This window comes from Salvia hispanica, chromosome 2 (assembly GCF_029641045.1).
Source record: "Salvia hispanica isolate PSC_SH4W2 chromosome 2, Shi_PSC_v1, whole genome shotgun sequence".
In the NCBI taxonomy this organism is placed as follows: Eukaryota; Viridiplantae; Streptophyta; class Magnoliopsida; order Lamiales; family Lamiaceae; genus Salvia; species Salvia hispanica.
This window is the reverse complement of record NC_142693.1, coordinates 14935379-15005354: the sequence shown is the minus strand read 5'-3', so window position 1 is coordinate 15005354 and position 69976 is coordinate 14935379. Positions and strand designations below refer to the sequence as shown.

The 69976-nt window shown below is 32.2% G+C and overlaps 6 protein-coding genes, 1 long non-coding RNA gene and 1 pseudogene across 8 annotated transcripts; 4 read left to right on the top strand and 4 right to left on the bottom strand.

Annotated features, from left to right (window-relative positions):
• Positions 1-16235: 16235 nt before the first annotated feature.
• Positions 16236-20954, bottom strand: IAA9 (indole-3-acetic acid inducible 9). The gene is made up of 6 exons (XM_048099483.2): positions 20745-20954; positions 19214-19801; positions 18863-19089; positions 18650-18791; positions 17539-17600; positions 16236-16645 (listed from the first exon to the last, which is right to left on the bottom strand). The coding sequence occupies exons 2-6, from the start codon at positions 19765-19767 to the stop codon at positions 16608-16610; spliced, it is 1023 nt and encodes a 340-aa protein (XP_047955440.1). The 5' UTR covers positions 19768-19801; positions 20745-20954; the 3' UTR covers positions 16236-16607.
• A 3992-nt stretch (positions 20955-24946) lies between these two features.
• Positions 24947-26140, bottom strand: LOC125200603 (B3 domain-containing protein At3g06220-like). The gene is made up of 3 exons (XM_048098274.2): positions 26000-26140; positions 25551-25895; positions 24947-25476 (listed from the first exon to the last, which is right to left on the bottom strand). The coding sequence occupies exons 1-3, from the start codon at positions 26093-26095 to the stop codon at positions 25222-25224; spliced, it is 696 nt and encodes a 231-aa protein (XP_047954231.1). The 5' UTR covers positions 26096-26140; the 3' UTR covers positions 24947-25221.
• Positions 26141-27883: 1743 nt separating this feature from the next.
• LOC125187516 (B3 domain-containing protein Os01g0723500-like) lies at positions 27884-29051 on the bottom strand. 2 transcript variants are annotated; one of them, XM_089063850.1, is made up of 4 exons: positions 28956-29051; positions 28579-28863; positions 28492-28515; positions 27884-28132 (listed from the first exon to the last, which is right to left on the bottom strand). In XM_089063850.1, the coding sequence occupies exons 1-4, from the start codon at positions 29049-29051 to the stop codon at positions 27884-27886; spliced, it is 654 nt and encodes a 217-aa protein (XP_088919976.1). The 2 variants fall into 2 exon arrangements, with proteins under 2 accessions (XP_088919976.1, XP_088919975.1); XM_089063849.1 differs by having other exon boundaries at positions 28492-28863.
• A 6125-nt stretch (positions 29052-35176) lies between these two features.
• Positions 35177-35972, top strand: LOC125215562 (hydroxyproline-rich glycoprotein family protein). Its single transcript, XM_048117016.2, has 2 exons — positions 35177-35530; positions 35640-35972. The coding sequence occupies exons 1-2, from the start codon at positions 35306-35308 to the stop codon at positions 35808-35810; spliced, it is 396 nt and encodes a 131-aa protein (XP_047972973.1). The 5' UTR covers positions 35177-35305; the 3' UTR covers positions 35811-35972.
• A 15589-nt stretch (positions 35973-51561) lies between these two features.
• Positions 51562-52600, top strand: LOC148931631 (RAF-like serine/threonine-protein kinase 20). Its single transcript, XM_089064277.1, has one exon. It carries the CDS (start codon positions 51663-51665, stop codon positions 52269-52271), a length of 609 nt encoding a protein of 202 aa, XP_088920403.1. The 5' UTR covers positions 51562-51662; the 3' UTR covers positions 52272-52600.
• Positions 52601-60346: 7746 nt separating this feature from the next.
• LOC148931630 (uncharacterized) lies at positions 60347-61599 on the top strand. The gene is made up of 4 exons (XM_089063568.1): positions 60347-60425; positions 60500-60614; positions 60703-60996; positions 61071-61599. Exons 1-4 carry the CDS (start codon positions 60421-60423, stop codon positions 61410-61412), a joined length of 756 nt encoding a protein of 251 aa, XP_088919694.1. The 5' UTR covers positions 60347-60420; the 3' UTR covers positions 61413-61599.
• Positions 61600-62325: 726 nt separating this feature from the next.
• Positions 62326-62951, bottom strand: LOC148931629 (uncharacterized). Its single transcript, XR_016134968.1, has 3 exons — positions 62696-62951; positions 62483-62588; positions 62326-62388 (listed from the first exon to the last, which is right to left on the bottom strand). It is a non-coding gene; the product is annotated as an uncharacterized LOC148931629 (long non-coding RNA).
• Positions 62952-63426: 475 nt separating this feature from the next.
• On the top strand, positions 63427-69750 carry LOC148931628 (uncharacterized; annotated as a pseudogene).
• The last annotated feature ends 226 nt before the right edge of the window (positions 69751-69976 follow it).

The window sequence follows — 69976 nt, the reverse complement described above, 5'->3', positions numbered from 1 at the left end:
ATCACCTTTTGCTACAAGGGGCATTTTTCCATTTCCGTCCGTTCCATAGTAATAGAGTCATTTTCCTTTTTAGTAAAAAGTCAACACATTTTTCCACACCTACTTTACTCTCTCTTACTTTTTTCTATCTTCATCTCTCTACCTTTTTCATTTTCCACTTTATTCTCTCTTTTAAGTTTGAGTTTAGTGTAAATAAATGGAGTAAAATCATACTCCCTCCGTCCCGCTTTAGCAGTCTCATTGACTTTTCTGCACTCTTTTTGGAAAAATGATAATAAATAGTTAAAGTAGAGAAATAATAAAGTAAAAAAGAGAATAATATAGATAAGACTCTTCTCTATATTATTCTCTTTTTTACTTTATTATTTCTCAACTTTAACTATTTATTATCATTTTTACAAAATGAGTGCAGAAAGGTCAATGGGACTGGTAAAGCGGGACGGAAGGAGTATTTAATATGATAGCTGTGTAAACGGTTGGAATGCTCTAACTAAAATCTCAACTCCACAATACTATTATTTTTATATTTATTTCAATGCATTTGCACTCTAAATTCCATATGCATCACTTTACAATTCTAATGTGATGAAATATTAATAAATTCCATATGCATCACTTTACAATTCTAATGTGATGAAATATTAATATGCGGAGTATAAAACTCAACACAATACCATATTCACGTGTTGACCACCTATCAAGGAAATCGATTTGTTGATTAGGAGGACTTGTATTTTTAAAAATAGAGCGTCATTCCAAGTATATGTTCAACGTCACTTGGTGTAGCGATTCCTCTTGTTTCGTGTCAGAACCGCGAAAGCGCCTATCAATTGGTGGTTCGTAAACCGTCTGGAACCGGCGGTTTGGTCACTGTTCCGGTTCGGAATATTAACCGACGGTTACGATTTCGTGGTTAACCGCCGGTTCGGTAAACCTTAGGCAGGTCTACTCCCTATGTCCTAAAAAATATGTACTTTGGGTTCGGTACGAGTTTTAATACAAAATTGGTAAAATTATACTCTTGAAAAGTAAAGAGAAAAAGTAATTAAAGTACTATTAACATAGAATGTGTCATATTTTATTAGATAGATAAGAGTTTCCAAAATTAAGTACATATTTTTATAGGATGAACTAAAAAGGAAAAAATGTAGTATATTATTATGGGACGAAGGGAATAGTATCGCGAAAAAATGTCGTACATAGAGTTGGAGAATACAAAATTCTCTAGTATTGTGAAAAAATTTATGTGTTTTATGGACACTGTGGTCTGATTTCCCTTTTCCTATTCCTATTTATAGAGTACTGATGAGCTTAGTTGGATTTTGGAAATCTTAAGGTTGGAATACTAGGATTTAGAAAATACTCCTTTTGAATGTGATGACTAAGGTTATTTATGATTTATCATGTATGAAGATTAGACTAGATTTTACATATTGGACTCTCACTAATTAAATTGAGCTGTAATTTGAATTATTCCCTCCGTTCCCGATTAAGAGTCACACTTTTCCATTTTGGTTCGTTCTCAATTAAGAGTCACACTTCATTTTTATCATAAATAATAAGTAGGTCTCACATTCCATTAACTTTATTCCCTCACATTTTATTATAAAACCAATATAAATAAATGGGTCTCACATTCCACTAACTTTTTCAATCAAATTTTCCTTACATTTCTTAAAACTCGTGTCCGGTCAAAATATGACTCCTAGTAGGGGACGGATGGAGTAATTTCTTAACATTTTTACTAGCATTCATAATTCACTAGTTTATTATGGAATGCATTGGGTGCGTAAAAAAGAGACGAATATGGATACCATAGAGAATTACAGTACGATTCTATTTTATCCAATTTACCATTCCCAATTAGACTGATTTGACAACTAACAGTAAAACCCACAGATTCACATTCACGTGTTGTTCATTCATTTGTCTTTTTCTAGTGCGTTACGTTCTGTCAGCTTACCCCATTTTCCAACAATAGAAAACCTTTTTTACTTTTACCTTTTGCAATTTGCTAATTTCATTATATTCCAAACTAATAAGACCACTTCCAGTTTAACATTTTAGTAATTCAGGAATTTTGTTCCGAATAAAAACAATGTCGACCTTTTTATTGGATAGATGCATGACTTAATAGGTTATTACATCCATTTTACTTGAAATAAATAAGAATGTGAGGATAATAGTATTATTACTATTTTCTTCTTTTTGTGAAAAATAAATAATGTATTGATATAAATAATATGTTTTCAAGAATTTTGGAACATGCGTGTGATATTATAATTCATGTATGCATAATATTTAACAAGTATCCACGGATGTTTTCCTTATAGGCATGAATATTGTGTGTCTACTATCAAAGTTTTTGTTTATGCTTGAATATTGTCTATGTGATTAAGTAAGTTGGCCTAGCGGTACAGATGTTAATGTTAAATAATATGGAGTATATGGGTTGTAAAAATTTGTGGGGGGGCATTTGCCCCTCCAATGATACATGTAGATCCAACCCACGATGTCGACAATGTATCGTTTGTGGAAATGATCAAAACTTTATATGTAAAAAGATAATATAACGACCTTGATGTAATCCTCGCCCGTAGTGTACGATGATGGGATGCGCAATTCAAGAATGTCGAAAAAACAAGCAGAAAGACACGAATATGATGGATGTGCACCAACTTGAATGAGTTCAATAATAAACATTGAACTCCGAGCACCATGCTTCCAGATGACGAGACAAAGAGAGTTAATACTCACATTTTGTTGTAATTAACCACTTATCTTGGTTCATAATGAGGTGGCCGATATAGATAAAGTAAAATGTAACTTCAGAAGAAAATATAAAAACTTAAAACTAATGAATGGGTTGTAGCACGGTTGTTAACGCGGAGCTGCGGTGACCTTGAGATCACGAATTCAAATCTCGCCATTCGCTGGGAAACTTTCATTCTTAATCAACAAATCCGATCAAATAAGATTATTTAGATTTCGCAAAAGGCGGATTCAGAATACACATGGCCAAACAAAAAAAACATAAAGTTAGATGGAAACAAAATCAGATATGATCACATTCTTACCATTTACTAATCATATTTTACTATGAAACATAAACTACTAAGGCAAGATAATTACAATCAAAAGACAAACGTAAACCTAACTTCCGTCAGTATTCGCCTGGCCAATTTTTGGGCACCTATTATCATGGGCCCACTTCTATACCATTAAAATGTTGGAGTATTTTAGTTTTGCTTGAACTTTTCCATTTGCACCGTTGATATTTGAATTTTGATGATATGATCTTGAAATCTTGACTTAGACTCCATCCTATATCATAAACTGTGGTAAAAAAGAGTATGACAGGGTTCACTCCCAAATTTTTGTTTAGTTTAGGGGTGTTTCTTTTTATCATTGTTTTGCTAATATGATATTTCCTCCGTCCGCAAATAAGAGTCCCGTTTTTCCATTTTAGTCTGTCTGCGAATAGGAGTTACGGTTCATTTTTACTATAAATGGTAATAGGATCTCACCTTCCACTAACTCATTCCACTCATATTTCATTTAAAACTAATATATACAAGTGAGACTCATATTCCACTGACTTTTTTCCACCCGCTTTTCTTAACATTTCTTAAAACCCGTGCCGCCCATGAATGGGACTCCTAATGCCGGACGGAGGGAGTAATAAATACTCCATCCGTTCCCTATATTTTGTCACCATTTGACCCGGCACAGATTTTTAGAAATGTAATAGAAAGTGGGTTGAAAAAATTGATGACATGTGAGTCCTACTTTTATATATTAGTTTTATAATAAAATGTGAGTGAAATGAGTTAGTGAAATATGAGGTCCACTACCGAAAATGGTAAAAGTAAAAGGTCACAAATTTTTAGGGACATACGAAAAAGGAAATATGTGACAAATTTTCAGATTGAGGGAATAGTTAAAGTGGAGAAAAAGTAAAGTAAGAGAGAGAATAATATAGAAGAGAATAGTACATGTATATTCATTATTCTTTCACTCACTTTACTTTCTTTTTATTCTAACTATTTATTATAATTTTTGCAAAACAGCGTTCGAAATTAAACGCCTCACTTGTAGTAGGATCGAGGGAGTACTAAATACTCCATTCGTCCCACTTTATGAGTCTCAGTTAACCATATTTAGGTGTCCCACTTTAGGAGTCCCGGCTGATATATTCCATAGATGGTAATAAGCCCCACATTTGATCCACTAACTTCTTTTCCACTCACATTTTATTATAAAACTAAAAGTAGTATATAAGAGTAGGCCTACATTCCACTATCCTTTTCACTAACTTTCCTTTATATTTCTCAAAACTCGTGTCGGAACACAAATGAGACTCCTAAATAAGTCATTTTTATTTTTAGCGAAAAGTAAAACTTATTCATCCCACAAAAATAGAGACATTTGAGACGACAAGAGATTTAATTCAAATTAGTAAAATAGGAAAATGATAGAAATAAAAAGTTATTGAATTAAGTTAGTGGCGAATGAGGTTCACCTCATTAGAGCGAAAGAAGTTATAAAAAATAAAAGTGAACTATTTTTACGGGACAGACCAAAATGGAAATTGTTTCTACGAATGGAGTATCTTTCATCTTTGTACTCCCTACGCCCCTCATTAGCAGTCCCGTTGACTTTCTACACTCGTTTTATAAAATTAGTAAATAAATAGTTATAGTGGAGAAATGGTAAAGTAAGAGAGAGAAGAGTCTTCTCTATATTATTTTCTCTCTTACTTTAACATTTTTCCACTTTCACTATTGAATAGCATTTTTATAAAACGAGTGCAGAAAAATTAACGGGACTCCTAATGTGCACTTTTGGTTGGACTCGAGTTTCAATGCACAATTGGTAAAATAAGAGAGAAGTAGAAAAAAAAAAGTAATTAAAGTATTATTAGTGAACAATGAGTTCCACTTCAATAAAGAAAAATAAGTTTTTAAAATTAGAAATATGAATATTTTTTTGGGATGGATTAAAAAAATAATACTTATTCTAATGAGACGGAGGAAGTATAATTTTTTTTATTCCCACCGGCGTAGCCAATTAAGGACAAAGGGGTACGGTGGTTACCCCCAAATTCTGTAATTATTACTACTATTTGAGAGTACTAAATATCAAAGTTTTCACAGTTGTATTGCACTCCTTTCTCATTGCTTAGATTTTTTTGGACACAATTTAATTTTCTTATTTTGTTAAAACAATTTGGTGTCTAGAATTGTAACCATTGGAAATATTTTCAATACTATATACTTCTGCTGCAACAATTGTTAATTTTTTTTTATTATATTTAATAATTATAAAAAGAAAATGATTTTTTTTAATTAAATATTAGTAAGGTTTAGAAAAATAAAATAGAATGTTGAGGTAATCTAAATGATGACGAATATTATTTACGTTTTCACCGAAACTTTCCCAAAATAATGTAAAAGATGATTTCTGAATAATAGTATCAATTCATGTAAAAATTTATCACACCCCCAAATCAAAAGTTCTGGATCCACCACTGTTTATTCCTATGCCAAAAGTTTCGACGAAACTTTTTAATTTTTTTTTAAGCGGCATTATAACTTAACAATTAACGAAGTCCAATCACACAATAAACGTAGCTATAAATCGAATCTCGTCACATTTCTACACTGTAATTAAAAAATAGAAATAGTGTGCAGATTAATGATTGATAAATCATTTTTACCTAACCTTAATTATCCAAGCTTAATTTTATCCTCGCGGCGTAATTATGTCTATACCCTTAATTATTGAGTAAGAGTAGTAAAAGTTAAAAAAAATTTGTTCGCGGCGTAATTTGTCTTGTATGTTTGTGAGTGTGTAGTTAAGAAGAGAGAGAGTGTAGAAGTGGGCACGTGATTGGGTGGACAGGGCTACGCTGCAGAATCAGAAGCAGTAAATGTGTAGTCAGAAGTCGTCGCTATATGTGAGTACCGAGGTTTTCTTTACTACTACAAATTCATACTATAACTAACTTTCTTAATTCATACTCTCACTATATTCCATATCTAAATGAATTGGAGTATAATTCCGTTTACTATTTATTTGGTCTATTTTCTTTTTCATTTCAATCCAGTTTACATTGTCAGACTAATTCAGCTATCCCATTCTCGATTCTTCTCGATTACTTCCAATATTTTCTATTCATGGACATTTTATCTTGTAATCCTACATTTTTATCTACTTGTAGCAAAGTATTGAACGAGAACAATTAGGCCATTCGCAACAAGGGACATGAGACCGCTGACAAAATCGCCCTATGCATCGGGCGCACCCATCATTTTAGTAGATTTCTCGGGCGCTATTATATTAATGTAGCGTCTTCAGAAGATAAAACCGTCGATCTCTTCTTAAATTTTAAAAAAATTTCTACAACTTTCACTCTATAATTTCACATTGTTAACTAACATTTATCACCCCTTCACTCCAATCTTTTCTCTATAAATTTCTTTTTTTTTTTCTACTTGTTTTTTTTAATTTCCTATGTTTTTTTAAAAAATAAATATGTTTTGGTATTGCCTTGAATTTATGTTTTTTGATAACACAAAAAATTGAAAAATTTAAATAATGGTGAAAATAGGAATAAATGAATTTTAAAGGCATAATTTAGAGTATTATTGCGCTAGAAGATAAAATGTTGAAGTGACAAAAGAAAAATAAAGATGTGTGAATTTATAGGGTGAATTTATAAGACTCCACTTTGAGTGCCATTTGTTCTTGAGAGTATATCTTATCTGAAATATTTTATAGATTTGTAAAGAACAACCTCAGTTACTTTGGATTTTTATTGTATATCTATTTAAAATTTATATCTTTAATAAAATGAGGAAGGGTTGAAGCTATTTCAAAGAACTCAGTTTGACATCTTTTATAATCAATATCCTTCATGGATCCATCTTTTAAATTTGTAACCTTTGGTATATATATTTTGTAATTTTTGGTGTTTTTTTTTTTTTTTTTTTAATTTTCAATTTTAATTACTTTTATCATTTGTTTTATTTTTTTCAACCCATTTTTAGTTGTGACCACTGATTATAAATGGGGCTAACTGTATTGTAGGTGTTAGGCTGAAATGAAAATAATTGGTGCAATAAGTGAAATGTGGTTGTAGATTAAAATTTGGGGTTACTATTGGTAATATTTTTCCAAATTGTCAGCAAATACTACTCCTTCCGTCTATAAGAACATACACTATTTCCTTTATAACCTGTCTCAATGTGTCTATAAGAACATACACTATTTCCTTTATAACCTGTCTCAATGTGGTATGCACTTTCTAATATTTAATCTCTTATGAGGTGAAACCAATTCTTCACTAACAATGCCTTAATTACTTTTTCTTTCTATCTCTCTGTTACATTATCAATTGTGCATTAAATTTTGTAAGTTGTACCCACTAAAATTGCATACCGAGAGACTATAAGTCTCCAAAAGATTTAAAAATTTCCTTCTAAGCATTCATTATGGAAGGGCCGATCGAGAGGCTTTGTGATCGGCCCTCATTGTGAGAAAAGGGCCTATCAAAGGCTCCTCCCATATGAGCATTGAAACATCCTTGGCCGACCCAATTGGCCAATGATCGGTCACCCATTACGGAGATAGGGCTGATCATCGGCCCTTACCTCTTTTTAATTTTTTTTAAATTTTTTATTCCATATTTTCTACTATAAATACGTCATTCTTTTCTTTCTATTTTCAACACCATCATCTTTTTCTTCTCTCATTTTTTCTAAATTTTTCTCTCTCTAATTTTTTATTTCATATTTTCTACTATAAATACGTCATTCTTTTCTTTCTATTTTCAACACCATCATCTTTTTCTTCTCTCATTTTTTCTAAATTTTTCTCTCTCTAGTTTTATTTAAATTTGCATCTCGTTGTATTCTTTTTTTCAATATTGTAATAGAACGAAAATTTGCGTATTAATATTTTTGCATTTTAATTTATTTAATTTAATAACACATTAAATAGTGAAATGCAAAAAGGTTAAAACAAAAGTAATGATGCCCTTTCATTATAAGGAGATAGGTACGCTATTGGGTAAAATATTGACGTTATGGAAGGGCCCTTTGGTTAAATGCTACGTGGGAGGACACTTTCATTATGAATGTTCTAACAGTATCTCGTTTCATACACTGTTTGTCAAATAAATTCGAAGCAGTTACACTTCGGAAGATGAAAACTTTTATATATACATTGTCAAAGATCTCTTATAGTAATTAAGTGACGAGCAAATTCGTATTCTCATATTATTAGATCATAAAAAATCAAATTGATTATAATGTTTAATTCCATCATTCTTTAAATCAAGTATTATGAGTACTTAATTAGACTAGATCCAAAATAAATTTTGCTAAATAGGAGTATAATAGTAGTATGAATATTGTGCGACTTATAACGTATGAAAACTTATTAATAGGTGTATAATAAAGGAGAATGATTCAGAAATAGGATACATGTCCCCACTGATTTCACAAACCAAACTAATTAATACAATTCGTACATACTTTGTTAAACCAAATGTTTGGAGTGCGAAGCATTTTTATGGGGTTGTGAGCACAAAATAAATCATCGACTTTGGAACTAGTTTGCTTGTGATGACAATACAACTGGACCTTGGATGCAGTGAAAATCTTACTTCTATTTACTTTTAGTCTTTACCATTTACAAAGCAAGACGTGTACCCTTTTCTTCACTTTTACTTGTGACACACTATATCACCACCATATATTCAACTTATTAAAAAATTTGTATGGGTAACCGACTACTAATATGTCTTTTATTTTAGTTTTTTTTGCTTTTTCCAAAATTGTTGCGAATTTCATAATTGTGCACGACAATGGGAACACGAATAAATAATCGTGGTTATATTTAGTAAAGATCGATATTCGATAGTTTTATAGAGTACAATTTTTAAAAGTAGATGTATTCTGAAAATTTATTCTAGAAGTTTTTATACTAGAATTGTGTTCGATTCAACGAAGTAAAACAATTAATTACTCCTAGTAGTCAAGAGGATTTGTGTGGACCGAATAATTTATATGGACTCAATCCTTATGGGCCAAACAATAATGATAAGGTCAACTAATTACATGTTTCATATCTTAATCAATAATCGATTAACGCTGACGATGAAACACAACTCAGTTAATAAAACACTTCTTGTTCATTCATCACAGAAAAATGAAAATTATTATTGATTCTCTTAAATTAAAAACAATTAGCGTTTAATCTCACTATAGTACTCCCTCCGTCCCGCTTTAGCAGTCCCGTTGACTTTTCTGCACTCGTTTTGTAAAAATGATAATAAATAGTTAAAGTAGAGAAATAATAAAGTAAAAAAGACAATAATATAGAGAAGAGTCTTATCTATATTATTCTTTTTTTTACTTTATTATTTCTCTATTTTAACTATTTATTATCATTTTTACAAAACGAGTGCAGAAAAGTCAATGGGACTGCTAAAGCGGGACGGAGGGAGTATTATTTAGTGGGCTGTGTCACATTCTTGTAGTATTTTTTAAGATACAAGTATACACGTAGAATACGCAAAACACATGCAGTGTGGAGTTTAGTCGGCGTTGGTTGCAGTTTTCATATGGTGAACCTCACATGATGTTTTCACACACACACACACACACAGATATATTATAAGTATATATAGTATTTATAAAATTATATTCGTTTTGTTTTTCTAAATGAAATGGATCTGTGCATGAATGGGTTACATCTCGCCATTAATTTTGATTGGTAGATATTTTTGTGAGTACCTACTTAGAAATTATTTAATGTATTCGTATGTGACTAATTCACGTCCTTTTATTATAACAATAAAATTTCCATAATCTTTAATAGAGAATGACAAGTTGCAACTCGATGAGGTGCCACATTAATAGAGAATAACAGATAATGCAAACTATATATAAACATGTATATTAATGTATTCACAAAAAAAAAGTAGAAAATGTATTTTAAATGAGACAAAACAAACCTCGAAAATCACATATATATAAAAAATTAATTATAAAAGAAATTTGACCAACAAAATTAGAGCTTCCGCCTCAACATATGCAGTTTGTCTTCTAACTAGGATTTGTCAAAGCAAGAACACATGGAGTAGCTTTGAGCATTTTGGACTATATATTATGTCTCTATATGCAATTAAATTAATAACAAAATTAATTAGAGCTTATTTAATTGTTCATTCACTTGCAATATAAACAAATTTGGCATTAATTCAGTGCTTCACTATTAATCAACTTTTGTATATAAACAAAGTCTAGTGTATTAGAAAAATATAGTAATGTGATCTCCAACACCCAACCCAATTTTCCTTTTTGACTTCAGAAAATGATTGAAATAATGGTCATGATATTAATAATTAATAAGATCAAACAATGGTTTATTTAGTCCCACTTGTAGAATCCCAATACACCTATTAAAAAGACAATTGATTTGGACACTTACCATATTATTAAATTGAAAAATCAATAATCAGTCCCCCACCCCTACGAAATAAATGATTGAAAATGTTTCACTCGCCTTATTATTAGTATTACATTTAAAAAAAATAGTTTTAGGATAATGTACAGTCACATCCTTTCTTTTTCCATTCTTGGTGACCTTTAGGATATATTTTGTGCATTATATGGACAAATAAGAATATATATTTAATACTGAAAATAACAAATATTATTTGATTGATTGAAGATGAAAAAATGGACAAAAAAGAACTGCACATGAAGGCCACGAAATTAGAGAATAGAATAGAAAGATCCAAAATGAGATTGTCTTAGCATTAATTGTTTAGCAGTACTATAACTTATAATAATATAATCAAAATCAAATCTAAGATTCTGAAATAGAGACTGGAGAGAGAGATTTAAGGAAACACACATAACATAATAAAAAATTGAAACTTTTTTAGTACTTTTTAATTCATTTTTTCCAATGATATTTATTATTCATAAAGATTCGTTTCACTAATTTCTTCTTCCTTTTTTTGACTACTTCATTAATTTATTCTTAATCTCGTATGGTCATGTGATGCGCTTTGCGTATGTTACAAATATATCTACAAAGTAATAATATTAAATGTAATGGGGAATAGTCCTTAAAATCAACCCAATTATTAAAAATCCCACTCCAACTAAAATTAGCATTCAAATCACCTAACTAATCATTCATATTAAACTAATATTGGATTTACGGCAGGAACATTCAAATTGTTTAGGCAGTGTGATGAATAATTGATGCATCTCATTCTTCAAATTGATGCGTTTGAAATTATACTGCCACTCTCTATATATGGGACTGTACATTCTAATTTAGTGGTTGAATATTGACATAATTGTAGCACATGTGTGTGATCAGTAAGATTCCACATCATTTCACCAAAAAAAAGTAATGTTTTCAGTGTAATTGTACCTGTGTTTTTCTTGTTGTGTCCCTTGTTCAATCTAATCATCTAATGTGTGCCAAACTCAGTTACACAAGGAAACTATGGTTCCATATACATGCCAACCCAATGAAGGACCGGACCTTATTGTTGAAAAATATCACTAAATTCGGTATTTAAATTTACAAAGTCTTTGATATTACGATGTGCAATTCCACATGAAGGGTTGAGTTTGACTTCCATCCTCAGTGAAGACTGTTGGATACCTGAACAACCATTAACTTATGACTGTACTAGCGACGATCTTATTCACTATGTCCGACCAGACGAGTAATGTTTCCTAGATTCTCTTATTCCAAACCCCAAACTGTACTAAATGCTTGCATAAGCCATTCAAAAGTATATAACATTTCGTTAATCTATGTAGCTACATAATCAACTATCATAAAATATCATATGGAAATAAATTTGTGCATTTGACTCGATGTATATGGTCCTTTAGAATTCTAATTTTTGTTTGCTAGTGTTCGAATCGAATTTGGATTATCTTAGTTAATTGTAGGACATAAGTGAGATGAGCTATTTTTTATCAGTCCAAAACTTCCTCACTATGCCGTTGGGAAAAATACTAAGAAAAGCATAATCGATGCTTCCAACTAAAAACCATGATAACAAATAGCTCCATTGATCACAAATCGTGCAAACCATTCACTTTTGAAATAGAAAGAAGAAATAAAATAATATTCGCTTTATTTTCGTAATCAAACCATTGATTGCATATCAGTAGAATGGATCCGATATGTCCGATCATTTTATAACTTATGTTTAGATTATAAATTTTCCTTTTTGTAAGAACTTATGATTATAGTATTAACTAAAATCAAACGTGTCATGTTCGTTACTCAAAAACATTAATCGCCCAAATTACAAGTGCCCATAATTCTTTGTTATTTGTGATTTATGTTATTTAATAAATGCAATTTTAAATTTTAATCAAGAATTTTGACTTTATAAATATAATAAATTTTAAAATTTGAGTTGTGACTGAAATCGAAACCGAAATCCAAATTACATATTGCATCTACATGTGTTGATGGAGAAAAGTGATAGATGTATTTAAAATCATTGCGACAACATTATTTTGGTGACATGAAGTATTGGAGAGGAATCGAGCCAAGGTTCGAAGTATACTTCAAAAAGTGTAGAAACAAAGTTATGATATTGCCACTAGCTTTTAGGACCAAATTATTTCAAATGCCGAAACCTTGGATATCAATTATCATGATGTTTGTTTTCTTATCGTTTTAGAATTTAATCATTTGATATACTTTATACTACTTTCTTTGACAACTCTAAATTTCATGTTACAATTCCACGATTTATATGATGATCTCTTGCTTGAATTTTGATGCATTTCTTAATATTTCATAACTACTTTCCCTGAGCATAATTAATTATTGCAAACCAAAATGGAATTAAAAAGGGTATAAATTGTGGTTTGGTTTAGGTTTTTCTTCTTTTCCGTTTTCTTAATATCAATGCATTAACTACCTTGTGGTGGTTCAACTAATTTATTTTCCGAACATGGTATAAACATGTCATGTTAAAACTTGAATTTCACGTGACTAACTTCCTTCAACCGACAATAGCACAAAGCCACAAACCATGCTTTCAAGAGTAGGATCTTAATTCACCAATGTAGTTATTTTTAACAAAAATGATGCTTCTCCATACAATCCCAAAATCATCCAACATGATTGGAATATTCAAGATTGGTAATTTATATGGGCGTATTGATCATAAAATCATAAACATTCACGAAATTTGGTATTTCTCACATTTCCAAGATTTATACTATAAGAAATGACATCATTTTTACTAGGTGTAGACTATAGACGGTGTTGTTTTGCTTGTTACTCGAATTTAGAATTTTCACCCAAATTTCAGAGTTCCAAATTGTGGGAGTCAAAACTTGTGATTTAATTAATGGATGAAATAATCGATTGGACCAATTAGATTTCTAACTTGATCGCTTACAAAACATTCATATTAATAAATATAGATCTATAAAAAGGACCCAAAATTAAAGTTTATTTCATTGGGGCCAATCTATTATCTAATCCATTCAGACTCCTCACCGCATAAACATTGCGCCGTTGAAAGTGAAAAGGCTACATTTTAAAAAAAATATTTCCTTCTTGTCATATACTCCCAATGTCTATCGCTTGTTTGTCATCTTTTGATAAGCATAAAAATTTAATAGTACCAATTATTTAGTAAATTTAGTTGGTAAAAAAGTATTAGTGTATAAAATAACGTGAGCCTCACTTTATTGGTAGAATTAATATGGTAGGAGTGCCTTTTTCTGTACCTATAGCCATTTCCTACACAAATTCCCTGTTTCTTGTTTTAAAACAATCCATCTTTATACACTTTTCCCCTTGCAACAAGAAATACTTTCAGATGAAATAGTAGGACGCCACTACCTAAAAAAGGAAAGAAATTAACTAAGCTCTTCGACACCACAAACATCTAGTACAAAGTAGTTTATCTTATAGTAGTTGCCTAATTGCCACCTACACAATATTTGGCTACCTCTCAAATTGTTGTCAAAATTTATGATAAACTCTATATGAATACATAGGATTTTTTCGATTAGGAACTTCAGCCCCACCAGTCTATTTTTGAACATTGGATGCGATCATACCAGCGCTAATGCACCAGAAAGTTATAATGGGAGAAAGTAGTACTAGAATGGGTGACCCCATAGAAAGTTCTCGTGTTGCACCCCATGAGAACATCAATTACTACATCCCATTCATTTCTGCGGCCGAAAGCTAAATACGTGTAAAAGTTATAACAAAAACATGTATACACTATACACTATGTTGATCCAAAAAATATTTAAGTTACAACAATGACTGAATGCAAACCTTGACAATGCATGTGTAGCAATCAGATCTAATTTTAATGAAATTGTCATGAACCCTAAATGTAGACAAAATTTCCAATTGATGAAACACCAAGTTCCTCCTCGACTCTTCTAGCTCGAAAAGAAAAACCTACGTTGCTCACTCTAGACTCTTTGGAATAAGACAAGTGTCCTAGCTTATGAACAAAATACATGGAATTTATTGAGCTCGAAAATGAATAAAGATAAGATGATATAAATATGCAACAATAGGTATGGAGCAAGGAGATGTGGCAGAATAGGGAGCAAATGTATTGGAATTGAATGATGGTGGTTGAATCTCATCTCTATCGTCCAATTCTCATTACACAATCACATTTTCTTTAAGGTTCCATGCACGATTCTGACATGCATTTACGTCCCTCTGTCTTTATTAGGCACTCTCATCAGATCCCCACATTTATTATAACGACTCATTTTAATTTCATAATGTGTTTGCAAGAATAATTATGTGGTTGGATAATATATGATCTTAATGATATGGTGTACCAATTTTCGTTAGGATGTTTCGTCCATGCACATTTTTCGCTGTCACGCGTGCACCGAAACAGGACCATCGACGTGTATAGTAAAATACGAGACCAAATACTCATTATGTTAAAAAAAAACAAGCAAGTTTTCCCATTATTGTATATTTTCTATAATTATTAATACTACTTTAGGGCTGATTAGTTTTCAAGATTATATCTCGAGATTAAATATGTACTGTGTTTGGTTCATGAGATTGAATCTCAAAACTCAATCCTATATAGATAATTATATGATAATTAGTTATAGTCATCTTCCTCTGCTAAAATAATCTCACGACTTAATCGTAGATGAATTATTATAGGATAATCATTGGCAACCGACTATATATACTAGTATCTTCACCTCACGATGCTTCAATTATGTGTTGGTAAAAATTAGGTGATGGTTAGGTAGAAGTAGACAAGATGTGCTACATCAGAGAGAAGTAGTACTATGTACAAGTTGCAAGCATCTTTAGTTTGTACTTTCACACTAATTTCACCAAGATAAAAACTACAGTACTCTTTGGCTGGAGCCCAGGTAATCAAATCAAGCAAAAAATTATTGATGGATGAGAATCAGAACAATTATTTTTTCACATTATATAAATATTCAACAAATAGTGAATATCCAATAGGATGACATGCATGCACGTATTATTTATTTATTATTATTATAATTTATTGGGCAAAGACTGGGTGAATGATAGTTATGTGTATACGTACGTTTTTGTGATAGGACCTCTTGTACAACTAGTATAGTCTATTTATGACCCACTTCGATCTCGAAATTTATTATGTATAGCAGTACAATAAATGATACTCCACTCCACTAGTATAATAAATTATGGTATGATAAATAAATAGTGATTAATTCACTGTTTAAGTGACATCCACTAAGTAAATTGTTATTGCCCTTAATGATGAATCCCATTTGCACTTCTAAGTCCACATACAAGTGTTTACATTTCATTAAGAGTTTGAAGTCATCACTTCACTCATTTTAAAGCCATATTCCTACAAATTATCTAGAGAAAATCTTGACATTGAAAACCAATTTAATCATGAGATTTTTGAACAATTTCAACTTCACAGAAGCAACATACATTGCTCTAAACGGATAATGTAAATTCTAGAATATTTGAGGAAACTATACAAAAAAAAAATATCAATCGATCAGAGAGCCTATGAAGTTAATTAATACATTACATGCATCAAAAGATACATACGAAATCTCACAAAAATGATTTATTTTCAGCATAAAAAACATTGTTTAAAACTCATCCAACTCAGTCCCAATTTAAGCGTTACCAGAAATTTGAGATGAAGAGAATATCACCATACTGATTTTGATTCAATCGAAACAAACAAATGCACCGCAATCCAAACAGTCACTTATCTAACAAGTATTAGATCACACACAATCAGTAGCTTTCTTCAAATGAAGTATAACCTTGACAAACATAAAAATTTGAAGTGTGAACTATCGTGCCTCAACTAAGAAATCGAGATTTAGGATAAACAACAAATAAAAACGCAGATGCAGCAAGCACTCAAGGAAACCATATGAGAAGACCAGAAGGCATATAAAATTGATATCTGACTCCAAGACGAAGCACCGTGGCACTTCACTCCCGTAATCACGCCTAAAAGACTCCTGACAATGCCGACAGAAACCAACCATCGTCTTTGGGTTCTAGTTCTGGTTCTTGCATTTCTCCACCGACCTGGGAGCTGCAACCATATGATAAAGCCAAATGAGAAGCCTTCTATCAACATGTGTCTAATACTTATAGGTTTACATCAAGTCAAGTACGAATAACAAAACGCTTCGTACATACACATATAGCCTTAGTAAGATATTGTGCTTTTTTCTTTTAATTGTATACACAATGCACATCATCATACAAGACCAATCCAACTACAATACCAATGATCCCACAAAATAATACCCCAAAGTAAAAATTACACAAAAAGTTGGTACAGCATTAGAAAATTAAAGAAGATAAGGTCAGTACGCAGGGGTCAATAGACCTTTCAACAACATAACATGTTACCCTGACCCCACTGATTAAAACAGCAGGTGGTAAAAAAAAAGATACTGCATCCTTACAGGAACTCATACAATACAGAGTTGTAGAGACTAGTATAATATATATACTGCATCCTTACAGGAACTCATACAATACAGAGTTGTAGAGACTAGTATAATATATAGCTGAAATTGTAAAAGTACTTGTAGAAACATGGATACACAGCAAGATCCCACACAAAACATGGATACATAAAACTCTTCTTAGCTTTAAAATGTTAGAGGAGTTGAAAAGAACTTGAACCTTTCAGCAAGAAATTTCATTATTGCAACAGAAATACAAAACTTGTTTCCAAATGCTATTGGTTTTTTACAGAGATCACATACTACTATAGAAAGCTGTATAGACAAATGCTTAAGTTATAATGAAGTTGAAATACAAATTGAACATTCATGCAAACGTAGATACATTATTTGACTAACTCTTACCAAGAACTCCCACACATAGGCTTTTTTTTTCAAAAAACCGCAGCATTTCAGATGAGGAATGCATAAAAAGTTAATCAATTAAATCACACTAATTGACAATGCTCACCTAATCCAATAGCATCAGACCCCTTCATAATTTTGAGTCTCTTGCATGAAGCAATGAACATCCTAAAGAAGTATCACAATGAAATAGTTAGATAACAAGTTAAATAAAAACTAAACATATCCGATTAATTTGACTACCATCAAATGGGAAAAAATAATGATATAAGCATATGTTCATCAATCCTCCCAGGATTTACAGGAGCCAACTTCAGGAGGTGAAGTTAAAGAAAGTGGATTAGGCATCATGCTTGTATGACAGATGCAAACAATGTAACAAGTTGGAGGTTGAACTGTGAAATAGATAGTGCAGGATCATAGTATGCGGGGGGTGAAGATATCTGATGCATTAAGCAGTTGCAACTAGTAAAATTTAAAAAGCAGATAAAAAAAGGCTCCAATAAGTAACAGTTGTGTGCTGGAACTGCAATAACCAATAACAGAGATAAATCAAAGAAGTGGCCTGTCACGGGAATTTATTGAAAAAAATGATTGGAGATCAATCAAAGCACATGAAAAGAGTTTCACTGGCTAGCATGTCAACATGTTGACAAGGAAATCGTACTAATCTTTCCATGTGTTTTGCAAATATAATGAGAACAGTGATAACAAAAGACTTCTTAGCAATTGCACTAAAACGAAACATGTCTCTAGGTATATATAGGAACAACACAGAATATTGAGTATATGAAATATCTACAGAGTTCGACTTGAAAGTTGCCTATATATTTAACTAAATCAGTATAAACCGAATTCAGAACAGAAAGATATAGAAGTCCCTACAGCTAGTGACTTCCACTAAATTTTCAGTTTTTAGAAGAAAAAAATGAAATGTGAAAACCTAAACGAGCCTGTCTTAGTTGGATCCTGAACAGCTGGCAGTTAAAGCTGTTGACTAACTACTTATGAACGATAAAAAACTCCAATATAACAAGACTATTAAACCGTTGATACATGTCAACTGTCACCCCAGGAAACTCTATTTATCAGTGCGACTCTCAGTTTTGCTGGATGCCACAGCTTCCTTTTAACCACATTTGTTTCACTTTATTTATCAGTGCATCACATGAGGCAGCTACTGTACACATAAGCAAAGCAAAAGAGTACAAACTTACTCCCATGGAACATCTCCAACAAGCATCCAGTCCCCATCCTTATCCTCATAAGTCAGCACATATTCCGATCCATGAAGAAGATCCCTCAACTTACTCTCACTCAGCATTTTCCTGGTAGGGGCTCCCTGAGGTCCACATTGTCCTAAACCAGAAGGAACATCACATGATTTGCAAGGATAGATAAAGAATCTTTATCTCACAGACCAGATTTACCTATAGTGAAGCAGCTGAACATTTTCTCTAGCGCAGAAGAAAGTTCTTTATATGCCGAGTACATTCTTAGATCCACCTTCCTCAGATATGGAGCTCCATCCATGCTGACCTTAACAAAAAGAGCACCTGGACCAGGTTTACCATCTACTTCATCATTGGTTTTTGAGGTTGTGACCAGAGAGTTTTTCCTGAAAGATCTGATTGGAGGCCAACCCACAACCTGAGCCCTGCAAGAGAAGAAAAAATAGCAGTTACAACAGTCATTAACTTAGAAGCAATCTGAATCTCAAATCAACAGACAGCTAAAAGAATATTTATCTCTAAACCCCCTCTTTATGCTTGTGTACTTACTTAGCAGCAGGTGCATTAGCAGTGTTAGTACCAATTATCTTGTTAGTACTTTCTTGTAATGTTTTTGCCGGTACTTCAGGTTTAATGGCTAATTGAGTCCCTGATGGCCTGTTGGAAATCATATTACCAGCTAGTTTTGCTTGTCCAGGATCAGAACCAGTAGCATTGAACATCCAGTTGCCTTCAGAAAAATTGGTAGTTTTGGACTCAGAAAAGCCATCTACAGTGTCATCAAATCCTCTTTTGTTTCCACTCGCTATTGTCTTTTGTGACAAAGTGCAGATTCTATCCTTGGATGGAGCCAATGGGAACAACGGCTTCTCGTCAAGCTTAACTGAGTTTAATAGGGAGAAGTCAGAATCTCTATCTGGGGATTGTGATCCAGGAAGACCAAGCCTCAATTCTGTGGCTTTCATATTCATATTATCCTTGCTTTCAAGATGAGCACTTGAGACAGCAGAGCTATCAACGGAGGAACAATCCGACAACCCAAAGTAATTGCGTTCTTTCAACCCCGGGCCACTCTGAGAAACACAATCTGATGCCGAAGCCATCACAGGAACATTAAGTTCAAAATTCTATTGCAATCTGCAAAATGAAAAGATATATCAAGGTCAATCACTCCCTCGAAAACAGACTAGTAACAACATCCTCATCTCAATCACTTATTAGTTATTACAATTTCATGAATGCACAACTAGGAGCATCTTTCCATGGCTGTCAAAATTCAAATTACAAAAAATATATCCCAAAATGGCAGTGAAGTCAGTAGCTATGTAACCAACTGCGAGCATCACATGAGTAAATCGTCGACTCAAAAGGCTGAGAAATATTCACTGTTTTACACGGATTTTTTTTCCTTTGAAATAAACCTTTTAGAATGAGAGGTAAAATTGAAACAGATTTCTCCAAGATAAATACCAACTCAACAGCGCCTACCCTTCCCTGAACAATAAAATACTACTCCACTAGTTTTACTTAACATCAAAACGTGAGAATGGAAAAACAGGAACAAAATTAATGTTCAGTTCACCACAGAAACAAAAATGTCACTGTCACATATATATACTTCTCAGTTTTTCCTATTAAACAAGAGGCATATGCGTATCAATATCGACATTCAACACATGAGGAACAAAAAGTAACAGCCGCCGCTCTTATATCGTATTTCTCTCATAAAAATAGAAGGTTTTCATATTTTGCATGGAGTAAATCACATATATACATACACTCACATCTCAGGAGTCTAATCGACAAGCAGAAAAAATTCCTTTAAAACAAAATTGCACAGCAACAAAATAAACTTAAAAATGCTTAAAAACTAGAAATACTATCAACGAAGATCCAGAACACCATGTCAGAGTGAAAAAACGTAAAAAACCAGAAAATAATTCGAAAAATTGACAAGATCTAAGCTCACTTTCTAGAACATAAAGTTAAATGAAAAAAAAAATTAGAAGAAAGTGCATCTCGAAATACAATAAATTGAATAGTTGAGGCAACAGAAATTGCATGCACAGCAAGAGCATACCTGAGGATAAATTAACAAGAGCAGAAGCAACAAAAGAGCTTAAAAGAAGAGGAGGATCAGAGATTGGAGCGACAAAGTACAGTAAAATGAGGAATCGCAAAGCAGAGAGAATTTTTAAGGCCCCTCCATTCAAGCAGAAAGCTAAAAACAAAAGCAAGAGAGAGAGTGAGCTTATTTTGTAGAGAGAGAAAGAGAGAGAGTTTTGTTTGTTTTGTTTATATTTGGGCGAGGGAGCCTCGAAGATCAAAAAAATTAAAATTAAAAAAATGGGAGACGGGGGATAAAATCGTAAATTGGGTGGGGAAATTATTTTTTTCCGAGGTAGTGAGCAACGGGTGGGATTGGTTTGTGGGGATGGATGGTGGCCGTAGGATTGAAGCAGAGGAAAAATAATTACCTGTCGCTGCTGCAGGTTGGTAAATGGTGACAGCCAATTATGCCTTTTTACAGTTTCTTGAGGACAGTGTTCTGCTTCTTTGGTTATTCCACTTTGAGGAGTTACTATTTTACCCCTTCATGTAACTTTTGAGATTTGACTTGGTTATTATATAACCGATGGCGTGAGAGCTTAGTAAAAGAGGAAGAAATAATTCAAAATTAAACATTATTAGAGCGTATCCATAGCTAGCCAGCCATAGGCCAGCCATTCTCTCTCCCTGCCACGTCATCAGTACTAAAATTCACCTGTCACATCAAATTTAGGCCAGCCATAGACCAGCCGCAAAAAAAAAAATCAAAATATACTATATTTACGGAATTAAAATTACGATTAAATTACGGAATTAAATTTACGGGACATATACGGGAAAATTCATTAATTGCATTTAAAAAGGTACATAGATAAAAAAAAATTACATTTAAAAAGGTACATAATAAAGAAAAAAACTATCGCCGTGCAGTCCTCAGTGCCCACAACTCTTCAATTATATCCTTTTGGAGTTGAATATGAGCATCCACTTGGCGCATGTCGGCAAATTCCTTGAGGCGGCCGACTTCATTGAGAGGTACCCCACGTCGTACGCTAGGGGTGGCCGTTCCGTGGCTTGGACCGGCTTCATCGTCATTGGCCCAACTAGTCAGTTGTACGCCTTCGTCTTCGACGATCATGTTGTGCAGGATAATGCAGGCGTACATTATTTGGGAAACGCATGTGACATCCCACAAACGCGTTGGACCCTTAATTGCCGCCCATCGAGACTGGAGCACACCAAATGCGCGCTCCACGTCCTTGCGCGCCGACTCCTCTCGTTCCGCAAAGTAGGCCTTCCTTTCATCACTTGCGTGCCTGATCGTCTTCACAAAGACAGGCCACCTAGGGTATATCCCATCTGCCAAGTAGTAGCCCATATCATGCCGGTTGCCGTTGGCCACAAACGAGACGGCTGGACCGACGCCCTGGCACTTCTCGTTGAAGAGGGGAGACGAGTTCAGGACGTTGAGGTCGTTGTTCGACCCGACTACCCCAAAATACGCGTGCCAGATCCACAGCCGGTAATCAGCTACGGTCTCGAGGATCATCGTGGGATTCTTGACTTGTAGCCGGTCGTGTAGGCCCCCTTCCAGGCAGTCGGACAGTTCTTCCACTCCCAATGCATACAGTCTATGCTGCCTAACATCCCGGGGAACCCATGCTTCTCCCCGTGCATCTGCATCAAATTCTGACAATCTTCGGGAGTAGGCTTTCGAAGGTACTGCTCACCGAAAACGTTCATCACCCCCTCACAGAAATAGTTCAGACATTACAGGGCTGTCGACTCACCGATGTGGAGGTACTCATCCCACATGTCTGCCGCGCCTCCGTAGGCCAACTGCCTGATTGCCGCCGTGCACTTTTGAATAGGGGTGTGACCGGGTCTGCCAACCGCATCGTGCCTGAAGCGGAAACACAGATATCGACGCTCTAATGCACCAACGATACGCATAAACAACTCCCCGCGCATTCTAAAACGCCGCCGGAACATGTTTGCGGAAAACCGCGGGTTCTCCGAAAAGTAGTCGTCGTACAGCCGCTGATGTGCAGCGGCGTGATCCCGATCAATCACTGCTCGGCCGGTGGATAACCCGTGGAGGGCGAGGTATCGCCTGCTGTTCCATTCTACGCATGTACCGCTCCATCTCGCGGTTCATGTAGGCATTCATAGCCTCGTTCATCCTCCGTTCGTACTCCTCAGCATCCCCACCACTACCACCACTGCTACCACCCGCGTTACTCATCGCTCGATGATGCTCTTGTACAGAAAGTTAGAGAGAGAGAAAACTCGTTAAAACAAGCGGTGCAAATGAAAATGAAAATGAAACTCGTTAAAATCGCGTTAAAACAAGCGGTGCAAATCGCGTTTTAAAAAAATAAAAAATAAAAATCGTCGCTGGCCGATCGGGCCACCACAATGGCGGCCAGCGCATTGGCCAGCCACACGCAATCGGCTAGCCTTGGCCGGTTTTTCCGCCGAAATTCGGCTAGCCTGCTCCAATGGTTCAACTAGCCGGTCGCTAGTCTACCATTGGAGATGCTCTCATGGTTACACTCCCGCATTTTTATGCAAGTAGTACTACTACTACTCATTTTAATTCATATTCAAATATTATTGAATTGTTTTGTTTTAAGAATTTCCGTTTTTTAAAATCCAACCTTTAAAATCTTATTTACAACATTAAAATTTTATAAATACTACTAGTATTGTTTAGCATTTACTTACACTTTACATATTTTCCTAAAAGACACCAATTTTCATTATGCTATTCTAACTAGTACTCTTTATCTCTTATTTTTAGTTTACAAGGGGATGTAATTTTTGCTAAACATGTAAGAGCATCCGCAGCGGCATGCTCGTCCGTCTGTGTCGTTGGCAAGGACACATTTGTCCGCCATTGTAGTTCGTTCGTCCGTGCCAGTGGCACGGCGCTGCTCTTAAATAAGAGTACGTTCGTGCCGATGAGCAGCCTTACGTGGCGGCACGTGATTGGCCAACGACAATTTCGTTTTTTTTTGTATTTTTTTTAAAAAAATTCGAATTTAATTTAAAAAATCATTTTTAAATAAAAAATTCGAATTTAATTTAAAAAATAATTTTTAAATAAAAAAATATTTTCCCACTTATCAATAAATTATCTCCGTTTTCTACACACCTTTAATTTATTTTTCAATTTTTTCCCCAAAATTAACATTTTAATTGTGTATTTTTATTTTTTAGGATTTTAATTATGCAATTTTTATTTTTTATGATTTAATTATTTAATTTTTATATTGTAGAAATATTTTTAGTAATTGAAGTATTTAAATTGATAATAGAATAGTGGGACCTTTGAACTTGTCCTTGCGGAAGAGTATAGATGTGGGTGTTGTGCTCTTACCTGAGGACAAGGAGTAAAAGTGGGTTCAGGCCCACCTCCATACTCTTATTTAAGAATACGGATAGGGATGCTCTAAGTCCAAACAGACTAACTAAATGCTGGCTAATTTGATTTAAATTTTATATGGTTGAAAATTTTCAATTATGGTTCTATCCATTTGGATTTCGAGCTAACATATTGGATTGAGTTAACGATAAAAACAAAATTTTACTATTTCCCTCACAAGTTTCATAATGAGTGCATATGTTCATGTTGGTCAAAAATGAGTTTCTTAAGTTCATAAAATTTACTTGCAACTTAGAACGGTTGAAAACAAAAATAAAAAATACTGTACTTAAAAAATAGCAGAGTTGAACAGTTTTCCAATACGCACACTAAGGCCCACTTAAAAGGCCCATATCTATTGATGTACTTATTGGGCCTTAAGGCCTTAAATTTATGAGCAAATTGCTAAAAAGAAAATTATGAATAGTGATTAAATTTTAATCAATCTCATAATTTCAAAAAATATATAATAATTTTTATAATTTTTCTATTATTCCATATAAAAAATTTAGGCATTGCCATAAAGATATGTGTTTGAATTTATTAACATGACACGCACACAACATTGAAGAATATTCTCTATTCACTCACTTTTTATATTCACAAAATCTCAAAAATTGATTTGAATAGTATGTTATGAATATAAACCCAAACATAATTATTTATCAAAACTTCAAAATGAGATGAGTTTTAAGATACCATTAATATCGGACTATTTTCTTATTCAATTTTAGATTTTAGAATACCATTAGAGATGATTAAGAGTTTACACATTTATGAACAATATATAAATTGTAAAATAAATGTCTTTAACTTCTAAGATCCCAAAAATAAATTCCTTGACCCGCAGTTTATTTTTACATAATGATATCATAAAAGCATTAGTCTTTTACAACAAGAAATTGCTCCCAAAATTAAACTTCAATAACTCATAAGCAACATTCATTTACAAAACTAACTTCTGGGTAGTACGAAGTTCTAAAAAAAACATCTAAGATAAACTTAGCTAAACATGGCCTTGATACAAGCTACAGACCATATCAAAATATATTTTGGTGGGAATGGAAGCAGAAATCTGTCACTAGACCTCAATAGGTTCCACAAACGTGACAATGAAAGACAGGTGCTTGGCATCAGTGAGTTGGAAAGTGATTGAAGTCCCAACTTTTAGATTATTATCTCTCACAAATTTAGCCCAACCTCTTCGAATTTGAATACCACTACCATATTTGAATACTCCCACATTCCATTCTTGATTTTCCACACACAGAGTAAGATCCAGTCTTGATCTTTTACCCCTTTTCATGTGGGCATTCCAAAACATGACTGGTATACCCTGCAATATGAATTCATCAATGAATAAACCAACAATTTTGCTCTCTATATTATAAGGAGTACAAATGAGCTTACCACAGCCCTCCTTCTCATGTATCCCTTGGTTAGCACAGCTGTGAAATTAGAGTTTTTTTCAATATCATCTGCCACTTTTCTTGGATCATTAGTACCTCTTTTTTCACAGCCATTTGGTGAGAATATGTTGACACAGAACAAGGAATTCCCAAGATAGCAAAATGTGAGAAAATCAGCATCTTGTAAAGAATTATCTTCCACAAAATCAGGCCAACCCTTTTGGAAAAACCAACAATCCTTCACTTTGCACACATCAACTTGCCAAGATGCACCCTGTGGCCTTGCTAACGTGCACGTTGTTGGAACATTCCCAGCAAAATTGTGGATAAAATCTGGAGGAATTCTCTATTATTTATGCAAAAAAGGAGAGTTTGAATGATCAAGCATTATTAATAAACAAGAGTTGGAACAACAACAACAACAAAGGGACTAAATACTAAACTACTAACCATCAATTGGGAACTTAGAGCAGAGACGTAAATCTTGAAGAACTCTGGTAAATCATCAGGGTCATTGGACACTTCTGTGGAACCACGTTTCTTCATTCGCCCTTCTAATTTAATTGTGCACTACTACTATTCGCCTCTTCTGATATTCAGTTAGGTGAATGAGTACAGTATTACCCAAATACCCAATATATATTAGAGAGAATATAACTTGCCAATTACAAATTTATTTTACCGATTCTTTGAAATCAAGCCCATGCAATAAGGCCTATTCTTGAGAATAATCATTTATTGTGGGCCTCTAGCATTTGTACGCACCTCTCAACTAAAAATATTACTTCCTCATTTTTTTTAATAGGTGGGACGCAACTTTTTTGGCACGAAATTTTAGGACGTTAAGTGAGTTAAATAAATAGATAAAAAAAAGTAAGGGAAAGCTGAATAAAGTAGAGAGAATAAAGTAAGAAAACATAAAGTAAGGAAGAGAAAAAAGTTACTACCATATATGGAAATGACTCAACTATGAAGGAACTTTCCAAAATAGAAAAAAGACTCAACTATGAAGGAACGGAAGGAATATCTCTGTTGATAAAAAAAATAGACTAATTTTATGATTTTGGAGCGTCCATCAAAATTAGACCAATTTTAAATGTGGAAACTTTTAAATAAATACTCCCTTCGTCCCTGAAAAATTGACCTATTCCATTTTCTGCACTCATTTTGAAAAAAATGATAATAAATAGTTAAAGTCCTTTAACTGTTTATTACTCCCTCCGTCTCAAGTTAAGAGTCCTAATTAGTTAGGGCATGAGTTTTAAGAAATATAAACGAAAAGTGAGTTGAATAATTTAGTGGAATATGAGTCTCACTTATATATATTACTACTTTTATAGTAAAATGTGAGTGGAATAAGTTAGTTGAATGTGGGACCTACTTACCATTTATGGTAAAAATGAAATAGGACTCTTAAGCTGGGGTGGACAGAAATGACAAAACAAGACTCTTAAGTTGGGACGAAGGGAGTATAATTTTTCCAAAACGAGAGATAAAAATGGCATATGATAATTTTTCAGCAACGGAGGAGTACTATCTTACATGGAGTATCATTTAAATGTGGACATCACAATCCACTAATACTACTTCCACCATTTTTTTTTCTCTTTTACTTTATCATTTGCGCATTAGAACTCATGTCATTTTTACAATTTTTTTTTTTTTTTTTTGCGACAGAGGTAGTATAAAAGAACTTTCCTTCTTAAAACTATGGGCAAGAAGAGGTTACTTTCTTTTTTCGTTTTTTAATACTCTCTGTCTCACTCAAGATGTTCATTTTCTTGAGTGACATGAAATTTTTGGAAAAATTGTTAGGTAGAATAAATAAAGAGAAAAAAATCGTTGAATATTTTTATTGGGAGAAAAGAAAGAGAAATTTTGTTTTTAAATATAGAAAGGGAATATATTGAATGAAACAAACTAAAAAAAGGAAAAGTGAACTGTTTGAATAGACCAAAGGAAGATGTATTTTTTTTTTTTTTTTTGAGTACAACTTTTTTCAAAGTTGCTAAACTGTAGGCAAGTCGAGAGGGTCGGGCTTGTTGCTCCCAAATTGGGGAGAAAAAATGTGATGATGATGGGATTATTATATCTCACAAATTGCTCAACTCTTTGTTTGTTTTATCATAATGATATCTTCAAAGCTTATAGTCTTTTACAAAAATAAATTGCTCCCAAAAATAAAGAGCAACATGTCATTTACAAAATAACTTATAAAGTTCTAAAAAACACTTCTACGATGAACTTAGGTAATAATAAACACGGTCTTGATAATTTATAACATGTCAAAGTAGACAACCATATTTTGGTGGGATTGAAACTGTCACCATAACCTCAATTGGGTCTACAAAATGTGACAATGAAAGACAGGTGCTTGGCATTAGTGAGTTGAAAAGAGATTGAAGTCTCAGCTTTGAGATTATTATCTCTCACAAATTTTGGCCAACCTTTCGTAATTAGAATACTATCATGACGTTTCAACACTCCCACATTCCATTCTTGATTTTCCACCCAAAGAGTAGCATCCAGTCTTGATCCTTTATGCTTTTTCATGTGTGCATTCCAAAACTTCCGTTGCATACGCTGCACCATATCAATTAATCAATGATTAAACAAACCATTTTGCACTCTCTCTATATATGTATATAGGGAGTATAGGGAGTGGTTTCCTTGATAACTTTGTTAAAATTATGAATTGAAAATTTGAAATTCATAATCAATTTACTGATATATCAGATGACATCACAAAATATATCAGTTTCTAATATAGAGTCGGGTACTGATATTATGAATGAACGAAGTAACTGATATGTTTTATAATACCAATTGATATTAATGTATTTGCAAGCTAATATGATTATGTGTTTTAACTCTAAGAAGATTTCTAAAATGAAGCATCTCCTATATACATATTATATATAAGGAGTACATATCAAGCTTACCACAACCCGCTTCTTCAAGTATCCCTTGGTTAGCACAATGGTGAAATTAGGGTTTTTGTTGATATCTTCCACTTTTCTTGGATGGACCTCATGTGTTGGAACATTAGTACCTGCAGATTGACCTCTTTTTGCACAACCATTTGGTGCGAATATGTTGACACAAAACAAGGAATTCCCAAGATAGCAAAATGTGAGAAAATCAGCATCTTGTAAAGAATTATCTTCCACAAAATCAGGCCAACCCTTTTGGAAAAACCAACAATCCTTCACTTTGCACACATCAACTTTCCAAGATGCAACCTGTGGCCTTTCCAACGTGCACGTTGTCGGAATATTCCCAGCAAATTTGGTGATAAAATCTGGTGGAATTCTCTATTATATATTTTAAAAAAAGGAGAAATCAAATGATTTAATAATCAAGCAAGAGTAAGTGAAATACAACAACAACAAAGGGAATAACTAACCATCAAATCGGAACTTAGAGCAGAGGTGTAAACCTTGAAAAACTCTGGTAAATCATCAGTGGCATTTGACATCTTTCTGGAACCACCTTTCTTCATTCCCTTTAATTTTTCTTTAACCTTTTAATTTAATGTGCATTACTATTCGCCTCTTCGGATTCTCAATTAGGTGAAACAATACTATTATTTCTATTTAACCGATTCAAGGGAGAGAATGTGACATTAGTAAAAAAAAATTTACTTTTTCTACAAAGCTAATATTAAATCTATTTTTTTTAACGAAATTTAATATTCATGCTTTCTAGCAGTTTCACAATATATGATAAGAAAATTAAGTCAAATTAGTTAAGCTATATTTTACGGTGGTTGTACTTAGTACTTTATACTAAGGCCCATTTAAAAGGCCTATTAATTCGTAAACGGGCTTCATGAAATCATTGGGCCTTAAAAAATTGTACCCACCTCTCAACTAAAAGTATGAAAAGAACATACCTCTTACAATCATAGGCCCAAACAGGTTTTTTTTTCCCTTTTATTTTTACTTATTCTTTATTTGTTTTTTATTGTGTAACTATTTTCGGAGTAAATAAATTAGGTCGTTCAGAAAGTTGGATCTGACAATTCAGTTGAATTCTCCTCCAACCTATCAAGTTCAATGTGTGAAGCTTACCTAATTTGCATCCTCTTCTCTCCTCATTCCAAATTGAAAGGGTTGGTTGGGCTTGTTTCCTTGAAATCCATCTCTCCCAAATTGGATAGAAAATGATGTGATGATAATAATTTTATTCATTTGGGACCATTGCAAATTTTCTGCATTTATTACAATGATTTCAGAATCAACAAACCTGTCCCCCAAAACTGTCGACCCAAATTCAAAATTACTATGATTGTAAGATTATATTTATCATGGGATCAATTACTCGAACATACAAACTCTTCAACTTCAATATTTTATTTATTTCTCTCTTCATTTCACCATATTCTTGCTAGCTCAATTACAGCTATTTTTTTTTATTGTGTATTAATAATAAATACTACTCCTACCTAGCTACAATCTTATAATTATTTTGTTATTTTTAGTAAAGCTAAATAAATTAAAACAATTTCAGTTATCGTAAACGTTTAAAATTATACTCCGTATAGAAAGATATAATAGTTGGAGAGAAAGAAGCAAGTTATAAAGTGTGTTGAAATATAGCAAAATTGGCTAAAATTGGCTTCTACTAATATAAAATTACACATTATGGTATACTCCGTGTTAATTTTTTGAATATAAAGGAGACATATGTCTCCATCCCATTGGACATAATTTGAAGAGATAGAGAGACCAATGCGATCTCATTTTCTTCATGGTCGACCAAGAGGTAAGACCTCAATTATTTTTATATTTTTTCCAAAATTGAAATGCCTCTGATAAACAATTAAACATAGTTTAACAACTATACTATATTTGCCGATTTCACATGAATATTTGGGCTCACATGTCCCCTTACAACTTATTTTCTTGTCTTATAGTACTACTACTAGCATTCTTCTGGAATCGTATACCTTTGTGATCCACATTTTTTTGTGAAAATGTACCATTTGTTTTGTCATCTATCAAGCTAAAATTTAAGCTAGATGTAAGGCGACATAAAATGACGAAATAGACCTTATATAAGAAAAAAATTGTAGAATTAAGTTGAGGTTGCAATCGATAAATATGAAAATTAGAAAGGTTTAATTTATGTATATTGGACGTCATTAGCCATCTTACTTTATCCAATAAGTGATTAGGCCCATCATATAATATCCAATAAACACCAATTCTTTAAAATACTATAATTAAACAGTATTAAATTACTAATATAAGTTATTGTAAGCCGTCAATAATGAGGAATATTGGAGCTACTTTTGAAGCATGCTTACATTTAGGATGAAGGTTAATTATGTTAAGCATCCTCCATTTATTTTTTCTTTTAATTACTTGAAAATTTTCAACTATAGCATTCTTTGTAGGAATATTTCTGAATTTAGCTCCTTTAAACATGACAATATATAAGGAGTTGGATAATTGCTTGAATGATATCACACTTTAATCTATATATTTGAATTGGTTTAAAATACGATAATATCCAACCGAGTTTGTTACTCTTTTCCTCTTTTTAGCAAAATCTCAGATTTATTTAATAGTTTCTCTGCACCCTAGAATATGGTGGAGTAGACTGCTAGTAATTGACAAGCGAATGAGAGAAAACAACGTTTTAAAATCATCAGATGATAACATTTTTTGTTTTGAGACCATATTCGAAAATTTTATTGTTTTTTATTTAACTCTTATAAGATTGTTTTATTCTCTGATTCATAAGTTTTGGACATGTTAGCCATTGATCTTCATCGTACCCGTCTAGCGAATTAAGTGTTTTAAAAAAATGTACCTATTGTTGTAATTTCATTGTAATTGGGGTCCAGTAATCCAACTAGGATATATAATTATTTTTTAAATTTGATTTACATTATTTCAGTAAAAAACGTTATATGTTGAGTTTGGTAGTCCAAAATTAGTGTGTACTACTATAAATCTTAAATTTCTGATGGAGTGATCGATTTTAATTATAATTCTTTACTACTCCATATAATTAATATTTTTAGAATTTTAGAGTATAAGAATAAATAAAAGTACATCACTTGTACTGTAGATACATAATGTCCCTAAACTTTAAATCGAATTGGACCCATTTTACGGCAATGAAATATAGGAATATTCGTGATAAATTTCACATAATTCATAAATTAATTTGGAAATTATTGTGTGAAATGGAAAAATATATTACTGTTATTTCTAATTTAAGATTAAGATTAAGGAAAAACGTGTTTGGTACGGCACTCTCAATGAAGTCGTTGCAATTGGCTAAGCATACCTCTATTTCTTTATAATAAAGAAAATAAATAGACGACAAGAATAGCCGCTGCACCGTCGAATTAATTATAACCAACTCTAATAATTTAATAAATATATTATACTAACATATAGTATATAATTGCACAGCTAAGAAAGCACTACATTACTATTAATAAAGTTGGATTCCGTACAAGTTACCATTGTGAATATATAAATACATTTATATCTTACTCCCTTAAAATAATCATATATGTCTACGAAAAATATGAATCTCAGTTTAGTCTGAAATCATAGAATCGGTATGAAATATGAATAGACTCCAGTAGAAATCAAATTTCAAGCTCAAAAACATGTAGACTGGCCTATTAACCTAACCAATCTTTTTCTTTTTTATAAATTGACATGGTTATCGATGTGTCTTGAATAATTATTTTATACTTATGACCTAAAACAAATTAATCATAACAGAAAAAGATGTGGAGTAATTTGATGATGAAAGAGGCGTTGCATCTCCAAGATTTATTGATACGAATAAATATTAATTTGGTAATTAAAAAAAGAAAATAAAATGGGAAAAGTATAGGTGACGAAAGGCGAGTAGGTCGGGTGGAGGTGGTGGTGGTGGGCCACTTCACCAGCTCAATAAACTGCAAAGTGAAAATGGAAGAAAGTGGAAAACATTATGTTTCTTGTTTGGGTTACGTCAAACACACACACTACAACAACACACTATATTATCTTCTTTTATTTTTTATCTTATGAAATTCTCGACGAAGATTCAAAAATTGTACTATTATTTTTTAAAAATTTATGTTCCAAACTTGGAGCTTAATGTCACTACTTATTGTCACTACTCACTAGTGAATCCACTTAGTGAATCCAAAGATTTTCAAGAAGAAAATGATAAAAAGAAGGGAAAGACCAATGACTTAAACAGTATTTTTCACGAGTTGTGCATAAATGCTTTGAAATTATATGTACGTAATCAATAACAGAAATATCGTTGCAAAATTGAATTTGACCTCTATTTTTCTTGGATTATATCGATCAAATTATTGATATTTAAAATTCGACAGAGTGAAAATTGAAATGACAAAATAAAAAAAAATCCCATTAATTTTTATTTGAAATCACTCTAATTGCGAGATTAACTCCATAAGAATTACTAGTAAAATATTAATTGCATGTGTTGATTTTTTTTATTGTAACACTAAAGTCGAGAGATTGATGGCAACTATTCATCATTCTCCAGCAGAGATATTTTCAGTTTTGGCCTTCAGGTGCCCCAAGGGTCACAACAAAAGTAGTCTGATTCAATTTGTCCCTTGTAATATTTGTTACAACTTTCATCACATCTTACTTGTTTTATGTATATATATGTTCAAAGGAAAAAAAAATTGAAGTACGATTTGTACGAGGAAAATGAGATATAATCTATTCAGCAAGGTGATAGGCTCGAGCTTCATGTTCATCTAATCAAATGATGGGAGAATTGTACGTTTAATTTTTTTATGGACAAGTGGGATTCAAGATTGACTATTCCTTGTCAGCATAAGATTGAAATTAATTTTTTTTAATAATATTCCTTTCGAGTTATAAATTGAGTTAATTAACAACTAGGATCATATTCATATACTATGTGATTCGTATACTAAATTTAGGTATTTTATTAGGAAGACAACATTGAGAGAATTCTAGTGTTTGAAGACCTTTTATGATATGTAATCATGTGTAAACAAATGAGTATATAGACCAAATTTCATTGCTCTTCTTTTCCTCAAGTACAAAATACTTATATTTTAATAAAACCGCGACTAAAGTTTAATTTACATTGTTTTTTTATATTATGCTCATATTATAAATAAATGAATAAAGATTTTTAAAAGTTAAACAGGCTTTAAGTAAAATCCAAATACACAAAAACACATGGGCGGGGCGGCCGCAATTATCATATGTAATTAATAGTAATAATTAGTTTGGGGTTAAATCAATAGTTATTTGGGAATTAAGTATGAGTTAAAATATTATTAATAATAAGAATTGTGGATTATGGTAATCTTTGATTCTTAGTATTAATTTGCATTTAGAAATCATAACTGTAATTTAATTAGGAATTTAGGAGGAATATGCTTCTTCCAAATGTGATTTGCCAGCCTTGCAAATATGATGTACCTTCCAAATGTGCTTACATTCCATACATAATTTGCAAGCCATCACATGATGCATTTGCAACAACATAGAAAAAAACTCTTTACCCCTAGAAATTACGAAGTATAGCTGCCATCCATTAATGAATGAATGAATAAAGTGTTCATGTACTTTTATTCGTTCAATTATAAATGAATGTATAATCACAGTTTCTCTAGTTTTATTCGTTCGGTTATAAATGAATGTATAATCACAATTTCTCTCTGGTTTTCATATACTTTTATTCGTTCTATTATAAATGAATGTATAATCACAATTTCTCTAGTTTTCATGTACTTTTATTCGTTCTGTTATAAATCTTTTCTTAAGATATCCTACTTAAATTGAGTTATTTACATTTTAATAAAATAATTACTCCATTTTATTTTATTCTCTCTTTACTTTCCAACTTTATTTTCTGTCCATTTAACTCAACTCTCTAAATATCATTTTATTTTCTCTTCATTTTTCTAATTTATTCTCATCCTATTTAACCTTTTAAACATTAATTTTATTCTGTCTTCACTTTTCTACTTTATTTTCTAACAATTTATATCTTCAAACATCAATTTTACAAAATTTCATATCTAAAATAAATGTCTCAATTATGACATGACAGAAGACAATAAGTCATTAATATTAGTATTTTGCTATAGAACAATAAACAAAGGTAAGCACTTGCAAACCGTAAAGCGTACGCGCAAAAGAAGCTCTAAAAACAAAATCAAAATATTTTCACACTTGCTTTACCCAAATTCTGTCGCACAAAACAGGCAAATCAAACGCCGCTTTCATGCCCACCCATTGCTTGCACATTACAATGGGCCCTCCCCAAAAATCTAAAAATATGTACAAAGAGAGAACTAAAATTCTTCAAATATCTTACATTAGTGCATTCGGATGCACGATGCATTTCCATGTAATAAATTATAATTAAAAATTAATAAGTCCTAATTAGAATAATGAACACACCTAGACATAGATAATTTTTTATATATGAAACATAATTATATGTTGATTTGAAAAAAGAGAATTAGTGAAATTGATAGGTACCAAACTTGAGTGGGGCAAGTAGTAGCAGCAGCAGCCATCCCCAATTAATTTCCGTACCCCAAAATGTACCTCAACACGTTTATAAATAAGGGCATTCCCTCTCCCATTTCTCCCACACATCGTCTCAATTCATTCTCTCTCAATTCCATTCCACCGCCATAGCCATAGCTGCTTGCACCTCGAATGAGGGGAGTGGTGACTTCATCAACTCATACAATCACACAATTAGAGCATGGAGAGTCCATACCACGGTGGTGCGCCGGTTACCAGCCACGGCGGAGGTTCACGCCCTTCTCTAGGCTTCCCTCTCGGCACAGCTCTGTTGCTGGTCGTCATTTTCAGCCTCAGTGGCATCTTCTCCTGCTGCTACCACTGGGACAAACTCCGCCGCACTCTCTCCCTCGATTCCGCCGACATCGAGGCCGATGCTGATCTCAAGCCGAAACCCCCAAACACGGTACGCATTTGATTGAATCTCAAATCGGTGCAATCGGATTGTCGATGCTTCAGTTCGACCTACAATTGGATGGATTTGAGTTTGATTTTGTTGATTTCGTGAATTTCAGGATGTGAATCGGAAGGAGAATCAGAGCTTGCCTGTGATAATGCCGGGAGATAATGTTCCGAAATTCATAGCATTACCGTGCCCGTGCCAGCCGCCGCGGCAGGGGAGCGTCGTGGTGGAGGTGGAGAAACCGCCGGCGAAGCCGCCGCATATCGCCGTGCCGTTCTACTGAAGTAAGGGCCGCCGCGATCGAATCCAATCCATTCCTTAGTGTATAGATTTTTAGAGTTCGATTAAATTTATATATGGACGTTTACTCCTTTTTTTTGCTGCTCTTTCTTTCTTTTTTTACTTTTTCGTTAATTTTATGAATATAAACATTTTTACTCCTGAATTTTTTTTATCATAATTAATTTTATAAACAATTTAAACAAATGATTTTTAGGTATAAACTTATAATTTCCGGAAATTGTGAATCGATGTTTCTACACTCGGAATTACTGCCTCAAGTAAACATATTGTAATAAGCCCAGATTTTTAATTAATATTATATAATTATGTTGACTAAGAAATTAAGAATTAATTATGTAACAATGGCGGTAGTAAGTTTTTTATTACAATTGTCGTATAATTCCTTCCAAAATATACCATTTGTCTGGCTTAATCATGTGCACATGACCTTAATTGTCTTATGTTTACCGGTATCCCAAATTAAATTACTTGAATTTAAAAGAAGTTGGTGAATGGTGATACGATGCGGAAAATGATGACATTTTGCCTTGATTATTATTTATGATAAATATGACTACAGATTTAAAATTATACATTTATAGAAAAAGTCACAAAATAGAAATGATATTTAGACAAACCACAAAATATTCGACTTTATATGCTCTGTTAATCAAAATTTCGTAGGCCGAAACAGGGGCCTATAGTATTTTTGATATACAATTAATAGTTTAAAGTTAAATTCTAATAGTTTGGGGCATTTTCTATAAAGTTGGTATAAATTAGGATATTATAAAGTGATAATTACGATATTTATTAAATACTAGCGTGATTGCAATTTGAAAAGAAGTGGTGACGTTTTAAATTGTTTTTATGTTGGGAAATGGAAAAGTGTGACAAATAAATCTCAACTATCATATGATTCATATCATTATTACACGCATGAATTTCGATTGAATGCCTCCGAATTTTATGTTTTACGAATAATTTAGATGTCTGGTCCTTTATTTAATAAAGGAAAAGTTTAGAGGTCCTTTGTGATGGATTTGTATACAAATTCTTTTTCTTTCAACATTAACCACCCTATTATTAGGTTAATGTACAAATATGCTAATCATTTTGAATTTTATATGCTATTTTGGAAACATTTTGGTATTTTGGACGCTATTGTTTGACTTACTTATATTTCTTTGAAATATATTTTTATATTATAAAGTTAACCATGAATATATACTCCTATTATATTAAGCCCACCTACTATTTTCCCCCCTATTTTCAAATATGTGAAATCTTTAAAAAAATACTACTGGTACTAGTTGTGGCTATATTTTTATTTTGTCTCATAGGCTCATAGTTGTTATTTTTCAAAATAGTAGAGTTATTATTTTATTTTGGTATGTTTTACAATAGTGAAGTCATTTTCTTTTAGTAAAAGTCAACATATTTATTATCACCTACTTATGCTTTTTTACTTTATTTTCTCTTCATCTGCTTACTTTCTTCATTTCCTACTTTATTCTTCATTTACTTAACTCATTTAACACAATTTTTTTTAAGAATTGTGTGTTAAAAAGAATACGCTTCCACTACTATGAAACGAAGGGTGTACATGATACTCCTACGTTTAATTATGAACGAAATGATGATTTTATATACTCCTATATAGGAATTAGTTCTCATGAAGGAATAATTTAATAACCTCTGGCTCAAAATTTGTGGAATTACGGTAGGTATGTATAAGTATTTGAACATTAATTAAAACAATTAATTTATTATTATATTAATATGGCTGCATCCGCATAGTTTTACTGTGAAAATCTATAATTAAACGTTTAAGTGTGTTTGTCAAGTTAGAGTCGAATATACCCGACAGATGTGACCGTGTATAAGGCGTGTTCATAATTTTGATGTTGAATACTATTATTTGTTGATTTTGCTAAAGTGTTGATTTTTATAAGTCACGCATCCAGCCAAACCAGCTGTATCATCCTATCCCCAAACTAAAAGTGTATGCACTCTCACAATCATAGTCTCGTCAATGATACTACTGTCTACTAAGTTATTTTCCAAATTTATGCTCTCCATTCTTTTGAATATCATACACTACTCAAATAGTAAAGGTAAAGACAATAGTGAACTCCAATAAAAAAATCTTCACTAAAAAAAGGAGTTTCGATACCTCAAGTAGTTTTACTCATTTTATACTATCTTTCAAAACTTTCAAACTCGTAAAGTAACTAAATTATTGGGATTGATCAAGTACATAAATGAACCATGAAACCATATAGAATATGAGAGAGAAAAAGTAGGATGTATATAAGTAGAAAGAGAATTAAGTTAGTTTTTTACTACATAGAGAATTAATGGAGTAATTTGGGAAAGTCCAAAGCAGATTACGATTTGAAGTAATTTGTGACAATGGGGTTGTAGTATTTACATTTGGTCGTAGAAGTATTTCTCCAAAACTTATACTCGTCCTATAAAAATTCTAGGACGGTTTTAATTGATGTTGAAATGAGGTGTTTTCCAAGTAAATGGAAGTTATATATGTAGTGGTGCACTATGGTGACACCGTAATTAAAATAACAACCGAAGCAAGCGATCTTCGATATATAGACAGACAACTCGGCATATGTTTCTAAGCAATCCACGATACGAAATCTGAGCACTATGGTGACACCTTAGTTAAAATGACATCCTGGGCAAGCAATCTGCGATACATAGGCAGACAATCTGCTATACTTAGGAAAACAACTCGGCATATGGTTCCAAACAATCTGCGATACAAAATTAGAGATAATCAAGCAATTTGAGATACATAGACAAACAAATCTGCCATGTGGCAGACTAAGATTGAATCTGCTTATAAATATAAAGGTCTTCATTGTTAGGTTGTCATTTTAATTTGGATTGTCATTTTAATATAATCCCATATACGTATTTTTAAGTACTTAAAAGCGCATGTATTATTTTACTCCATTATTTAACATTGAATATAAAATAATCCACTTAATCGGTCCAATGTAGTAATGTATCATGAACGATCGACTATTTTTAAAATTCGTAATTATGAAGAGAATCAATGAGTAAAATTATTAGTACAATTATTAATATACATGATTTTGGTGCCATTCATTAAACACATTATTCGTACATATTTTTCTATTCGTACATACGGTACAACATATCCAAAACCATGTGGAAAGATCATGGGAATACATAGTCAAGACGACTACACGATTATCTATTATTAGAGTTGTTGCCTTGTTGGTTAGTTTCTTAGTTAGGTACTTCAGTACTATATAAAATAACTCAAATATAATAATAGTTAATTATCAATTATGTAGAGAGTAAGTTGGCGTTAACTAGGGATGTCAATTGAGCTAATTCGTTCGGGCCAACTCATTTGGGTTGTCGGGCTATTTGGGTGCGGGCTATTCGGGTTATGGATTTTTCGGGTTATAAATTTTCAACCATAACTCTAAACCGCCGGGTTTTGGGTTAACCCATCGGACTATTCGGGCCTAAAAGCTTTCGAAAATAATTTCTTGTATCGAAATTTTCTTCTATAAAATGATTTTAAATTTTAAATACTTCTTTTCTTTTAAGTTAGAATCATATAAAATCTTTATATTTTCATAGTATTCTACAATAATACTTGGAAAGAAGCATTTCATCTCAATCAACTACAACATAAATTAAAGCTTGTGTTCATGTCATTATTTAGGCATTGTTCGTAATTATTCTTTGTGAAAATTAAAAATCATATCTTAAATGAATCATTATTAAAATGATAAATATATTAAGATTTTGATGAATTATTTCTTAATTTTGTCTTGATTGGCTTTGGTGGTGGTAAGACACTAGTAGATGATGGGACAGTGGAATAATGAGTTGATGTGAAACTTGAAAGCTGATAGTGTGGGATCTGGTGGGAAAATTATAGAACGAAGATTGTATAAGACTAATGATTATATAGAAAGATTGAGGATTCAAAAATATAAAAAAAAAACCCCTAAAACTTAATAATTTTTAATTAAAAGTTGCAACATATCGAGCCGACCCGCAACCCGTTCGGGCCAACCCGTTTAGCCCGTTTTATATTCGGGTAATAAAATTACAATCCTAACCCGCTCATTTTACCGGGTTGTTCGGGCCGGCCCACGGGTTTCGGGTTGAATTGACGTCCCTAGCGTTAACTAGAGCTTTAACATGGGTTTATTGTTTTTAAATTCTGATTTATTAAACTTTAATTAGAGTTTTGTGATTTTCTATTAAAATTTCTTAATCAAAATTTATATTGCCGAAAGCATCGTTTTCTTTGCAGCAAAAAAGGTGATTCCGTCGCCTTGGCGGCCCTCACACTCCGGCCCGACATCAGGTGAGGTGATTAAAAATTAGGATACGCAGTAGCACGTTAAGGGGGAGGCCTTAATCCAATGGCTGCCAGAAGCTCATCTCTCAAGGCCTCACACTTGTGCCTGAGAGATGGAAGCAATAACTACACGACAGTAGTGGGATTTGAACCCAGGCTCATTGCAGCAAGATCTGCCCCTCCGTTGCCAACTGCGCAACACCCATGCGGGCGAAAGCATCATTTTCTTGACTATATAGAATGAAGTTATTTGTCTGTAAATACAAGAACTTTTTGTTTTTTCCTTAACTTTATTCTTGAATATAAATACATGAACATTCAATGTTTTGAATGTTTTCCAAACAATATTTTTTATATAAATTGAAACTGATGCGTACGTCGGAAGTGCCAATGTGACAAAAAGCGACGAGCATCGAAGCTGAAAAATACACGAACTTTCGAGGTTTTAAAGTCACATCATTTAAATTAAAAATTAAATTATCAAAATAAAATACTCTGGAGATATATGAATTTTTTCACATAATCATTTAAACCAAAAATTAAGTATTTAACTATAAAAATAAAAACAATTATCATTTTAACCAAATGCAATTTGAAATGCAAATATCACAAATTTCTTAATTCACAACATATTTTAAATTTTTTCAAGACATTAAATAGATAAATATAATTTAAAAAATTTACTCCTATCATCTAAAACAACTTATATTTACAATTTGGAAACGGTAACATTATTAGTATTATTATTTTGATTGAAATTGTTTATTGGGAAAAGTTTTTACAAAAGTCATTGTTCATATATTTAAATTACAAAAAGGAGGTTTTAGATTTTTTTTAGAAAATATTGAAAGTTCGTGATTTAAATGATAATAACTTGTTATATTGATATGCCACCTTCCGCGTCATAGATGGTAATATCTAAAGTGTACGCAGCATTAGACAAATTTTAAATTCATATATTTATATTTAAAAATAAAAATTCAAGTGAAAAATAAAAAAATATTGAAAATTTGTTTACTTACATACAAATAACCTAATTAAAACGTGTCTCTTTAAGTATTTCATTTGTATTTTATTTTAGAACAAGTTTAGTTAATATGTTAGTAATTTTTAGTATACTATAAATCACCAAAAATGATACTTGGCGACTAAGTAACTTTAATTGGATTGTGGTTGTCAGTCTTAATAACGTACGCCGAGAAGAATTTTGTTTTCTCACTTTCTTGTAAGTTTAGTTACCTACTAATAACACGGGACATATTTTCCTAGTCATTAGTATACACTATTTTATTTCATACTACTTATAAAACATAGGTTTGTTAAGTTTACATTGTACATCCATAATCAAACAGTTTTAGGTTGTCCTTTGTCCTAATTTGCATAAGTTTAAAAGAAAGGCTGATTTTCAAAACTAACTATGAACATTGCAGATAAGAATACAATTTAGAGATAAATGGAATAATTATTATAATAATTAAATATTCATATTGTCTTTTTTCCTAATGGGACATGAATTAAGATATGTATCTATTTTGAAACTTTATAAGAAAAGTAACGAGTCAACATGTACCATGATAGATAATAATGATTCTTGTCGACTTTTGTTGCAATTTGATTCCATGACCTAATTTTACTGTATATGCATGATGCATTTGCTTTTGTTGAACTGATTTCGCAGTACAATTGATTGTACTGATTTCTCATCATTCTTTCTTGACTAATTTTCCACAATTACTCTACTAACTATTGAGATTTAATTCACATAATATTTCCTATCAGCAACTGAAATTCACAGAAATTTCGAACGGCCCCTCCAAAATAAGGAAAACTCAAAAGTGCCATATAATCGTACAAAATTACAAAAGGCCCCCTTTGGATTACTTAATCACATGGGGAAAGGGAAATTTGGGGGACAACATGTGGTGGGGGAAAATTAGGGCCTTTATCTCATCTATAATTATCTTAAAAGTTTTGCATGTTGTATATGCTGACAAAGATAAGTATCCAAATCCTATGTTAAATTGTTAATTACCCATATTTACCGCATTCGGATTCCTTGTTTAAATAATCAATGAAGCACGTATATATTGATGAGGGAAAAATTGCTTGATATAGTAGTTTTATTTTTTTGTACTACTATCTTTGTTAATGATACTATCACGTAAGCATGCAGAAGAATATCATAAATCTACATGTGCTCACATCATCGTCTGTCAATAAAATATATGTATGCCAATTGCCAAATATGCATGTATATAAAATATACCAAAGTTCTTCAATTCAACTTAATCTACTATATATCCCAGCAACAATCTCCTAATTTTTGTCTTTCGTCCTTTTTGTATCGACGATAACCATGTGACAATTTCTATAATCTTTTACGAATAGTTATACAATTCTAACAACTTACTGTCAAGAATTTACAATTCATATAATTTCTATTTTTGATGATTGTATACTGATAAATTCCAATATCTTGAAGTAAATTAACTTTCATTTAAATGTCGCATTGTCAGAAACCAATGAAGGATTGTCAAATTTTGGTCCGTCCTGCAACTTTAAAAATCAATCGAAAACTCATGAAGTTTGATTTTGTTTTTAATATCTCATGTCAAAAATTCAGGGGAAGTTGTGGAGCTTCATATATAGACGTCACCACGATTGAGTTAAATAGGCTATCGTAATTTTTGCCATAAAATAATTGAGAATAAATCCAAATTTCATGATGTTTTCGGCATTATGCCCTTAATTAAGTCTAGTTTCACCATGGTATTCTTTTTTCTTTTTTTTTTTCCATTCGCGGCAATTTGTTGAGAATTTATTGGTTGGCTCTTTGTTAAATCAAATGCGTGAAACAATGTATATACGTGTTAATTGGCCACATAGTTTTTTTTAGGAAGATTATTAGTTGAGGCGTCGCTATTTATCCGAATAAGTAAACGCCATTTACTAGAAATTAGGTTTGTACATTGTTTGGATGATCCTGGCAACATCAATGGAAATGAAATGAGGATAGAGATAGATGATTAGTCACTTACCATAATATTGATTAGGTTTTGAACCTTAGTGGAAGTCCATGTAGAAAATTAGGTACATTAAAATGGAAATTATATGCATATCAGGGGACATAATTTATTATAAAGAGTTTAAAAATTCAGTTGTAAACACTCTAATAAGATCATAGCATAATTCATTATAAAGAGTTTAAAAATTCGTTCGAACATTTATTTTCTGCGTATGTTTGACTTCACATATAATTATTTCAATAATTAAGCATTATTCTTATTCATATATTCTCAAAGAATATGTTGCAAACCTGCAATAAATTGTTCGGATTAGGAAAGACTGCTTTCTTCTGGTAAACTGCAGTGAGCATCAATTTTAAAATGATGCACGAAAAAGTTAATTAATTATGCGGGAATCAGAATGAGATAAGTTAAATTAAATTATTAGATAATGAATTAAATGGTAGAAATAAGAAAAGTAAGAGAGGGATTAGGTCAGATTCGACTATAGTAATTAAATTTAGAAATTAAATGTGTATCATTATATGTGTGACGATCAAGTGGATGAGTGGGATTCGTTAATGATTAATAAAGCTGCTGTCTTTAACATAAGGTTGCTGTAACCTAAATATTCTACCATTTTTATATATGTGGCCAATGTGGAAAGCCTAGTCATGTAAATGCTTTATGACGTATAGATTTTAGGTTTGATTAAAAGTGTCGAATTTACACATTTTTTCTTTCTTAACATTGATTGGAATTAAATAGAATCTTCGAGGTGATGCAACACATTACTATGGTGCGTACATGTAATCATGATTTTTTTAAATATATTTGTTACTCGAATTATGACGAGCTAGATCGATTATTATTATACGACAAACACAAAAGTTAAATGATATATATGTAGATTAGTTGATCGAATCTTAAGTAAATTTAGTATACTTAATTATGTGGCAGTCATATCAATTTGAATTTTCCAAAAATATATTAATATTGTAAACAAAGGTATAATTAACCTAAGGTGATCATATTGTTCTTCCCATATTTAAAACAGTAGTACTGCTAAATAGTCTCCTACCATATACCAAGACTTTGAGGAGTAGTAATTTTAATTCCCCATATTTAATTATTTCATGCTGGGTCAAGCCAGTGTGGGAATTAATGCCTGCTTTTTTAGCAGTTAAAGTTTTCGCATACAAATTAAAATAACACACCAAATTCAAAACTCTAGTGAAAAAAATGAATGATTAATGTTCTGAATAAGTAATTTCTCAATAATATTACTATCAATAAGATTATCGACTTATCAAGTTAGCACAATGTGTACAAATCATATAATCATTCGAAAATCATCCGTATACTTAGATTAGAGTCCAGAGAACTTCTCTAATTCTTTACATGATAGGAGTAATTGTTAGTACTATCTTTTTTACAACTTGGAAATAATAAACTAGAAGTCAAAAGTCCATATGTATATAATGTACCTAACAAGATGTTAATCAAACTTATGAAATTAGAACAGTATGTTATTAGGCCCCTATAGCATATAATACATGCAAAGTCAATACATAATATATAGTCTCAACTCTTAACCTAAGACGTGCTCACATGCATGCAGCAATAATTAGACTGCACTTCAATTTTGACCCATATATATTTTATTCGAATTTTCAACATACATGTTATAATTTGTAATGTAATGACCTTATTTATGTATCATTATGAAATGATTTATGGAGTATTTTGAACTGATAACGTCTCCCATGTTATGAACGAGAATCAAAATTAATTTTATAAAAATAAATCAACACATCCGTATTTAATTCTTAATTTTTATTTTCCTTAACTAAATTAATTAATCAAAATTATCATGACTAAATGTGTTACTACATAATTATTTATGAGATATTTAATCTAGACAATTGATTTATTGATCCAACGGATCATATTTGGTATTTGTGTCTATATATAGAGATGACATGCCCTCTAACACAACCCTATTTACTTACCTATTCTTTTAACCAATACCTTTTTCTTTATGATTTAGTTGTTACTTATTTCATGTGATATCTTGATATAATTTAATCTAGCAATCGACCACTACTTATAGTAGTACTGTAGGAGTAGTACTTATCAATCTAAGAAACTCAATTATTGAGTAACTTGGGCCAATGTTAGTGGGCTTCATGATAAGAAAAAAATTGAGGCAAATAGGCTCATCAATGGGCTTCAACTTGCCGTCCAAATTTTTTGTTTAAGCTTTAATTAAATTCAACCCTCAAAAATATGAATGGGCTCCCAACCAAGACCCAAATCCTTGAAAAACCAGAACAAGACTTGTTGTCTTTTGCAAAATTTGAACAGGATAACTCAATCTATAGAGGAACTCTAAATACAAGTAAAAAACTATCTGATTAAGGCATGTGAAATGAATGATTATTGGCTTCCTCATTATCCTAATTAATTTCTTTTGGTTCTGAGTTAGACAATAAAATCATGCTTCGGTTGTCGCAAGAATAGAGTAATCTTTCTATTCATGAATTGAAGTGAGGGGTGGAGCAGGGGGTGGCGTAGAAAAAATTGTAGGTGATCTCAACTGAACGGCGGAGCACTATATGCCTACACTTTATTAATGGGCTTGGCTATTTTTGGATTCATCCGAAATGGGCTGAAAATTTTCGAGCTAGAATATTTTTATTTTTTTAAAAGAACTAATATTTCAAAGCTAGCCCGTCAGGCCCAAAAACAATATTTTCTTTAAATTTCTTAAATATACAAAAAAATTAATGAAGTTTAGGCTGTAAATTTATAGTCCCAATTTGTTTTTAATCTGAATGACTTCAAACCAAATACTAGTATACAGTTTGACAGGATTGACCTGAAAACAATCCCAAGTTCCCATAAGTGGATTCTCGTTATTCAGTTTTCAAAATTTATCATTTTTTAAAATTAGAAAGTTAGTAGAATGTTTTTTCAAATTTATACGTATAAAATTATATTTTGATTCATTATCCAACAATATGGTAGAGTTGGCCAGAATTCGAGCGAATTAGGTAGCCAAGTTTTGCAAATCAAATAGTAATAACCAATATATTGGTTTATCAGGCCAAACAAAATGAAATATTGAAATGATTTTTCTTGTGGAACATTTCAACTTTTTCGGTAGGGATTGATTGCCAATTTGTCTAAAACAATGTTCTTTTCTTCTCTTCTCAATCACATGAATTTCTTCCACTCAAGCTAATCCTATCATACTCCACGATCGAAACCATACAACACGATAATCTTTTCGTCTCAATCTCATTTATTCCTCCATTAAATTTTTATGTTCTTTTTACACTCCAAATGATTTACAAACCATATGCCATCAACTTTACGTCTCAAAATATATCATGATTTGGTCCTCCATCAAAACTTGATCTTTAATTAATGCTAGTAGTAGTTTATACTTCATATGATTAGCACACCATCACGCAAAGTATACCCAATTATTGCACCATATTAGTATAATTAATATCAACATTAAAAAATTAAATAATAATAATAATAAGAATCTGATCAAAGTCCATAAAGAGAGTAAAGACATTATACAAGTGATGAGGCATCTTCACATCGCATAGGTGTTGATGATGAAACTCTCATGATCCAAACTCCATACATGTGCAACAACAGCTCATACTTCATTTCTTTTTTCAAAAAAATTTATATTTATTACAAATTCCCTTTTTGATATACAATGGCGAAGCATATCACGAGCCCCCTACTTCTCAATTTCTCCTCTTTTTGACAGGTGTTTTTTTACCTGCATTTACTACTATTGTGCTATCTCTTTCTTGCTCTATACTTAGCTAGAGTGGTCCACTTCAAAAAGAAGCCCTAATTTTGTGATTCATCGTCTTCATGTGAAAACAACATACCAACCATTACTTCATATATAGTCTTTTCACCTGCAAAACACTTCCTTTTCTTTATTTATTTAAATTTTGTGCAAAAGAGTATAGTAAGTATATTTTATGCATGTTGAGTTTTGTAATCTAATTCACACCTTTGTATTGAATGATGAGAGATTGTGGTTTATGTTTGTTATATTCAATCAGTGAACAATTTTTTTAGATAAATTCAAAGGTTCAAAACTGCTTGGGTATGTTATTGAGCAGATATGTAGTACAAGTTTAAAACAAACAACATAGCCAAACAAACAAAGCAAAACAAATCCAAAATCCAACTCAAACAAAAGTCCAAGACCACAGAGATGAGGGGAGATTGAAAGCATGATGAACCAGCACATCAAAATGAGCTAGCTCACTGTGAATAGAAAAAATAAGAGATAGTTTAAAATCTAAAATTTCGAATTTTATTTTACAAAAGTATGATTTAAAAAAATAATTCAACAAGCGTGTGTAATTTTCAATTAAATTACACCCTAACAATGTTTTTTAGTTGGGAAATGAGTGCAACATTTAGGATTGATTGGCCGTAGATTTTTCCTAAAAAAAACAAAAAATGGCTATTACGTTTTGATTAAAAATATTGTGTTAAGAGCTTCCACGTACTATATAGTAGCAGCATTGGTGAAAGACAAAAATAGGAGAATAAATGGTATATTCCCAGTCTTGATCAATAATATTTTTTAAAGGAAATTCCAGTCTTAATCATATCGAATTCTCCTCAAACAAAATGCAGATACCCCACAAATAGGATTTTGATTTGGCCAATTCTGTATCCAATTCCAATTTCCAACTCTGTTTTTCATCACACTGTGTTTGTAGTAAAAACTCTTTTCTTTGTTGTAGAAATTATTAATAATAATGATTACACTTATTTTTTGGTTTGTATAATGATCACACTTTATTTTAGACAGGAATACTGCAGAATCAGAACTAAACTCAAAACATCTGCCTGGTGCTTCTGCCACTATTATACTAGAAAAAGAAAAATAAATAAGCCGACAACAGTTTTGAATGAATAGAGAATATTAAAAAAATGGAAATGAAAGCGTTGTAATTAGTGGGACCTACGGATTTAGGAGCGCATATTAAATCCATTGACGCGTTTTAAACAGATTTTAGGATATTTCCTGTAAGGGAAAAATCCATCGTAATCCCACTTTCAAAATTATCTTTTCTTTTTTTATAAATATAAAATTCCACTTTTTATACAAACAAAAGATTGAGTTTCAATTCAAAATAGAAGCTGAAAGTTGAGCATTCCACCCTTAATTTGCTCTCCGCGTGGACCCCACAAATCAGCACTCTCCCATTACTTCTCCACATGCACTGCCACCACATCCTATTTTTCCATAATTCTAAACCTGCCCTCCACGTCAGTAAATAGTAAGCCCGGCCACACCATTATTTCTTCATCTTATTATTCTGATGTATTTCAAATTACATACTCTTAAAATTTTATATTATTGCTATGTTAACAATTCTAATAGGAGTATGTCTTTGGTCTTTTCAATAATGAAACAATAATTAAATCTAAATTGTTTAATCGTTTTTGTATAGACATGCCACCGTTTCTTGGTCTTCTAAGTAGCATTGTTTGTTTATTTTTTGTAATTGTGTCAAATTTGGCTATGCCGAACGGATTTACGGTCCTTCTAATTCTAGTCTTGTTCTCGATTTCATTGCATTTCTTGTTAAGTTTACTACTCACTTACTCACTTATCTGAGCCTAGAGCCTTGTTGTATGATTGTATCTGATCTTATTTGCAAGAATATTTCTTGTTGATTTTTGTCATATGTTTTCTGGTCCTCGTCCTGTCTTGATTTAGTTTCGTTGCATTTGGTTTTAATATGCAATCAGTAATAGTTAATTATCAAACCATGATAGTTAACAGCTAATAATGTAATAAATAGGTCTACTAAATCAAAGGTTACATCACTACAGTATTAATTTGGAAAAATGATATAGAAGCATATATCTCGAAAGGGTCACGTCTTATATTAATGTTCCATAACCTTTCGTAGTTTCACACACTATCATGCTTATCATACAAAACTAAAAAAATGGTGCACTGCAAAATCTTAACCTCGACGGCTCGACCCAACGAGCCCTTGGAATATCAACTAAAATACGAAAAATATTAAGATTACTTTAACGTGAGTGCAGTGGTAGATCCAGAAATTTTGATTCGGGAGTGCGATATTTACAAAGGTTTAGAACTTTAAAATCCGTCACTTTTATTAATTGTGAATATTTTATTAAATAGCTTGTGAATTGTGAATATTTATGAATTGTGAATATCTTATATAGTTGTTAGTTGTAAATACCTAATATAAATATAGAAATACATAATAAATATAATTTCTGAAAGAGAAAAAAAAAATTTGGACAAAGTTTCAATATTAAAAAAAAACAAAAATGGAAAAATATAAAACAAAAGATAAAATATTTGGAAGTGATAAATATTTAGAAGTTGTATATGAATAGAGATATAATACAACTAACATAAATTATTTGCTAAAGATTTGATTTTCAATGAATAAAAAGAGAAGTAACAAAAAGAAAAAATAAGAGTAAAGTCTCTTTTTGGTCCTTAACATATAGCGATTTTACGATTTTGGTCCAAAACATTATCTTTTGAATTATTTGGTCCCTCACAATTGAAAACGGGCCGAATTTGGTCCTTTTTGGACGGCACCGTTAAAAATTAACTGTCAACGGCAGTTTAAACTATTTTGACTGGATTATGTTACTAATTAGTATATATTTTATTAACAATTAAATTATAACTTAATTTTTAGGTTACAGATTAGGTTTCTTCGTTGTTCTCCTTCAAATTTCCTTGTAGCGAAAAACAACAAATAAAGCTACCCAATCGATTCAAATCAATAGTTAACTCTGGTGATTCCGACGCGATTTATTGCCATCGCCGCATTCACCCGCCCCTCCGGTAAGAGCTGCCGCCTCCGCTGGTGCAACCAGCTCTCCCCTCAGGTCAAGCATCACGCCTTCACCCAGACGAGGAAGACACCATCATTCACGCACACGCCCGCTTCGTCAACAAATGGGCCACCATTGCCTCCTCCTCTCTGGCCGCTCCGACAACGCCATAAAAAACCACTGCAATTCCACCCTCAAGCGCAAGTTCTCCTCTTTCACCGAAGACGACGGCTCCTCCCTTGAAGAGATCCGTCACCGCCGCTCCACCTCTGCCACCTATTTCGCCATGCCCAGTCCCAACACCTTCGGTTCTACCCACACCAGCTCTCTGCTCGCTGGTCCACCCACGAGTCTTGGCCTCTCGCTCCCCAAGTCGACTCCGTTAATCACAAATTGAATTGGATTGGAGAAGCCGCGTCGGCGAATTGAACACCAGGAGAAGCAGCAGCACAAATTGATACGAACTTGGTGAGCGGATCAAACTCGACACCCTTCCGCTTCAGCTACTCGACGCACTTGGCCAGCAGCGTCGAGTCCTCTTCCTCCTGGGCCAGCATCTTCTCGAGATGGGATTAGGCGTTGGTCTTGTGCCGTATGGCCCAGATGAAGCTCAGGGAAAAGAGGGAGGCAAGCCAGGAGCGACGGCAAAGGTGGGGGCGGGCGGCGGCTGCGGAGAGGGTGGTGGAGTGGAAGGGGAAGAAGAGGGTGTTGAGAGAAGGATAGAAGAGAAGGATAGAAGAGAGTCCGGGTTTGTTTTTTAAAAAAGAAAAATATTAAATATTCTAATTTAAGTTTTTAATTTAGTCAAAATAGTTTAAATTGCAGTTGACCGTTAATTTTTAACGGTGCCGTCCAAAAAAGACCAAATCCGGCCCGTTTTTAATTGTGAGGGACCAAATAATTCAAAAGATAATATTCTGGACCAAAATCATAAAATCGTCATATGTTAAGGACCAAAAAGAGACTTTACTCAAAAAATAAATCCCCTTTTTAATTTAACTTTTACTCATCTGATGCGCCACGACCAACACATTGATATCTTTGCATCAATGTATGCTTAAGGAGTCAATGTTTGGAGGTATAGTTGTACCCATTTTTCTATATTAGCTCCGCCACTGTATGAGTGTCGACTATAACTACGCAACAAGCTTATCAATAGTGTTTATTATGAACGTATATTCATTGTAAAATTTTAACCTCAATTCAAATCTTTGCAAATAAATAATACAAAGATTTCATAAGTTTATGACAGTTGGGGTTTCCCTATTATTCTGGCAATGGGATTTTATAACTATTACTATTATTATTATTATTATTATTATTATTATTATTATTATTAAAATAGCAATTCTCCAATTTATCTAGCTTAGTTATAAATTCATGCTCATATTCAAATTGGGGGGTCTTTTATGCAATTTGAGAAACTGTAGTGGGCATAAAAGAATTGATGAGTTTTATAAGTAGTCCACACACCAGTTGAGAGTTGCCAAACAAGTAAGTAGCAAATTAGAATCCAAAAGCTTCTTAGTTGGTTCAGAATCTTCTTCGTAAACCTCTTCTCTCTCCTCTCTCTCTCTCTCTAACAATGGAGCAGAGCACCAAAAAGGTGAAATTACTCTGCAGCTACGGCGGCCAGATCAAGTCCCGCCCCTCCGACCACCACCTCTCCTACCTCGGCGGCGACACCAAAATCGTCGCCGTCGACCGCGCCATCAAATTCCCCCAATTCTCCGCCAAGCTCAAATCCCTCCTCTCCGACGCCGCCGAGATTTCCGTCAAGTACCAGCTCCCCGGCGAGGATCTCGACGCCCTAGTCTCCTTAATCGACGACGACGACGTGGAGCACATGATGGTAGAGTACGACCGCATGCAGAGGATTTCCCCCAAACCCGCCCGCCTCCGCATATTCGTGTTCAACATTTCCGCCCCGGTTAAACCGGTCGTCGCGTCAAACCCGGATTACTTATTCGGGTTTGACAAGGAGAACCAGCCCAGCATCGCCCAGACCCCGCTCGATCTATTCCCGGTTCCCGCCCGGTTCACCAATGGACCGGCGGTTCACCAGGTACCGGTTAATGCGTATGGTTATTCGTATGGGAACCGGGAGCAGCCGGTTTACAATTTTATCCCGATGATGCCCCCGGTTTCGGTTGTGAATGGCGTGGAATTGAATGGGAATAGGCGTCATGTTTGACTGGGGTAATTCGGTAAATATGTTCGGTTTCATTGTCTATTTAATGTTTTTAACTGTTCTAGTACTGATTAATTATGTCCAGAAAAAGAAAAAAAGGGGTTCTGTTAGAGATGTATTGAGTATTTATTTGTTTGTTCATGGGTAGTACATTTGTTTGTTGATATATTTTGGTGTAGTTTTTTTCTTTTTTGTGTTGGGGTGAAGTTTTTTGGTGCATGTACAGTAAATTGTTGATGTTTGTGAATAGATCAGTGAGGTTTGATTGCAAATATTGGCAGAGGCCCACATGCCATTATGGTTTGGATTAAGAGAATCGTGTTGATGGCCCACACCATTCCTTCTTTAGCCCATTTTGCTTTTTAACATTTTTAGATGTGTACACAAATGATTGTACTATGAAATACTAATAAGTTCTAAATTATTTGGTACATTACCTATAAATCTGCCCAATCTAATACTTCAAGTAAATACACCGAGTCATATTTGTATTATGTTTAGGGAGTAATACTTTTAAAGAATACTTTAAAATTTTAAAATTACTACATTGTGTTAAAGATATCAAGTCGATATACCGGGACTCAGTTGAATATTTTTATTATTTTTCTATTAATTTTCTCATCCGAGGAGTGTTTGTTGACGAAAAGTTTGGCGTTCATGTCAATAAACTATTTAATAATTATAACGTGAAGAAGTTTTCCACTAAAATATCTTACTAAAAGATTTTAATACATACGTATCTGCATTGCGCATTACATAATTTGGGGAAATAAGTATGATCACTTTGAAGTTGCACAGGTTAACTAATTTGCCAATGAAATGAGACTTTAATACTTTAGTTGGTAATTTGGTATATTGATCAACTGCCCACAATTGATTATGTATTTGTTCATATCGCTTTATTTTGAGTTCCCAAAATACTACTCCACTACTACTATAGTGAGTTTGTTGTTGAAAAAAAAATTCTAAGTATTGGAACATTAGATATTTAGCTATGGCCTATATATGGTGATTGGTAGTTAGGGTGTTCTATCCACAAAGATGATGTCACCCATTTTCATGGTTGTTTTCAGTTTTGACCCATTCAATATGTAACGGATTTGATGGACAAATTCACGCATTATAAATAATGCATCCTAAAAGTCAAGGTGATATGATATCTAGTCTCTTGCAAAATTAGTGTTCAAAATAATAGTGTCATGATCAATCAGAGAGTACATGGATAGAGTTGATATATTTGCATATATGTTCAATCGAATCAAACAATTTGATGAGAGAATATGAATAAATTTATTTTGGAATATTGACATGTAATATTATTAAACTTTCAAAAAGTTAGATTTATCCCATAAACTTTAAAATTGACAATAATATCATTAACTTTATCCTGAGTTTATTTTTTCTCACAAATGAAAAAATTTATGTTATTTTAATAGATTGAATAATAATCTTGGAGGGTGTGTTTTAAGAAAAACTATCTTGAAAGATTGAAAAACTTGAAGCTATTAAAATTGTTGTCGAGAAATTACAAAAAAAATCCGTATCATTATATTATCTGTAGAAATTTTTTCATTGGTGAAAAATAACAATATTATTTGCCAATTCCAAATTTAGTAGGAAAAATCCAATTTTTTAAAAGTTTCATAATATTAGAATTTATTTTTAAATTCTTGACTTCCAAATCAACTTGCGATATCAAATGTTAGTTGATTGCTCCACAGGAGGCTGTGACTATGCGCAAAAGAACTAAAGTATTCTTTATGCTTGAACAATGGGGAGCTTCTGATTTCTCCGAATAAATTCAGGAAATATTTTGAATTGGTGACGCTATCTATAATTCTATCACTACGTTTTGAAGTAATCTAATGGTTACTCCCACCGTCCCACTTTAGAAGTCCTGGTTGAATTTGACACGAGTATTAAGAAATATAAAGAAAAGTTGCTGAAAAATGATAGTGGAATGTGAGTCCTATTTTTATATATTAGTTTTATAATAAAATGTGAGTGGGAAAAGGTGAGTGGAATGTCCTATTACCAATAATGTTATATTTCAACTGGGACTCCTAAAGTGGGACGCAGGCAGTGGCGAACGCAGGAATAAATTTTTGCAGGGGCTTCACTAAAATTTTTCATAGTCCCTCCATCTCCTGAAAATAGAAATTCTTTTGTTTTTGGTCCGTTCCCTGAAAATAGAAACTTTCCATTTTAGGAAATTTCTTTTTCTCTAATAAGGTGGAATCTATTTTCCACTAACACATTTTTTTCTGTCTCTCTTATTTTACCAATTTTACACTAAAACCCGATCTCGTTAACAATGGGACATTTATTCTTGGACAAATATAAGTATATATTAATAAACAGAATAATAAAATTGTTGTGTTTGTTTTGCTAAAACAATAAATATCTAATACATAAAAATGCATAATTATCTAATATAATATACTGTGATTTTATGAAAGGTTATTTGTCTGAAAATACATAAAAGTTTTTTTTCTCTCTAAACTTTAGAATTTGAATATAAATATATACACTTTTAATTTTTCTCAATTTTTTCCTATAGATCTAAAATCGAAACATAAGTGGCAGATTAAAGCTTATGTGCCAATCAAAACTAAAAAAACTATTTTTATATTAATTAAAAAATAATTGTATTTGAATTTGTGAACTATGACAAAAGAAAAGGAAAAAAAGCCTAACCCATTAAAGTTGTAAAAATGACAAGTTGTAATTCTCGTTTGTAATTTGTGGGATAAAGATTCAATATTTTTTTGATCTACCGATTGGAATAAATTTAAACGGAGTAGGGCCGAACAAGAGAAAATTCTTTTTAGTTTTTAGTAAATTACTCTATTGAATAGAAAAACGTTAGCTGCAAATTAAACAATTTTAAAAGTGTTACTACTATATAAGTGATAACGTTAAAATGTTACACTTTTCAATATTTTCGTAATTGTGCAAAGCAAAATCGTGCCACCATTTAACTAGGGAATAGTGATTGACTCTTTCAACTATTATTATAGTTATTATATTCCTTTAAGTTTAACAGTTTTTCTTTATTTCTATCTTCTTCCTCATTCTATTCCATGCGGCAGTCATTGTTCTAAGAAATTTTCTCTTAGTTATTATATTCATTTAAGTTTAACAGTTTTTCTTTATTTCTATCTTCTTCCTCATTCTATTCCATGCGGCAGTTATTGTTCTAAGAAATTTTCTCTGTAATCTTATTTTTCAGCCCCTCCTTCCCATTCAATCTCCTTTCCAATTAACCCCAAAGATATTAACTTGGAAAGGGCTGAAGACAATTTCTAGGAATGTTGAAAAATTTTATAGTAGAAATTTATTATAAAAAAAAAAAAGTTTGGCAGGGGCTTAAGCCCCTCACCCCGTCTACTTGTGTCCGCCACTGGACGCAGGGAGTACTATTTTTTTGGTTTTCTTCGTATAAGATCCATATCCAGGGGCTCCACCACCCTATATATTATGCTCAAGGTAATTAATCATATGCCAGTATTTAACTATTTGAATATCTATTTTGTGAATTTACTATTTTAGTTTTTGAAATAAATCTAGTGTTAATTAGTACTATACTATTATTTTGATTCCTTGATATAAGGTCCATGTCAAGGCCCCCCATCCTATCCTGCTCAAGGTAAATAATCATATACCAGTATTTATTTATTTGAAAATTTGTTTTGGTTTTGTTGATTTAATTAGGTCCATATCTAGGGCCTCCAGTAATGGTACCTCCACCGCATTATCATGCACCTCCGCTCAGAGGCGTACCCAAGTTGGGGCATGGGGGTAATTTATGTCTAAGCTATATTGACGTCTTTGTCCAGTAACTAATTTATTCATCCGATTTTTATAGTTAAATAGTAATTAGCTAGTAATTAATTTATTTATATTTTTCATACTACTAATTTCATGTTATTTTATTATTTGTGCAAATATTATTATGGTAAGATCACAAAGTAGTGATCTTTATAATCTATAAATAAAAGTAACTCTTTCGTCTCATAAATGTGTCTATATATATAGGGGTGTGTTAGAATGATAACCATATTTATAGTGATAACCTAATAATCTAGCATTTTATGGGTAAAAAATATTATTTTTACTAAAATTGATATTTATACATTATAAAATGAAATTTTTTAGCATACATAAAATGATACTTTTAATCTATAAAATGATATTATGTTCTATAAAATGATATATTTCATCATAAAATGATAGGTTATTAGGTTATCACCATAAATAAGGGTTATCATATGATCACATCCATATATATTTATATATATATATAGATTATATTATGGGGTCTAGTTAATTTAATTTTGAAATTATACTTTTTATTTAAAAAATCTATATTCGTCAAGTATTTCAACATTAACATTGTCGTCGTATGTACTTTATTTATATTGTTCATTTCTAAATTATTTATCTTTCAGCTATGTACTATTTAGGTCGTGATTGTTTTTGGTGTCATTAACACTAAAGTTATGCAACAATTGTTACATTAGTTTGGACCCCCACTATTAAAAACCTGCGTCCGCTACTGTCTCCGCTCCGCAAAGAACCTGGTTTTCTTCTAGGATGGTACTCTCTTTCTTTCTATACTTTTATATGTATTGAGTTATATCAAACACCTGTGTGTGTTGATCTAGTAATAAAGTAGTTAATGTGATCATACATACACTAAAGTGACCTTTAAATTATGTTCATTTAACTAAAAAAATATTTTCTCATACACAATTACGTACACATTTATGATATGGTTTGTTTTAAAATTATTAATGATTCGCTTTGACAGTCTTGTTGCCCTGTGTTGTTGTTACCTGGTTGAAGAGTGTTGCGATCCTCCTTCATGTGCTTAGGTTATTGATACTTGAAACAATATTTTTTTTTTAAATATAGCAAGAATATTTGTATTTTGGCTTTGGGCATTTTTAAGTTAAATGATGCTTAAATCGATAATTTATGTAATAATGAGAAAGGTGGTGATTTAGAGACAGTGTCTTTGTAATAAAGTTAATCTGCAATTCTGTTTTATTTTTATTTTTATCTAATCTATACTACCTTAAAAGCAAGGTTTTTTTTGGGGGGAAATTTCAAGGAATTGTGCCAATTTTCAAATTAAAGTTTGGGAGGGAATTTGTGCTTAAACTTGAAAAAGTTATTTGGTTGGGTAATTTATCTGCCAACTTGCAAGATCAAATCATCTTACACAAAAGAAGTTCTCTCAATCAATCATAATCCACAATTACCAGTTAATACACAATTTCCAGATAATACACAATAAATACTTCCATCCCTCCCAATATTAAAGCTGAAAATTTAATCAATCAATCATCCTAAAGTTAAATCAGGTGCAAGACTAATCCAAAAGTGTGATTAGTTGATTTTTTTTAATTAAATGTATTTCAAAATCCAATTTATTCTTTCCACCAACAAATAAATACAAGTTCCACTTAAAAAAATCCTACTAACTAATTGAGTTTAATTTGGGTGATTGACAATTGAGTGGATGGAAATACTTAACTATTAATTGAATATTGAATGTAGAATATAAACCATATAAATCACCTTTGCCAAAACTGATTTATAACGCTTTTATCGTTGTTCAAGCACACTTTGGAAGCATTGTAAACAGTCCCACATCAAATTTGACCTATAATAAGAATAGATGTACATATATTAGTAAAAAAGTAATCAAACATATGATTTAAATAATAAAATAAACTTTACCATTAAATCTAGAAGCCTTGCAAAACTGAACCAATACAATTGGAACTATCATCTGCGAATCACGCTGGCTCAAAAATGAATCAACATTTTCACCCCAGAGAGCACAACGCATAGCAACATGACTGACATGAAAATAAATTTATAATTAAAATATCATCTAATAAATATGCATAACATAAATTTATTCTCAATTTATAAGTTAAACAAAATGAAGTTTTACTTCTCATCCTCCAAGGCCAATTCCAACTATTTTGTAAAATGAAGAACATTAATAAGTGATTGGCAATAACTTTAAAATTGATAAATTATAGGAGCATTTGACTTTCTTAATTGGAGTGAGAATTTATCAAATTGGAAAGAAAAAGCATATTTAGGAAATGAACGAAATGCATTAAAATATCTATATCTATTAGGTTTAAATATCAATTCGGGCCAACATGATTTATTAGGTTAAAATATTTATATATCTATTAGGTCCTAGCCGCCATAGCCGACTGAATGAATTTCTGAAAGACAGGGTTTTGGGCGGCAGTTTGCTTGTATATTGATTAGAGTGTTAGTGGTTTATCAATATATTTACACGTTTGATGTGTATTAACCAACGTGTAATATTGTGGATCTTTTGGTGTGTATGTAAATTTCACACAGAATTTCTTCTATAAATAGCTGATAGTTGGCTTATTGATCATCATCTCTCCACCATCGACAGGTGTTTAATTTATTTTTTTCAGTTTTGTTCAACTCTTTTGTAGTTATAAAATGTAAACTAATAACATTGTCTTTTATGATTTCAGTTTTTCCATTGAAGAAAGGAAATTATGGCTCAAGTTGTTACTTTGCTGAGAAATTTAACTAAAGCAAGTGTGACTCAACGTATTAAAGTTCGATGTGTGCATTCTTACAATACATATTGGGCTGGCAGGACTGCTGAAGCGCTTTCATTGGAGTGTATCATGCATGACGAGGAGGTAAAGTTATAGTAGTATATTACTATATATTTTTTTATATATAATTATGACAATGAACTTTTTTATTATTTGAAGAAATTTTTTGACAGATTAATTTTTTACAGGGTGTAAAGATTCATGTTACATTCCCAAAAAGTGTAGTTCATGTAAAAGGCCGTCTGATCAATGAAGGGGATATATATTTGATGCAGAACTTTTTCGTGAAGAATAGTCCACGAAAATATAAAACCACAAGCCATGACTACAAAATACAAATTTATGAAAAAACTATGATTACTAAAATTGAAGATCCTATGTTCTGTTGCTATCCCTTTAATATAATGAGTATCGATGATATTGCAAACCTCTCAGAAGTTGAGAGTTGTCCTCTATTTGGTATGTTTTTTATATTCATCTTTTTTTTCCTTTTTTTTTCTCCAGTCAAAATTATTTCTTGATTTGTTAATCATTAATATTTTGTGTAATATTAACATTGTAGATGTTGTTGGAGTTGTGAAAGGATGTTCTAAGGTAGTTGATGATCCCCGTTCAAGGCTCTTGGAATTGGCCTTGGAGGATGAGAAGTAAAACTACATTGTGTTTAACTTATAAATTGAGAATATATTTATGTTATGCATATTTATTAGATGATATTTTGATTATAAATTTATTTTCATGTCAGTCATGTTGCTATGCGTTGTGCTCTTTGGGGTGAAAATGTTGATGCATTTTTGAGCCAGCGTGATTCGCAGATGATAGTTCCAATTGTATTGGTGGAGTTCTGCAAGGCTTCTAGATTTAATGGTAAAGTTTATTTTATTATATAAATCATATGTTTGATTACTTTTTTACTAATATATGTACATCTATTCTTATTATAGGTCAAATACGATGTGGGACTGTTTACAATGCTTCCAAGGTGTGCTTGAACAAAGATATAAGCGTTATAAATCAGTTTCGGCAAAGGTGATTTATATGGTTTATATTCTACATTCAATATTCAATTAATAGTTAAGTATTTTGTCATAATTTTATGTGCTTTAAAATTTTTTAATGTATTTTTTAATTTAATTTCTATTTTTTATGTAGGATTATGTCTGATGATTCTTTCAGTCTTGGATTACCAGATTCACTGAAATATTATAAGCCCATGGTTATGGATGAATCTTTCAGTTTTGGATGTATCAAATGCATTGATACACTATTCTGTCTTGAGGTTTCACTGTGGTTCTTAATTTGTTAGTTTTTTATTAAGTAATCAATGTTCTATCAGTTTAAATTATTTATAGTTATTGGCTGGCCAGGATGGAACTTATTGGATTTATGCAAGGGTAGAGTCAGTCAGTTGCTATGGGGAATGGTTTTACATATGTTGCCAAAAGTGTGGTAAAAAAGTGGAGAAGACATGCAATGAGTTTCACTGTACTGGATGTTCCAAGTTTGATGGTTCTGGAATTATGAGGTAGTAAATAAAGACTACTTGTGTTTATGTTTGTTGATGTGTTTATGGTTGATAATCGTATTTTGTTTTTATAGGTATATGCTGAAATTTGAAGTATTTGATGGAACTAGCACTGCGGAGTTAGTTTTGTGGGACAAAGAATGTGTGCAAATTCTACAAAAAAAAGCTTCTGAGCTTGATTGTGCACAGGTGGTTGCAAATGTTATGATTTTTTATACTCTGTTTGTTCATATTTCTTATTAAAAAAAAATTTTGACATGTTTTTTTAACATAATAGGTTGTATCACCAAATAATGTGCCTAAAGAGATTGAGGATTGTGTTGTTGGAAAGATATTTCTCTTTAAGGTTGCTCTTAGGAATGAAGATGATTTTCTTCATCTAAAGCCTTATAATGTGAAGAAAGTTATTACTGATGTTGCTCTGATTGAGAAATATTCTGTCAATGTGGTTGCAAATCTTGAAGCAAGTAAAACTGCAGCAACTTATGAAGATATGTATCTTAATGAGTGCAGCACCCTCTCTCAAATTGTTGACTTTCCTGACTTGGGAAGTGATGTTGATTCTCTTAAGGTATTTTGTATATTTGAAATTTGTATAGTATATTATTGTGAGATATTAATCTTACTTTCATATTTTAATATTAGGTGTTTGGCGATAAGTTTTTATCTCCTTCTAGCAGTGGTGTGAAGAATTGTTTGGTGGTAAATTTGGATGATGTTTCAATGAATGATGGCATGAAGGAAAATGTGGTTATGGATTTGGATGTGCCTTCTACAAACTGTGTCATGAAGGATGATCTGGTTATCAACTTGGATGTGTTCCATGATGTCTGTCCATCCGTTGAGAGAAAGAAAAGTGGGAAGCTGAAAAGAGAAGAAATTGAGACCACTCCTGGGGTTAAGCGCAAGTTGGTTGGTGATTTTGAAGGAAGTGTGAAAGATTCCAAGAACAAGTTGGTTGCTGTGAAGCTAGAGCCCACTGATTGATGCTGGTGTTGGTGAAGGCCAAGTATGTAGTATTGTAGGTTTATGTATGTTGGTTGTGTCTTAGATTGCTCATCTTTTGGTTCTGTTTTGATCTTGACTTCCATTGGGAAATGGAAGTCAAGAAAGATGAGTTGCAAGGAAGTATGTAGTATTGTAGGTTTATGTATGTTGGTTGTGTCATGGATTACTCATCTTTAGGTTATGTTTTGTTATTGACTTCTGTTGGGAAATAGAAGTCAAGCAAGATGAGTAAGTTCGCTTTTAGGCTCATGACTTATTATGTAACTCCTGCTTGAACTTATGTAAATATTGGCAGTTGAGTTTAATTATTTGTGTTTCATATTTTTTTCGATGCTTATTCTGCTTTTATTTTCCTTGTCTGATTTGTTGGTAAATATAATTTTATTAGAAGATATGATTATTATAAATAAGTATTAGTTCAATTTTCCTGATGAAGATTCATAGCTTGATTAATTTTTCTTTAATATTTATAGTATAACATATTTGAAGGGATTATTAACTACATTGTAATTAATATTTTTATGTTGTTCATTTCATAACGTCACTCCATTGAATAAGTGATTACATAAAAGGTTTTATCCTCAGGGTATTGTCTGAGGAGTGTGCAGTTAAGTTATATTGTTATCTATTTATAATGTCTAATTTACTTGCATTATTCATGTCAAAGATACATTCCTCACAATAGATAATCAATTGAAAGTCAAGTTTTTGAAGATAGAATATCATATTTAATCATTAAGAAGAAAGAGAATCATACAATGAAAGTAATTCAAAAATCATTCAAGCTTGCAAAGTGGAGTCTTATCAGAAACTTTTAATGTATCAGGTAATTATATAATTTGATATTTGAAATTGGAAGTACTATATTACCTTTGCATATCTGTTTTCCATATGTTGCATGCAAGCATATTCAAATTGGTATCTTCCTTTGTTGCTTTATTTGTGTGGTTTGGTGCTGTGTTGGTCATGTTGGGCATAAAAAAATTTAAATATTATTTACAGAACAAAAAATTTATTAATTTAGATTTAAAATTTTTTAAAAAAAAGACCTTTTCTATGGTTTTCATTGTCTTCTGGAATGTGGAAATTATAAGATCTATTATCTTACAATTTCTTTCACCGTCTTCCAAATTTTGCATCATTCTAAATAGATGTCTGCAAATTGTTTGTATATTCAAACGGAAAAGTTGTTAGTAATTATCATATCAAAATAATAGACATTGTAAATATGAATTTGAGTAGCGTATTTGAGTTTGACTCACCTTTCTGATTCTGTGGCTCAAGCTAGGTATGGGATGCACAATTGTGTTTTTGGTTGGGATTCTAGCAGATTTGAGAGTAATACTGCGAAACTCATAATGTGGTTGCATGTTCCTCTATTGAAGTGGTTTTTTTGAGTATTTTGTTGACGTTGTTTGAGGAATTTTATCACGGGATAGAAGTTTCTGGAAGTGCAAATTGCTGATTTTGTAATTGTGAATGAGAAAATGAGATTGCGCAGCTGCTCATAGAACTTGAGAAGGAGAGGTTGTGTCTGTGTAGTTGATTGGAAACTCTAAAATATTATTTTATATAATGCTTTAATTAATGATGTCATGTTGGTAGTTGGTGTCTATTTAATGAAAATTTGTCCATATTTATTGTATTGGTTTGAAAGTTGTTGATTATTTGTCCAAATTTGATGTTCACGAAGGATGTACTAACAATAAATATTACTCCTGGTTTTTTATAGTGGTTTAAATTTTACAATGGGCTTCCATTGATGTTCTCGAAGGATGTACCAATATTATTAATATGAATACAAGATAGTAGTATTAGATAAATTGGTGTAACCTTCTTAACTTATGGATAAAAGTAATGTCAGATAAAGTGGTGTGTCTCCTTGTATAATCGTGTACAATTAAAAATTCCACACAGAAAATAACACTCTTTCTTTGTCGAAACTATCATCGCGAAGAAACAAAATAAAGGGATGAAAAAAATTCAGAAATCTATGAAGCTTGGTAGCAAGATTTTTGCAGATATCAACAATGTATCAGGTATATATCTCATAGAGAATTGATATTCAAGTTTTTAGTAAAACCTCGGCATATTTATGTTTTGTGGTGCTGCAATTATTTTGGATCAGATTGTACTAGATTTGTATCAGATTGTATCAGTTTTGAGTTGATTGTATCAGATTTGTTTGCAATTTGGAGAAATGCGTTGTGTAGTTAGAGTTGAGTTGAAACTGTAGATCAATCCTAATTTCGAATGTTTCTTATTGTATGCTTAATCATGCAGTAAATTTTTGTGAGTTTTTCCCGGTGATTTTTCAATTTTTTCAAGAAATTCTGGAGGGGAATAGTAGTTTTATGGGTGATTACTCTTTGTAAGTTGGAAAATTGTGGTTTCATATATAGAATTGTGGAACAAATGACTGAGTAATTGATATTCTGTGGAATGGTTTATTTGTAGGTGGATCTTCGTTGGTGTCTACGAGTTTGTATATTGGGGAAGGAATGGGTTATCGAAAATTTAAAATGTTTGATGGTGGTTTGAACTTCACAATGGTCTCTGAGAATGATGTATTCTTTAATGGTATTTTTTTTTATTATGTTTTATAGTTTTTGTTTATTTTATTTATTAATTATTAATGATGATACTAATTTTTTTTATTTAATTGTAGGTGTTAAGACTTCTGCATTGGTTGAGATCAATCAAGTATCTACTGTTTTAGGTGTAAAATGACAATTATATTATGTTATGCCTCATATTCATAGTATATTTATTGTTATTATAAATTAAACATTTTTTATTATTGTTATTTTAACTGTAGGTGCTGTAAATGAACTTGCTGATGTTGAGAAAGGAGAGCATGGTGCCACTATGTCAAAAGATATTTTTCAAACTTTCAAAGGTTGTGATGATAATCTATTTGCATTTGGAGGACTTATTTCTATTTTATTTCTTATATCTTTTATAGTCCTACAAAAATGTTATTTCAAATTTTTTGTAGGTGTATCTTCGTTATTACCTCAGACATGGGATGTTTGTGAAGGGAGGCCTAATAAAAAGTTTAAATTGTTTGATGGCAATCTAAAATTTACAATGGCTTCTGTAAATTGTGCTCTTATAAATGGTAGGCTTTTATAGTATGTTTCAAAAATTTAACATTTATTGTGTTTTGGCATTACTAATAGTAACATTATTTAACTCTGTTCATTGCAGATGTCTGTATATCTGCTTTGAAAGAAATCAAACAAGAAACTGTAGTTGGAGATTACCAAAATTCTGTTGTTATGAGTGGTAATTTTTGAATATTTGTATAAGTTTAGTCTTTTTTTTTGTGTTACTGTATATGTAGTTAAATTTTTCAGATTTTTTTTTCTTATTTATTCGTAGGTGATGAAATTACAAAATTGAATGAATGTGATATAGCATCAGCAAGTATGAATTTACAGAATGGTGTTGATGCTATTTTGGTAAGAAATTCATGTGCTTCTACCTCAAAAGAAATTAAGTCTACTATTTCTGTCGGGACAGAAAATTCTCTTTTTGCATCTGAAGCAGGTTTTTTTATATTTGTTTTATTATTTATTTATTATTGAATGTTTATTTTTGTATTTTAAAATTGTGAATATTTTTAACTTTGTATTTGTGATTTTACTTGGTTGTTTTTCATTTGTTGTTTTAACAAGAGTCTTCTTTGTTTTTTCAGGATATTTGGACATTGGTGATCCAAATTATGTTTGTTCACATTGTAGTGCTATTTTTTGGTATGATGAGCGATTGAGGAAATCCGTTAAAGCTAAAAATCCAAGGTATTCTGTTTGTTGTGTAAATGGAAAAATACAACTTGCAAAGTTTGTGGATCCGCCTAGACTTCTTCGGGAGCTATTCTTTGGAGGTAACACAAAGAGTAAACATTATCAGCAAAATATTCGTTCCTATAATAGCATGTTTGGATTCACTTCGATGGGTGGGAAAATAGATAGTAGCATTAATGTTGGACAAGGCCCTTCAATTTTTCGTTTGCATGGTCAAAACTATCATCTTATTGGTAGTATGATGCCTCTAAAAGATTGTCGGCCCAAATTTGCTCAGTTGTACATTTATGACACGGAGAATGAAGTGAATAATCGCATATCGGCTGTCAGGTATGTTTTTTTTTTATCTATTTTATTTTTTTTACATGATTAATCAATTGTTGTAAAATAATTTATTGTAGTTAATAATTATCTTAACAGGAAGGAAGACAAATTAAGTTCATTGCATTCGGAAATAGTTTTGGAGATTCAACAAATGCTTGATGAGCATAATGCTTTAGTGAAGTCATTTCGAATGGCCAAGGAAAAGTTGGTTGACAGTGATGACTCTGTGAAGTTGAGATTGATTGGCAAAAGAGGGAGAGATGGGAGGAGATATAATTTGCCAGTTGCGTCTGAAGTAGCTGCATTAATTGTTGGTGATCTTGATGAAAATATATGTGACAGGGATATCATAGTTGAATATCGCAGTGGACAACTGAAACGGATTGACGAATTGCATCCAGCTTATCTTCCTCTACAATACCCATTGCTGTATCCGTATGGTGAAGATGGTTATAGGGACGATATACCATTTTCTGAGTCGAAAGCAAGTTTGGGGTTTGCTCGCAAAAAAATTAGCCCAAAGGAATATTTTTCCTATTATTTGCATGATAGGTTGAATTCCATGTCTTTAATATTATCTTCTCGGTGATTGTTCCAACAATTTATAGTTGATGCGTATACAATGGTAGAAGCTGGCCGATTGAAGTATGTGCGTTCTCACCAGAAGACTTTACGTTGTGATTTGTATAAAGGTTTGGCTGATGCTTTATTAAGTGGTGAAACTGATGGTTCTAGGTTAGGGATGCGAGTAATTTTGCCATCAAGTTATACTGGTGGTGCTCGATATATGATTCAAAGTTATCAGGATGCAATGGCTATTTGTAGATGGGCTGGATATCCAGATTTGTTTATTACGTTCACTTGCAATCCTAAATGGCCTGAAATTTTGAGGTATGTTCAGAGTCGAGGTTTAAAGCATGAAGATAGTCCTGATATCGTTTGTAGAATATTTAAGGCGAAACTAGACAATATGATTGCAGATTTCCGACGTAATAAATTGTTTGGGGATGTCGTAGCAGGTAATTTTATGTTCGTTTTTGTATTTATATTTTAAAAATGTTTTCAGTTTCATATTTATATTTTTTTAATTTATTAATTTGTTTTGTGCAGTTATATATACTGTGGAGTTCCAAAAACGTGGCTTGCCGCATGCGCATATTCTTTTGTTTTTGGGAAAGGCTAATAAATATCCAGAACCTGCAGACATTGATAAAATTATTTCTTCTGAAATTCCGGATCCTGAAGCTGATCCAGATTACTATAAAGTTGTGAGTGAATTTATGGTGCATGGACCATGTGGCATAGTAAGACCTAATTCTCCTTGCATGTCTGAGCGTCGTTGTACTAAATATTTCCCAAAGAATTATAGAGATGCTACAATAGTTGATGAATATGGATATGCAGTCTATAGAAGAAGAAATAATGGTCGAATTATCTTAAAGAGTGGTATACCTTTAGATAATCGATATATTGTGCCTCATAATCGGTATTTGTTGATGAAGTATGGAGCCCACATTAATGTTGAATGGTGTAATCAATCTCAATCCATCAAGTATTTGTTTAAGTATGTTAACAAAGGTAATGATCGAGTAACAGCTGCATTTTATAATTCTACATCAGATGCTGATTCTGTTAAAGAAGTGGATGAAGTTAAGATGTATTATGATTGTAGATATATTTCTCCATGTGAAGCTGCATGGAAGCTTTTTGGATTTGAAATATAGTACAGGGATCCTGCCGTGGAGAGATTAGGATTTCATTTGCCAAATGAGCAGCATATTATATATGATGAGTCAATGAATTTAGATGATGTTATGAGCCGTGAAACTGTTACTGAAAGTATGTTTTTAGCTTGGTTTGAAGCTAATAAGAAATATCCTGATGCTAGGCTGCTGACTTACCCAGAATTCCCAACTAAATTTGTTTGGAAAAAGAAAAAAAGGGAGTGGACACCACGGAAGCAAGGATTTGTCATTGGAAGGTTGCGCTTTGTTCCTCCAGGTTCAGGTGATTTATATTATATGAGATTGCTTTTGAATATCATCCGTGGAGCTACTTGCTATGAGGATTTGAGATTTGTTAATGGTGCTCAGCATAATAGTTTTAGAGATGCATGTTATGCATTGGGATTGTTGGATGATGATAAGGAGTATATTAATGGAATTATAGAGGCAAGTAATTGGGCATCTGCTGCTGCACTAAGAGTTTTATTTGTGACATTGTTGTCTTCTGATTCTATTAGTCGTCCTGAAGTTGTTTGGAATAGTTGCTGGAGTTTATTGTCGGATGACATTCTTTATAGACAACGTATGTTGTTTAAACATCCAGGTAATATTTGTTATGATTTACTTATTTTGTACTTGATTTATTTGATTTATTGCTGGAGTATTATTTACTTGATTTGTTTTATTCATCATGTAATAGTTCATTTTACTTGATTGATCGATAATATTTGTTACTAGAGTATTATTTACTTGATTTATTTTATTCATCATGTAACAGTTCCTTTTTTTTCAGAATTGGTGATGAGTGAAATGGAAATTCGAAATTTTGCTTTAGTTGAGATTGAAAAAAAGTTGTTGCAGTTGGGGAGAAGTTTACATGATTTTGAATCAATGCCATTTCCATCTGAACAATATCTTCAACCTGCTCAGAATCGATTGATAATGGAGGAGTTATCTTATGATAGAGAAGCTTTAGCTAAAGAGCATGCAGTTTATCTCTCTAAGTTTAATGCTGAACAACGTCATGTGTATAACTCTATAATCAGTTCAGTTGATTCAGGTATTGGAGAGACATTTTTTGTATATGGTTCAGGTGGGACTGGGAAAACTTTTCTGTGGTCGGCTTTGTCAGCTGCTATCCGTTCAAAGGGAGAAATTGTCTTGAATGTTGCGTCGAGTGGAATAGCATCGTTGTTGTTGCCTGGTGGAAGGACCGCTCATTCTCGGTTTAAAATTCCATTAAGTTTAAATGAAGATTCCTTTTGTAGTATTAACCAAGAAAGTCCACTTGCTGAACTTATCATCAGGACTAAACTTATTATTTGGGATGAAGCTCCAATGATGCATAAGCATTGTTTTGAAGCTTTGGATAGAACTCTCCGTGATCTGAAGCGTTCCTCAACAGAAATGGATGATGGGTCACAAAAACTTTTTGGAGGTATAACAGTTGTTTTTGGTGGTGATTTTCGTCAAATCTTACCAGTTATTCCTAGAGGTGGTAGACAAGATGTTGTTAATGCTACTATTAATTCATCGTATATATGGGATCATTGCAAGGTGTTGAGGTTAACAAAAAACATGAGATTGTTGAATGCTGATTCTGATATTCACATTTCAAAATTAAGAGAATTTTGTGAATGGCTGATAGGTGTTGGTGATGGTGTTATTGGTGATTGTACTGATGGATGTGGACAAGTTGTTATTCCGACAGATTTGTTGTTGGAATGTAATGGTGATCCTTTGCGGAGTATTGTTTCTTCAACTTATCCAACATACGAACAAAATGTTGAGGATGTGTCTTATTTAGAAGATCGAGCTATATTAGCACCGACTTTAGAAGTTGTTGAAATGATAAATCAGTATATGATGGCTCAAAGTGGTTTGGAGGATCGAATTTATCTAAGTGCTGATAGTGCAGTGCAATGTAGTGCACGTTCTGGTATTTTAGATGAGATTCATACTCCAGAATTGTTGAATGGGATACGATGTTCTGGTATTCCAAATCATGAATTACATCTCAAGATAGGCACTCCAGTGATGTTGTTGAGAAATATTGATCATAATGTTGGATTGTGTAATGGTACTAGGTTGGTTATTACTAGACTTGGAAATTATGTTTTGGAAGCAAAAGTTCTTACAGGTTGTTGTGCTGGAGATTTTGTTTTGGTGCCTCGATTATGCCTAATCCCTTCTGATATCAGGTTGCCTTTCAAGTTTCAACGACGGCAATTCCCATTGATTGTATCTTATGCGATGACCATTAATAAGAGTCAGGGGCAATCCTTATCCCATGTTGGTTTATTTTTGAAGAAACCAGTTTTTAGCCATGGTCAACTTTATGTGGCTATTTCAAGGGTTACAAGTCGTAAGGGTTTGAAAATTTTAGTATGTGGAAATGAAGATGAACATTGTGATGTTACTGACAATGTAGTGTACAAAGAAGTTTTCCGCAATGTATAATGTATTTTATATTTTATTCACTGTAATGACCTATGTATATTTTACAAAGAAAAGTCTTCCTGTGTTCTTTCTGTTTTGTGTAGCAATCTTTAGGTTCTGTTTTGTTATCTAGCTCCAAGTCTCTCAGTTTAAATATATTTTTCATCTCATTAAATTGAATATTCTAAAATTTTATAACATTGTAAACCAAATGGTTATCATAAACTCAAAGTTATGTACTAACGCA

Coding starts and splice junctions, on each gene's coding strand:
- IAA9 (XM_048099483.2), bottom strand. CDS start 19,767: ATGGCTTCGGCATCAGATTGTGTTTCTCAGAGTGGCCCGGGGTTGAAA. Junction 17,601..18,649: donor GTTGGAGATGTTCCATGGGA/GTAAGTTTGTAC, acceptor ATACTTCTTTAG/GATGTTCATTGCTTCATGCA. Junction 16,646..17,538: donor GTCTGATGCTATTGGATTAG/GTGAGCATTGTC, acceptor ATATGGTTGCAG/CTCCCAGGTCGGTGGAGAAA.
- LOC125200603 (XM_048098274.2), bottom strand. CDS start 26,095: ATGAAGAAACGTGGTTCCACAGAAGTGTCCAATGACCCTGATGATTTA. Junction 25,896..25,999: donor CTCTAAGTTCCCAATTGATG/GTTAGTAGTTTA, acceptor CATAAATAATAG/AGAATTCCTCCAGATTTTAT. Junction 25,477..25,550: donor ACATGAGAAGGAGGGCTGTG/GTAAGCTCATTT, acceptor TTCATATTGCAG/GGTATACCAGTCATGTTTTG.
- LOC125187516 (XM_089063849.1), bottom strand. CDS start 29,051: ATGAAGAAAGGTGGTTCCAGAAAGATGTCAAATGCCACTGATGATTTA. Junction 28,864..28,955: donor CTCTAAGTTCCGATTTGATG/GTTAGTTATTCC, acceptor AATATATAATAG/AGAATTCCACCAGATTTTAT. Junction 28,133..28,491: donor ACTTGAAGAAGCGGGTTGTG/GTAAGCTTGATA, acceptor GATATGGTGCAG/CGTATGCAACGGAAGTTTTG.
- LOC125215562 (XM_048117016.2), top strand. CDS start 35,306: ATGGAGAGTCCATACCACGGTGGTGCGCCGGTTACCAGCCACGGCGGA. Junction 35,531..35,639: donor AGCCGAAACCCCCAAACACG/GTACGCATTTGA, acceptor CGTGAATTTCAG/GATGTGAATCGGAAGGAGAA.
- LOC148931631 (XM_089064277.1), top strand. CDS start 51,663: ATGGAGCAGAGCACCAAAAAGGTGAAATTACTCTGCAGCTACGGCGGC.
- LOC148931630 (XM_089063568.1), top strand. Junction 60,615..60,702: donor CTGAGCTTGATTGTGCACAG/GTGGTTGCAAAT, acceptor TTAACATAATAG/GTTGTATCACCAAATAATGT. Junction 60,997..61,070: donor GTGATGTTGATTCTCTTAAG/GTATTTTGTATA, acceptor TTTTAATATTAG/GTGTTTGGCGATAAGTTTTT.